Source organism: Entelurus aequoreus, linkage group LG16 (genome assembly GCF_033978785.1).
Source record: "Entelurus aequoreus isolate RoL-2023_Sb linkage group LG16, RoL_Eaeq_v1.1, whole genome shotgun sequence".
Taxonomy (NCBI): domain Eukaryota; kingdom Metazoa; phylum Chordata; class Actinopteri; order Syngnathiformes; family Syngnathidae; genus Entelurus; species Entelurus aequoreus.
Window position 1 is genome coordinate 19,226,547 of NC_084746.1, and position 72,089 is coordinate 19,298,635.

Sequence of the window (72,089 nt, forward strand, 5' to 3'; positions counted from 1 at the left end):
ACATATATATATATATACACACACATATATACCAGTAGTGTGCCGTCAGGGCCAGCAAGGCCTTCTCTGCTGGCCTAACGTAACCAGAAATCATGATCATAATTAAAGATAAAAGTAATTTTTTATTTACTTTCTCTAAATATCTAAAAGTATTCATATTCTCTTCATGTCATATTATGCACCTTCCAGTGCTGTTGTTTTTAGATTAGAATTTGTATCCAATCAGAATTGGGACGGCGTGGCGAAGTTGGTAGAGTGGCCGTGCCAGCAATCGGAGGGTTGCTGGTTACTGGGGTTCAATCCCCACCTTCTACCATCCTAGTCATGTCCGTTGTGTCCTTGGGCAAGACACTTCACCCTTGCTCCTGATGGCTGCTGGTTAGCGCCTTGCATGGCAGCTCCCGCTATCAGTGTGTGAACGTGTGTGTGAATGGGTGAATGTGGAAATACTGTCAAAGCGCTTTGAGTAACTTGAAGGTAGAAAAGCGCTATACAAGTATAACCCATTTATTTATTTATTTATCATTTAGAATTCAGCTAGCTTATGTTGCCATGCAGTACGAAATCTGCCCGGAGCCTTCAGAATCAACAATACAGTCTATGCACTGTAAGTGAACGGACATATATATTTGATAGATGGATGCGATAGCCAATCAGATCACAAGTTGTTGTCAGTAAGGCCTTCTACATCTAGAAGGCCATCGCCTTGAACGTGACATTTATGCGTCCTGTGTTTGGATACTCACTGGATTGAGCCGCGGCAGTGCTATGCAGATCAACAGAGCCACACACGTTAGCGGATTAATTTAACATAGCTACTTTTTTAACCCACAACGGCCGAAGGAGGGCAACAACTTGATTTGGTTGCAGATATACTTTCAAGGCTGTTTTCTAGACTAACTTTTCAAGAGAAGCTAGATCTCGTGAGAGAAGGACGCTGCAAATTGTTCTGCTCGGAATGCCTTTTATTTGCAAAGGATCGACTTGGTGTGTGGAGCTACACTGGATTTTCAAACTTAAATTGTTTAACAAAGGCAGCGACGAGACACCAAAGCACGTCTGCACACTTGCAAGCTACGGTGCTTTTAAAAAGATTAGTGAATGTAGTCTACGAGAAGAGGATTGCGCTAAAGGACTAGTTTGATCACATACTGGAACATCATGATGAGCAGTGTTGGGACATTACTGTAACGCCGTTAGTTTCAGTGGTAACTAGTAATCTAACGCGTTATTTTTTATATTCAGTAACTCAGTTACCGTTACTACGTTATTTTACGTTATTTTTTATGTAGTATCGGCTAGAAACAGAAGATCTGAGTGTGTTTTATTGGAGCGCTGCGGTGTCGTCCTTCTGAATCTCGTGTCACAAGGAAGAGGCGCGCTGTGTGTGTGTGTCTGGGTGTGGGGAGGGAGGGAGGGAAGGGGTGCGTGCAGCAGCTTTCGTGAGGGAGGGGCGGAGTTATGAGAGCGAGAGAGTTATGATAAACGCGCATGCGTCGCCAGGCTCTGCTTTTCATCGATAGATTTATCAGATTTAATTTTTTATTATCTATAGCAGGGGTGTCAAAAGTGTGCCTCGGAGGCCATTTGTGGCCCACAGCTATTGTTTTAAAGGCCCACAGCACATTCTAAAAATACTATTAAAATAAACAAAAACATAACAAAAGTGAAATAAAAAAGCTTAAAGGTTAAATGTAATTTAGAAAAAGCTGCAATGTTGACTAATAAAACAAAGCTGTTTTTTTTTCTTTCAAACTGTCATTGCTCAAAACATAATATTGAATCCAAATCAATGTTATTATGAATTATTGACCTATCAAAGGTTCTGATTACTTCACATTAAATATTCCACTTTGAAAAATATTTTTGGTGGAAGATTTTGCATATTTTGTGTGTTTGCCATTAAAAACATAGTTTTGTTTGGCGGAAAACAAACAAACAAAAAAACAACATAAAAAAAACTAAAACATTTTGAAATGAGGGATAGATCTGAAGTTGATGTAGACTCCAGAGATTTAAGCGTTAAATATAAAATGTATGTATGCCCTGGCACACCATTATCATCATTTCATGACGGAAGCAAAACAGTTTTTACACTTTTATACTGAAATAAATACACCTATCAATCAATCAATCAATCAATCAATCAATCAATCAATCAATCAATCAATCAATCAATCAATCAATCAATCAATCAATCAATCAATCAATCAATGTTTATTTATATAGCCCTAAATCACAAGTGTCTCAAAGCGCTACAACTTATTAAAGGCCTACTGAAATGAATTTTTAAAATTTAAACGGGAATAGCAGATCCATTCTATGTGTCATACTTGATCATTTCGCGATATTGCCATATTTTTGCTGAAAGGATTTAGTAGAGAAAATCGACGATAAAGTTTGCAACTTTTGCTCGCTGATAAAAAAAGCCTCGCCTGTACCGGAAGTAGCGTGACGTCAGAGGAGGTAATATTGCTCACAATTTTCCTTTGTTTACAATGGAGCGAGAGAGATTCGGAGCGAGAAAGCGACGATTACCCCATTAATTTGAGCGAGGATGAAAGATTCGTAGATGCGGAACGTTACAGTGAAGGACTAGAGAGGCAGTGATGGACGTATCTTTTTTCGCTCTGACCGTAACTTAGGTACAAGCTGGCTCATTGGATTCCACACTCTCTCCTTTTTCTATTGTGGATCACGGATTTGTATTTTAAACCACTTCGGATACTATATCCTCTTGAAAATGAGAGTCGAGCATGCGAAATGGACATTTAAAGTGACTTTTATCTCCACGACAATACATCGGTGACACACTTAGCTACTGAGCTAACGTGATAGCATCGTTCTCAAATGAAGATAGAAACAAAAGAAATAAACCCCTGACTGGAAGGATAGACAGAAGATCAACAATACTATTAAACCATGTACATGTAACTACACGGTTAAAAATTCTCAGCCTGGTAAGGCTTAACAATGCTGTAGCTAACGACGCTAAGGCTAATTTAGCAACTTAGCAACCGGACCTCACAGAACTATGATAAAAACATTAGCGCTCCACCTACCCCAGCCAGCCCTCATCTTCCCATCAACAGCTGTGCTCACCTGCGTTCCAGCGATCAACGGCGCGACGAAGGACTTCATCCGGGGGTTTGGTGGCAAGCATCGGCTAGGCGTCTGCTAAGTAAGTAGTCCTTGTTGTGTTGCTGTAAGTATTGTACTTAGCCGCTAATACACCGATCGATCCCACCTACAACGTTCTTCTTTGCAGCCTCCATTGTTCATTAAACAAATTGCAAAAGATTCACCAACACAGATGTCCAGAATACTGTGGAATTTTGTCGAAGAAAACAAGAGGTTTTTGTATCGGGTCCGATGGGGTCCAACCACTTCCGTGGATTTTGTGACGTCACGCGCATAAATCTTATCTAAAGGAATTTTTCAACCGGAAGTGTGGCGGGAATTTTAAAATTGTTTATAAGTTAACCCGGCCGTATTGGCATGTGTTTCAATGTTAAGATTTCATCATTGATATATAAACTATCAGACTGCGTGGTCGGTAGTAGTGGGTTTCAGTAAGCCTTTAAATAAAAAGATAGAAAAAACTACCAGCAGCGGTAAAGTTTAGATCCATGAAGAAAAGAAGAAAGTGAATGAATGTTTATAACTGAATACATACGTTTTCTTTTTTTACATATTTTTTTTTATGAATTAAGTAATGTTTATGACAACCTTTTTCCAAAACACAATATAGAATGTGAGATATAACAGGATAATGCATACATTTGTAATTTGTTTTCAAAACGCTTACAAAAAAAGTGGGACCCCAAAAATGTACTGTGGGACCCCAATTTTATGACTTGATGGGGTCCCTGGGATCCCATTTTGAAAATTCCTAGCGCCAACACTGCTATCAACAGAGGAGAAAAAATGCTTTATTTAAATAAATATATTATTTATACAGCAAGTTCGAGTATCTTTGGCAAATTTTCACCTTGGTGTGCTGCCTCTTTTTGGGATTTCAGAATATGGCCAGCCTGGATATTATCACTACTTTTCTTTTGTCGAGCACAAAGAAAAGAACATTTTAGTTAAATGTAAGTTGTGTCTTGGATCAAAGATCCCATCTACTGCCCCAAACAGCAATTCAAATCTGCTGAAACAGCTACAAAAGCAACATGCTTTGACGAAGCTAGTAAAGAGAGACACACTTCACCTCCTAGCAACAGCGGCTGCTAGCCAGGACAACATTGATAGAGCCATTGCAGCGTATGTGCTAGAAGACATGCAGGCTATTTATACAGTGGAGTCACCCGCTTTCAGGCAGCGAATTAGCATGATACCGGCGTCAAACAGCTAATGGCACGAAAACATTTTCCAAGCTCCTGGACACAGTGGACAGTGAGTACGTAAACATGGAAAGCAAGCTAAAGAAGACACTCCAAACTCTGCCTCTGCTCATCATTCAGCACTGAAGGTACACACACTCTGTCAATTCTCTTATATACTCTTTCATTCTAGACTTCTAGAGTGTTTGATTATCACATCACTCTAAATGTATAGACTATAAAGCTCACAAACATAAAGAGGGATCCTGGTGGCCCAGGCCAATCTTTCCTTATCTCTAAACTAAAACTGGGGAAATGTGTAGAGTGTTCTGGGCTTCAGACATGATTTTATTTCAGAATTCCTTGAGAGAAAAAACGCCTGGTTAGGCTTTTTTTTTACTTTACATTTTTAAAATGTAAAGTTAAAGTTAAAGTACTTCCTTGGTTTACAGCTATGTTGTTATTATGCTGTTTGTTACTTATGTATGTTATGTTGCAGCTATTTAAAATAGTTTTGTCAATTTGTTCTGGCCTGAAATATTTGGCCCTTTGAAACATATCTTTTTCTTTGTGTGTTAAATTGTATGTAGACCACATTGCTTAGCAGAGTTTAGTGATGCAAATGCATGTCAAGTTGATCAACAGATTGCATTATTCTCCAGTGCAATAAAAGTACTGAAATTAAGGCTAAAAGGGCATTAATGGGAGCTTTAAAAAAAGAAAAAAGAAAAAAAGAAGTAACTAGATAGTTACTTTTCACAGTAACGCATTACCTTTTGGTGTAAGTAACTGAAATAAAGTAACTAGTAACTGTAACTAGTTACTGGTTTTCAGTAACTAACCCAACACTGATGATGAGTATGATGAGGACACTGTGCTTTGTGCAGTTTTTTGCTCAACACATTTAATGGGCTTTTTGAGCATACTGATGTGCTCTTTGGTGTACTACAGAACAAAACACTGGATGGCAAGGGTGAACGAGTTTTGTGACACAGTTGAGCGCGCCAGGAGCAGGGTCAGATTTATGAAGAAACGGTGAGCATCTCAGGTGGTTCAAACGCGCGCAGAGGCCAGGCCGCGGCGCGAGGCGATCTCCGCTCACACTACCGACAACTCCCCAGCAACATTCTGGACAAACCTCTGCCAGATACGGAATCAATTTCAAGACCACGAAAAATTATTGTTTCTCTCCCTGCTCGACCCCCAGCACTTCCAGACATTCCGGAGAAAGTTTCCACAAACAGTCTTTTCCAGCTTAACACAAAGTTACGGCGCACTGTTTGACCTGCCCCGACTAAAAACAGAACTGACTGTAATGTATGCCATGGCTGATTTTGAGGGAAAAAGTCCAGTGGATCTCCTTGATTTTCTTGGGATCAATGAACTAAGTGAGAGTATGGGACAGCTTTACGCACTGGCTTGTTTGACTGTGACAATCCCTGTGTCCACTGCTTCTGTTGAGCGGTCATGCTCAGCCTTAAATTAAAACATATGCAAGAAACACGACTGGACAGACGTGGCTTTCAGCATTGGCCTCCATGTCAATGGAAAATGATTTATTTTTGGAACTGAAACACACAGACACACTGTACAACCAAGTCATTGAGGTCTTTTTGAGGAAAGTAAAGAGAATGGATTTTGTGTTGAAATAAGTATTTTAGGGGACACAGTCGTTTTGGTGAGTCCAAACATTTTATTAATTTTTTTACGTTTAATGTGGTTTTTTTCATGTTTAATATGTTTTTATGATTTATTTCGTTCATATCAAATCCATAATGAACTAAAATGACAAATATACTAAAAATAAAAGAAACAAATCTTGCTTTTCTGCAAAATACTGTAATTTTTTTGTCATGAAAAAGTGGCTTGAGACGTGTTTATAGTGTCGTCGCCAAAGTGTGTTAATGTGGACTCATTAAATAAAACTTTTTGGAAAGATCATTTTAAAGACCCTTTTATTTTTAAGTTTTGACAGTAGCCCACCAGATGTGTTTTCATTGCTGATGCGGGTTTATTGATTTTCAAATACGCCGGAAAATAGCCCATTTTGTACACTGTTGTGGTGACTCAATGCACAGTTAAAGTGTTTATGTATAGTATTTTTACAGCAATGGTTATGTGGTGACATAAATTATGGTATTTTGAGAGGAAATCATTGAAGGCCTAGGTGGGAAACGCACGGCTCGCCACTGACTATATATATATATATATATATATATATATATATATATATATATATATATATATATATATATATATATATATATATATATAAATATATATATATATATATATATATATATATATATATATATATATATATATATATATATATATATATATATATATATATATACATACACACTACCGTTCAAAAGTTTGGGGTCACCCAAACAATTTTGTGGAATAGCCTTCATTTCTAAGAACAAGAATAGACTGTCGAGTTTCAGATGAAAGTTCTCTTTTTCTGGCCATTTTGAGCGTTTAATTGACCCCACAAATGTGATGCTCCAGAAACTCAATCTGCTCAAAGGAAGGTCCGTTTTGTAGCTTCTGTAACGAGCTAAACTGTTTTCAGATGTGTGAACATGATTGCACAAGGGTTTTCTAATCATCAATTAGCCTTCTGAGCCAATGAGCAAACACATTGTACCATTAGAACACTGGAGTGATAGTTGCTGGAAATGGGCCTCTATACACCTATGTAGATATTGCACGAAAAACCAGACATTTGTAGCTAGAATAGTCATTTACCACATTAGCAATGTATAGAGTGTATTTCTTTAAAGTTAAGACTAGTTTAAAGTTATCTTCATTGAAAAGTACAGTGCTTTTCCTTCAAAAATAAGGACATTTCAATGTGACCCCAAACTTTTGAACGGTAGTGTATATATATATATATATATATATATATATATATATATATAAGGGCTGGGCAACGATTAAATATTTTAATCAGAATTAATCGCACTATTTCTCCGATTAATCACGATTAACTACATTGTATACGCAAAACCCAATAATGAATTCAAAAGTAGTGTGTAGTGCACCTTTATTGGAATATTCTCCCATATGAACAAAAGCGCCAAAACATTTTTTGTACAAACACAATTTAAATCAGTACTTGTTAAACAGTAGCAGTTAAATAGCATATTTTATGAAAATCAACTCAAAAAATGTAAATATCCAATCCAATCCAATCCACTTTATTTATATAGCACATTTAAAAAACAAAATATTTCCAAAATGCTGCACAATATTAAAAACAATATTCAAATATTATCCTTAGCTCCACCAATGACAAAAAATAAATACATATAAAAACAATATAAAATAAATATGAGAAAGAAAAGAAAGGGTGAAGCACAAAACAGTTCACTGCTGGGAGTTCCTTTACAGGGGACTAGAATGTAAAGTCCATGTTAATAATGGAGTTCCTTCAGAGAATCTCACTCAATGCGGTGCAGTTTGTTTATTCTTAGAACTTGACGGCCATTAATTTTAAATGTACTGCCCTATGAATTAAAGTGCCATAAGATTTACTGTGCAAACACACCTTTAACAGCATTTTTAAACAGTTAGCAGTTAAACAAAATATTTGTAAATCTTCAGCCTCAGCTTCAACAATGTTATCAAAGCAAATACAAAATTAAAGCTTATTGCCACTACCTGGGCATTAATGTTATACTGTTCCTTATGAAAAATAAAACAAAGTCCTGAGCCACAATCACAACAATTCTACAGGCAATTTCTGAGGTAACAACAGAAACGTTTTACGGTCATCATGAAGCAGCATAACCAGTCTATATTCAGTACCAAATGTCCCTATTAGAGAGAGGTGACGCTTAAAAAAATTCACTGTAATTATGTTTACCGATTGATGTCCTCACTGACAGCAACTACAGATGCACGTTGTAAAGTTGTCACTTTTACAGTCCTCTCCTTTTCATACAACTTGTGTATTCTTTGTGCGATGGTGCGTCTTGATGGTGGCTCATACTTGTTGCGATTCGCACAATGTTTCTCAGGACGGTGTCTTCCACAACACTAATGGGCCTACAGTCTGTAACTATCCACTTCGCTATGGCATTTGTTAGCTTCTCTTGCTCTCGTTTATCTATACTTCTCCCGCACGCTGCATTTAACGTAGTCTGCCAAAGCCTGGCTCCACTTTCTGCTTTGTTGAATATATATACAAGCCCAGCTTGTAGCAGCCCCAAGTGGCCTACAAGCCACTGTGAACCAGTGGAGACACATAATAGATTTACATTTTTATCTAATCCCACAACCCAGTCTACTGGACACCACACCTTAGTCATAGGGGACTCCATCACCCGGAACATACAACTTACTAAACCAGCCATAATTAAGTGTATTCCCAGGGCCAGAGCACCTGCCATTGAAGCTAGTCTTAGGGAGCTGACTCGCAAGAGGCCTAGTAAACACGTACGACAGGCTAATCGCACCACTAGCTACACGGACATAGTTGTCTACGTTGGCTCCAGTGACACTAGATTGAGACAGAGACGGGTGAGGAGTCAGTTAAGCTAGAACTAACCAGCGCCAGGCTGGAAAATTCTTGCACACGTAACATTTTTCGTAGAATAATACACAACTCACAATGTTTTTTTCTGTAGTGACTGTGCCAGAGGTGAACATGCATTATGAGGTGGAAAATGATGACGCAGCAAGCAAATAATCTCAAGATCCCCATCATATCAATTCCAATATGTGATCGAAATTATTTAAGGCGCACTACACAAAATAAACTTAACGTTATTAATATCACTACTACGGATACCATTTACAAAAATGCCTCAAAACAGCCCACTACCTAAAATATGGGCTTATTAAACATTAGATCATTGTCTCCCAAAACGTTTTTAGCTAATGAGGTCATTAGAGACAACAATCTTAACGTGATTCCAGTGAAATTCCAGTGAAACCAGACAAACCTCCAAACTATACGTGTGCACATGTTGCCCGTCCCCTTAAAAGGGGTGAAGGGGTCGCACTTATATCCAATGAAAATCTTAACCTTACCCCTCACCTAAGTAATAAATATAAATCATTTGAGGTGCTTACTATGAGGTCTGTCACACCGCGAGCTCTCCATCAGGCTGTTATCTATCTCCTTCCTGAGCCCTATTTGGACTTTATCAGTGAATTTTCAGAGTTTGCCGCTGATCTAGTGACGCACGCAGGTAACATAATTATAATGGAAGATTTTAATATCCATATAAACACCCCGTCAGACCCTTCGTGCGTGGCGTTCCAGACTATAACTGATAGCTGTGGTCTTACACAAATAATACATTAACCCACACATCGCGACAGTAATACGATAGAGCTAGTCCAGTGATTCTTAACCTTGTTGGAAGTACCGAACCCCACCAGTTTCATATGCGCATTCACCGAACCCTTCTTTAGTGAAAAATAAAATGTTTTTTTACTGGTGCACAAAATGAACCGTGCATGAGCCTCACCTTGTTCAAAGAACAAAACCAACACAGTGCATGAACTCAAAACAAATTACACACCTGCAAATCAGATGGAAATTAGAGGGAACATTGTTTGGGGGTATCCATAATATGCTGATAGGGATAAGTTTTTATTCTTACGATGAGTTGGGTGTGTCTTGACCTCCGCAGCAGAGGCTTCGCCGAACCCCTGACGCCGACTCACCGAACCCCTAGGGTTCGATCGAACCCAGGTTAAGAACCACTGATCTAGTCCTTGTCTGGGGTGTCACCACCTCCAAAGTTATGGTACTCCCGTACACTAAAGTAATGTCCGATCATTGCCTTATACAATTGGAAGTTCTGACTCATTGTCAACAAGCTACTAATAACCAATGCAATAGCAGCCGCAACATTAATGCTGTCACAACTACGTGTCATGATCCGTGGTCTGGATCATGTTTTGTTTAGTTATGTTCTGTTAGTTTTGGACTCCAAGTTCCTGTTTGCGCTTCCTTGTTTGTTTTGTCACCATGGCGACTCATTAGTTTCACCTGCCTCATTTGTTTGGATCACACCTGTCGCTAATCATGAGATCACTATTTAAGTCTGCCTTTGTTGATCACTCGTTCTGGCTTCATTGTTTGCGTCACGTCTATGCCAAGTAAGTTTTGTTTATTCCATGCCATAGCCTATGCTAAGTCCTAGCTTCACGTGTTTTAGGCACGCTTGCCTTTTTTGTTTGTTTGTTCTTTGCCTGTGTTTTGGTAGTTGGGCGATTTATGTTTAATAAATCAAATCCTACCTTCACACCTTGTCCAGAGCCGTCAGTTTGCATTGGGAGAATGAATCGTAGTGAGCTGCGAACCCCCGCGTGACACTACGACTCTTGCTGGCCTGCTGCCTTCGGGAATGGCAAAATTCCCAAATTATGTGGGCTCTATCGATAACCTCACTAACAACTTTAACAATGCCCTTCACAAAACCATAGATAGTATAGCACCACTAAAGCTAAAAAAGCCCCCTGAAAGGCGTACCCCCTGGTTCACAGAAGAAACCAGAACTCAAACTATCATGTAGAAAACTGCAACATTCCCAAATTAAGTGTGCTCCATCGATAACCTCATTAAAACTTTGACAATGCCCTTCACAAAGCCATAGATAGTATAGCACCGCTAAAGCTAAAAAAAGGCCCCTAAAAGGCATACCCCCTGGTTCACAGAAGAAACCAGAACTCAAACTATCATGTAGAAAGCTGGAACGCAAATGGCGTGCGACTAAACTTGGTTTTCCATCAAGCATGGAGTGATAGTTTAATAACTTATAAACTAATTAATACTCCAATCTCATCTGCCTCAATAAAAACGATCATAAATATTTGTTCAGTACGATAGCATGGCTAAACCGAATAGGGACTCCCTCCAGTAGATCCACCCACTCGGCTGATGACTTTATGAAATTCTTTAATAAGAAAATTTAAGTAATTCGAAAGGATCTTAAAGATAACGCGTCCTAGCTCCAACTGGGTTCTATTAACGCAGATACGAATGTATGCACGACAAATATTGCCCTCCAAAATAATCTCTCTCTTTTTGAAGAAATAACATTATAGGAACTCCTGTGACTTGGAAATGGAACAAAACAAACACCATGTTTACTTGACCCACTTCCTAGGAAACTTATCAAGGAGCTGTTTGTAATATTAGGCCCATCAGTGCTAAATATTATTAACTTATCACTTTCCTCTGGCACTGCTCCCCTAGTATTAAGAATAGCAGTTATTCATCCTCTGCTCAAAAGACCTAACCTCGATCCTGACCTCATGGTAAACTACCGGCCAGTGTCCCATCTTCCCTTTATCTTGAAAATCCATGAAAAAAAATGCTGCACAGCAGCTGAATGAACACTTAGAGTCTAACAATCTCTGTGAACCCTTTCAGTCCGGTTTCAGGGCAAATCACTCTACGGAGATAGCCCTTGCAAAAATGACTAATGATCTATTGCTAACTATGGGTGCTGATGCGTCATCCATGTTGCTGCTACTTGATCTTAGCGCTGCTTTCGATACTGTCGGTCAAAACACATATTGGTATGTCAGACATGGCCTTTTCTTGGTTTACTGACAGGATGCAGTGTGTCTGCAGAGTGGCCAAAAAGTTCAATTTTGGTCTCATCATTCCAAATTACTTTGTTCCAGAAGTTTTGAGGCTTGTCTCTGTGCTGTTTGGCGTAATGTAAGTGGGATACTTTGTGACATTTGCGCAGAAATGGCTTTCTTCTGGCGACTCGACCATGCAGCCTATTTTTCTTCAAGTGCCTCCTTATTGTGCATCTTGAAACAGCCACACCACAATTTTTCAGAGTCCTGTATTTCAGCTGAAGTTATATGTGGATTTTTCTTTGCATCTCGAACAATTTTCCTGGCAGTTGTGGCTGGAATCTTTGCTGGTCTACCTGAATCCCTCATTTTCCACTTTTTAATCAGCGTTTGAACACTGCTGACTGGCATTCTCAATTCCTTGGATATGCCTTTTTATACCCCCTTTCCTGTTTCATGCAGTTCAATTACCTTTTCTCGCAGATCCTTTGACAATTCTTTTGCCTTCCCCATTACTCAGAATCTAGAAACATCTGTGCAGCACTGGATGAAAAATGCAATGGTCTGTCAGAAGCCCAAAAACCCACTGACCTTTATACACACACATTAATTACAAACAAACAGGTCACAGGTGAGGATTGGAACCTTGATTAGCCATTCAAACCTGTTTGTGTCAACTTTTGTGCATGTTATCAGATCAAAGTCACTGGGGTATGTTAACTTTTGATCAGGGTCATTTGGGTACTTTCTTCTGTCATTTTGATTTAAAAAGAGTAAACACAGTTGTTTGCCAATAAATAGCTTCACACAACTATTAAGCATTAATGGAAGAAAGGTTTTTGTGTTATCATTCATATTCTCTGAAGAATGGCCAAGAAATCATACATTTTCCCAGGGTATGTAAACTTATGAGCACAACTGTATATATATATATATATATATATATATATATATATATATATATATATATATATACAAACTACGTTTCCATATGAGTTGGGAAATTGTATTAGATGTAAATATAAACGGAATACAATGACTTGCAAATCATTTTCAACCCATATTCAGTTGAATATGCTACAAAGACAACATATTTGATGTTCAAACAGATAAACATTTTATTTTTTTTTGCAAATAATCATTAACTTTAGAATTTGATGCCAGCAACACGTGACAAAGAAGTTAGGAAAGGTGGCAATGAATACTGATAAAGTTGAGGAATGCTCATCAAACACTTATTTGGAACATCCCACAGGTGAACAGGCAAATTGGGAACAGGTGGGTGCCATGATTGGGTATAAAAGTAGATCCCATGAAATGCTCAGTCATTCACAAACAAGGATGGGGCGAGGGTCACCGCTTTGTCAACAAATGCGTAAGCAAATTGTTGAACAGTTTAAGAAAAACCTTTTTCAACCAGCTATTTCAAGGAATTTAGGGATTTCACCATCTACAGTCCGTAATATCATCAAAGGGTTCAGAGAATCTGGAGAAATCACTGCATGTAAGCAGCTAAGCCTGTGACCTCCGATCCCTCAGGCTGTACTGCATCAACAAGCGACATCAGTGTGTAAAGAATATCACCACATGGGCTCAGGAACACTTCAGAAACCCAGTGTCAGTAACTACAGTTGGTTGCTACATCTGTAAGTGCATGTTAAAACTCTTCTATGCAAGGTGAAAACCGTTTATCAACAACACCCAGAAACGCCGTCGGCTTCGCTGGGCCTGAGCTCATCTAAGATGGACTGATACAAAGTGGAAAAGTGTTCTGTGGTCTGACAAGTCCACATTTCAAATTGTTTTTGGAAACAGTGGACGTCGTGTCCTCCGGACCAAAGAGGAATAGAACCATCCGGATTGTTATAGGCGCAAAGTTGAAAAGCCTGCATCTGTGATGGTATGGGGGTATATTAGTGCCCAAGACATGGGTAACTTACACATCTGTAAGGCACCATTAATGCTGAAAGGTACATACAGGTTTTGGAGCAACATATGTTGCCATCCAAGCAACGTTACCGTGGACGCCCCTGCTTATTACAGCAAGACAATACCAAGCCACGTGTTACATCAACGTGGCTTCATAGTAAAAGAGTACGGGTACTAGACTGGCCTGCCTGTAGTCCAGACCTGTCTCCCATTGAAAATGTGTGGCACATTATGAAGCCTAAAATACCACAATGGAGACCCCCGGATTGTTGAACAACTTAAGCTGTACATCAAGCAAGAATGGGAAATAATTCCACCTGAGAAGCTTAAACAATGTTGCTCCTCAGTTCCCAAACGTTTACTGAGTGTTGTTAAAAGGAAAGGCCATGTAACACAGTGGTGAACATGCCCTTTCCCAACTTTGGCACGTGTTGCAGCCATGAAATTATAAGTTAATTATTATTTGCAAAAAATAAATAAAGTTTATGAGTTTGAACATCAAATATCTTGTCTTTGTAGTGCATTCAATTGAATATGGGTTGAAAATGATTTGCAAATCATTGTATTCCGTTTATATTTACACCTAACACAATTTCCCAACTCATTTGGAAACGGGGTTTGTATATATATATATATATATATATATATATATATATATATATATATATATATATATATATATATATATACACAGTATATATATAGTGGCAGGCCGTGCGTTTCCCACCAAGGCCTTCAATGATTACCTCTCAAAATACCATAATTTATGTCACCACATGACCATTGCTGGAGAAATACTATACATAAACACTTTAACTGTGCATTGAGTCACCTCAACAGTGTACAAAATGGGCTTTTCCGGCACATTTGAAAATCAATAAACCCGCATCAGCAATGAAAACATATCTGGTGGGATACCGTCAAAACTTAAAAATAAAAGGGTCTTTAAAATGATGTCTCCAAAAATTGTATTTAATGAGTCCACATTAACACACTTTTATTCATTATTGATATATTTCTTCCTGCCTTATGTTGTGTATTTTTTATGAGATTTCTCGTAAATGTTATCATCAATTATTACACCTACAAATGTTATTTAATTTACTCTTTCAATGTTTCCTCCGTCTATTTGTATTTTTATTTGACACTCTATTTTACCGTTACCGAATAACATTATTTTAGATTTACTCAGATTCAAGGATAGTCTGTTTTTGTCAAACCATCTCTTTGTGTGTGTGACAATCATTGGTACTTTAATCTTAATTTATTAATTTCTTATGTTATTATTTGATTTAGCTTTTGTGTGTTCTCTTCTGAACAAAACACAGTTGTATCGTCCGTGAATAATACTAACTTTTAGTCTTTTGTAACTTTACCATTATCATCTATATATTGATTGAAACATTTTGGTCTGCCACAGGATATATTTAGCATTGTAGACGTGTGTTCACCTATAGCTTCACTTTGTGCTTCCTGTTGGTTAAGTAGCTTCTTACGGTATCCTGTTTTAGTGAATTTTTTAGATTAATTGTGTCAAATGCTTTAGTTAAATCCATCCACATTATTTACTATCTATTGCATTGGTAATTTCCTCTGTTATTTTTATTAAAGCTATTGATGTTGAACAAAAGATAACTAAATACGCTGCTAGTTTGATAAACCATCAAAATCATGTTCTAGTCTAAACAAAAGATTAAGATTAAAGTACCAATGATTGTCACACACACACTAGATGTGGTGAAATTTGTCCTCTGCATTTGTCCCATCCCCTTGGGGAGCAGTGGGCAGCAGCGGCGCCACGCCCGGGAATCATTTTGGTGATTTAACCCCCAACTCCAACCCTTTGTTGCTGAGTGCCAAGCAGGGAGGTTATGGGTCCCATTTTTATAGTCTTTGGTATGACTCGGCTGGGATTTGAACTCCAACCTACCGATCTCAGGGAACATACCTTAGTTACAATGTACAATCATTTTGTAAATGAAAATCCAAATAACATCGAGTTGTTCAAATATTTATAGTATGACATCTGTTTTATTATATAATGTAGCAAAAAAAACAACTAATAAGGAAATAAATCATTTTTGTGTTATATGTAGTATTGTTAAAACTAGCGTTGAAAAAATATTACATATTCTATTGTTGGTATTATGTATGTGTGTCGTGTTTTAAAAACAGGACAACGTTTAAAAGCTGTCAAGACTTGGACTATGGGTTGTTTGTTTTCCCGAGATGCAAGTAAAGCTGGATCGGACATGGCTTGGAGGTGAGTACATATTTATTTAAACACTAACAAACTACAAAAAGTTAAGCAAACAAAAGGCGCGCACAATAGGGGAGAACAAACTTGACTAATGAAACAAAAGACTAGCACAAAGGCATTTAACTATGAACATGAAACAAAAACACTTACTGTGGCAGGTCTTAAACCATGAACTATAGTAAACAGGAATCTCATGGGTAGCAGAGGTATGATAATGTCACCAGGACGATCAACAGAAAAAGACAGGCTTAAATAACAGTGACATGATTAGTGACAGGTGCGCGAGTGCAAAATGTGAGACAGGTGCGTGACATGAGGACAGGTGAAAACTAATGGGTTGTCATGGAAACAAAACAATTGAGCGTAAACAGAAACTAAAGAGTCCAAAAACCAAACAAAACAAAACATGATTCAAAAGACATGACAAAAGCAAAGAAAAGCTTATCTCTACAGTGAATTATTTCCTTGTTTATTACACTTTTAAAGTAGATAGTTTTGTAATAGTTAAAATAGGTACAAAGAGGAACTTTTACTGTCATGAATGGGTGTGCAATCACCCTAGAAGTATTAATTTATTTAATAATGAAATGTTGGAAACACACAGCTCTTATGCATAGAATAATAATATTGTAACATACTTTTGCATGCAGTCTGAAATAAGAAACAATCTTAAACTGCCCAAGTGTATGTACGTGCAAATCATGTTTGTAATTTTGTTGTTTTAGGAAAACATTAAATCCATGAAGATACTGAAAATAGTGAGTGAATGAATGACAAAGCACATAAACGAGATGTTCATGCACAGCGATGGTTTGCAGTCGTTAAAAGTACAAGTACAATTATATAACTTATCCGTGATGTGCACAAATGTGCAAGGTGTACAGGTCAGTGTAATAAAAATCATTAAACTAAGAAAATGTGACATAAAAATATACTTTACAAACTTAGAATAAGTATTTAAACACAGCTAAACACATGGCTACTTTGATAAACCATTAGAATTATACTAACATCAATTTATTTGGGTATCATGATTATCACCTCATTGTAAAATCACTGTGTCGATTATCTTTAAAATAGACTTTCATGTGCACATGAATATGTTGCTATAAGAGTTTAATGATGTCTTGTGGTGTCTGTTTTATACCATAAGGAGAACATAGCCCAGGACTAAAGCTGTAGTACAGTTACATTGCAATCTATTATAAGAATGATTACACGGTATATGGAGAGATTCATCAATGTTCCTACAAGAAGTAGGAACATTAGAAATGATGTGATGAAATGATGCAGCAAAACAAAAGTAAATACACAAAAGTAAATACATTGTAAAACTTTAGCATTATTAGTTTCAGACATTGTTTCATCCGAATAACAGCTAGTAGTTTATATGTTAGCTTTTTTAAGAAATACAACTGAAAATCAGTTGAAAGTGTTGAAAGCAATGACTAGAAATATGTATGTGAAATTTAGCTGATATTAATCAGTAAGGTATGTAAACACAAATAGTTAAAGAGTAACACAATGATTTACCTTAACCTAGCCTTAATGTGTGTATATATATATAGACTAGTGAGAAACATTCTGCTCTTAAACATGCAAAATATTGCTACCAAAAAAATTATAAAATCCTAATGTTGAAAAGGTTTAGAAAAACCAACTTGCTAAACACTGACAAACTGAGTAGTGAATAAAAAAGAAAAAGAAAAAAGCGATTGAAAAAAGTAATGATGACGTATGCGCGTGATGTCACGACGGCAACGGAAGTATTCGTACCCAATGTGTCACCATACAAACTGCTCTGTTTTCATCGAACAATTCCACAGTATTCTGGACATCGGTGTTGGTGAATCTTTCGCAATTTGTTTAATGAACAATGGAGATTGCAAAGAAGAAAGTTGTAGGTGGGATCGGTGTATTAGCGGCTGGCTGTAGCAACACAACAAAGAGGACTTACTTGGATAGCAGACATCTGTGATCGGGTGAAGTCCTTTGTCGCGCCGTCGATCGCTGGAACGCAGGTGAGCACGGGTGTTGATGAGCAGATGAGGGCTGGCTGGTGTAGGTGGAGCGCTAATGTTTTTATCATAGCTCTGTGAGGTCCGGTTGCTAAGTTAGCTTGAGCGTCGTTAGCAACAGCATTGTTAAGCTTTGCCAGGCTGAGAATTATTAACCGTGTAGTTACATGTACATGGTTTAATAGTATTGTTGATCTTCTGTCTATCCTTCCAGTCAGGGATTTATATATTTTGTTTCTATCTGCATTTGAGCCAGATGCTATCACGTTAGCTCAGTAGCTAAAGAGCTTCGCCGATGTATTGTCGTGGAGATAAAAGTCACTGTGAATGTCCATTTCGCGTTCTCGACTCTCATTTTCAAGAGGATATAGTATCCGAGGTGGTTTAAAATACAAATCCGTGATCCACAATAGAAAAAGGAGAGTGTGTGGAATCCAATGAGACTTTGTACCTATGTTACGGTCAGAGCGAAAAAAGATACACCCTGCACTGCCTCTCTAGTCCTTCACTCTAACGTTCCTCATCCACGAATCTTTCATCCTCGCTCAAATTACTGGGGTAATCGTCGCTTTCTCGGTCCGAATCTCTCTCGCTCCATTGTAAACAACGGGGAATTGTGAGGAATCCTTCCTCCTGTGACGTCACGCTACTTCCGGTATAGGCAAGGCTTTTTTTTTATCAGCGACCAAAAGTTGCGAACTTTATCGTCGTTGTTCTATACTAAATCCTTTCAGCAAAAATATGGCAATATCACGAAATGATCAAGTATGACACATAGAATGGATCTGCTATCCCCGTTTAAATAAAAAAAAATCATTTCAGTAGGCCTTTAATGAATGCAGTAGGAGGACCCTGCTTATCCATCATGTGTATTTATGCACAAATGTGCACAGTGTACAATTGTAATACAAATGATTGAACTGGGAAATATGAGATACACATACAAATATGGTTTGCATTATTATTGTTGCGAAGACTATTATTAAAGTCACCTTGTATTTCCGCCGTCTATTAGTTTTGAAAAAGAGACGTTCTAAAATACTAACAAACAAGGAACTATTATCTGCTTGTGAAGAACACATACGCGCAAACAAGGATAGATTTAGGAAAAAGTAATGATAAAAAGCATGGGAATGGATGGTAGTCTAAAAGCACCAAAAAAGTCCCACTACACAACACATTGTAAAATCAAGAAGCTAATATTGACTTGCAGCTATTCATTCAATTTTGTTGTACAATGACAATAAAAGCTACACAACTTAAATACACAATACGTATATTAAACATGTGGACAATACAAATTCCTACAATGTAGTGACAGGCAATTAAAAACATTGTGTTAAATATTCAAAAAATATGCGGATTAAACATTAACGGTATTTACACAAGGCATGGATAAAAAAATCTTGTAATATGAAAAATGAACTAAATATATTATTTTGAAAATCTTACAATGATAAAAAGTAGACATTTTAAAGTTTTTAAATGTAGCATGAGAAGATTTTAAAAACTTTGGCGTTAATAGCTTTAAACATTTACCATTCATATGAAATTATTCATCTTTTTTAGCTTCAGAATGTGGCTTAAAACCTAAACTAATCCTTACAATCAACAACATGACTTTAATAGTATTTGTAGTATTGTTAAAACTATTGTTGCATATTATATTTTAATGTTAGTAAAAAATATTTAATCTGTTGGTGGTATTTAAAATCCGGATATATTTCAGAAACAAAGAAATACTTAATTGTAACTTCCCCTGTTTGACATTAACATTACAACATTTTCTTCAAAATAGTGGAAGTGTCAGGGTTAGGTAGAAACTGACGGGATGTCGAGAACTCATTGTATATTCAGTTCTTTCAGCATCCTCAACGATGGGGAGCGTGGTTACATTCAATAGGCATGTGATTTGAATTTAATGAAAAAAACTAAAAAATAATCCTGTGACGATTGAAGGTTGGGACACATGCATTGGTGCTGTTTATGGCTGCTTCTATTTGTCTTTCATTGTTATCTCTTTCAACAGCAACCATATTTACAAACACACGCTACAATTACTTTTATTATAAATAAAGAGGACACCTGTTTTCCTAATTTGATTTTTTAAACTCTGAACTGTCACGGATGGAAAATGATTTGTCTTTCCAGATTGTAGAAACTGGATGTCTGTTTCAACCTGCTTCCTCAGGGAGTCAGGGCTTCCGCTTTTTGCATGGAAAAGGCTGACCACCACATAAAACCCATCATGGTAGAACAAGACATTCTTCTATCCTTACTGGTTGACCCAAGCCTAACATAACACTCCTTCCCATTTTTTTTCAGAGTTCCAGGGGCTGAGAGGTCGTAAATAATTTTCATTGATGGGTTTTTGACAGTTTGACACAAAGTACATCCTTCATTCTCTCTCACAGGGTTCGGTTCTTGGCCCTGCACTCTTCAGCATGTACATGCTGCCGCTAAGTGACATCATACGCAAATACTGTGTTAGCTTTCACTGTTATGCTGATGACACCCAACTCTACATGCCCCTAAAGCTGACCAACACCCAGATTGTAGTCAACTAGAGGCGTGTCCAAATACAATTAAACAATGGATGCCCATTAACATATTGCATCTTAACGCTAAGAAAACGGAAATGCTGATTATCAGTCCTGCTAGACACCAGCACTTACAGTTGGTAAAAAATGCAGCTGCTAGACTTTTGACAAGAACAAGAAAGTTTGATCATATTATGCCTACACTATACCTCAGGGGTGGGCAATTAATTTTTACCGGGGGCCGCATGAGCTACCCGAGCACTGCTGGAGGGCCACATCGACAATATTTCAATTACATTTTGCTCAATATTATTTTTGATATATACCGTAAGATAAATAATAATAATAATAATAATAATAATAATAGTAATACTTCAACATAGTGTGTGTAACAGCATTCCATGACTAATATATATAAATTAACATTAATAATAAATGACAGTAAAATAAGCACACGTATGACTGAGGAGTCATAGTGTAACTTTGTGTGGTGTTTGAGTTGTCCGACTTTTTGTGTGGCCTTAAACGCACCAGTGGTTTAGTGCTATGCGTGTTGGTGACAGATGACAAGTTGGTTTTGGCCTGGTTTGTACGGCAGAAAATGACTAGTTTTTCGAGATAGAATTGTTTTACTCATGTTTTTGGTGTGGTTATGTCCGAATATAAACAGTTTTGTTCAATAAAGTGATCGATATAATTCCTGTCCTCGAAGCATCTCGATAGACGTTACAATAATTGAACGGTGTTCAATTGAACGGTGTTGTAAACGGTGTTGACGAACACCATTAGGGCCGCTTGTTGTCACTGTCACTCAAAGTTGCATTGCAAAATTACATAGAATAAATATGTTTATTTTGTTTATAATTCAGATGGGATTTGATTTGGTGCGCGGCATATATACTTGCTGCGCGCAGCGGACGCTTGAGCAGTGCGCAATTGCGCAGGCACGCACCTTAGGTGAGGGGACGTTGCTTTGCAGTTCATGTGTTGTTGAAAACACGGCATTCCTCATCAACTTTTCTCTTTTTGGCGTCTCGGGTGTAAACCGTGCATCACTTGTCGCTGCATGTGCACCTTCACTCGCAGGTTACACACGGACACACGCCCATAAATAATACTTTTCAAAATAAAAGCAGCACAGTTGTATTGCGCGCAGGACATAGATGTTTTTTCAACTTTATTTTGTAATTGCAGTTGTTCACATTCACTCACAATCACGCATACGTCCACACGGAAGTAATACAAATAACGATTTTCAAAACGAAAGCAGCACCGTTGTATTGCACACTCGACATAGATACTTTTTTAAATTTATTTTGTAATTTATAATTGGCCTCACGCGGGCCGGACAGGGACGCACAAAGGGCCGGATGCGGCCCGCGGGCCGCAGAATGCCCAGGTCTGCTATACCTATACTGTATATAACAGTGGCGTGCTGTGAGGTTAATGTCTGGTGAGGCATGCAGTGCAGGTGTACCTAATGTTGTGTCCCTGCGGTCGTTCGCGGCTCGGGCAGCGCGAGCATTGTTGTTTTTGCACTTTTTGGCTTCTTGTTAAGTGACTTTTTTTGGGTGGATTCGGTCTTGCACGTGGAGGGTTTGGGTGTGGGCTTTGGTTGGTGTGGCCACGGCGCTCCCGTCGGGGGTGTATTCTGCGGCGGAGGTGCTTGGCACCAGGAGGCGGGGTTATGAGACGAGCCTCCAGTTTTATGATCGCTCAGCACAAGAAATACGTTACACACATACAGATGTTGACAAAATACACTGTACATTATATACCTCAGCTAACTAAACTATGGAAATGTATAATATAATTCATATAGCAATACGGTCTCACTGCACAGCAGGCCAGCAGTTAGCCGAGTCATTGCGCACAATCCACGTTGAGGCACAAATCAGTGACGTGCCTCAACTGGCTGCTGATCACCGCACCGTCTCTTCTCAGTATTTGAACGGCAAATGTGAAAATAAAAATAAAAATAAAAATAATCTAAAACTGGTGAAGTTAAATGGAAAATAACTTTAGTATTATCACTGGATACATATAACAATTTAATTATTATTTTTTTCTTTCCATGATGGCAGGTGAGGCCGTGCCTCCCCTGCCTCTAGTGACGGCACGCCACTGGTATATAACTATATACATATATACCTATACTGTATACCTTTATATACATATACAGTATATACCTATATTGGCTCACCTGCACTAGATTCCTGTGAACTTAAGATGTGACTTTAAGGTTTTACTACTTAGGTATAAAATACTAAACGGTCTAGCTCCATCCTATATTCCCGGCCAGAAATCTGCGTTCTAAGAACTCTGGCTTATTAGTGATTCCCAGAGCCCAAAGAGTGTCTGCAGGCTTTAAAGCGTTTTCTATTCGGGCTCCAGTACAAAACTAATTTGTTTTAATAGATCCCTTTTTAGACCAGTTGATCTGCTGTCTCTCTTTTCTGCTTTGCCCCCCCTATCCTGTGTGGAGAGGTTATCAGGCGACCACGGATCAGCCTCCATGGAGGACGCACTAGCTGTTCAAAGTCTGGACCCAGAATGGACCACTCCTCTTTGCATCAGTCGGTGTTGTCTCTGCGCTGCTGACTTGTCTCCATTCAAGATGATCCCCTGCTGGTCTCCCAATGGACTGGACTTTCACTTGAAGTCAGGACCCAGGATGGACCACTCCTTATGCATCAGTCGGTGACGTCTCTGCACCCCGACATGTCTACATGCAAGATGATCCCCTGCTGGCCCCACTATGGTCTTGACTCTCACATTATTAATTGTATCCACTCAGCATCCATTGCACCCATCACCCAGGGGGTCTCATTTTTTCCATTGGGTTGAGTTTTTTTCTTGCCCTGATGTGGGATCTGAGCAGAGGATGTCGTTGTGGCTTGTGCAGCCCTTTGAGACATTTGTGATTAAGGGCTTTATAAGTCAACTTTGATTGATTCAAACATACATTCATCCATATATATATATATATACACACACACACACACACACACACACATCCATCTATATATATATATATATATATATATATATATATATATATATATATATATATATATATATATATATATATATATATATATATATATACACACACACAGTAATATACTGTATATGTACTCATACATATATATATTTTGTTTTTAAGAATACATTTTTAAAAATATCTTTTTAGGCCATCTCCATGCTTACTTGCTGCGCATATACGTCATACGTTAGCAACCAAAATTATGTTTTGTTACCTGTAACCAGTTTTGTAGAGGTTTTACCAAATAATACATTGCAAGAATTGATTTGAATCGAGAATAGATTCTGAATCGAATTGTCACCCCAAGAATCGCTATCGGATCGAATAGTTGCCTAAAGATTCTCACCTCTTAGAATAAAATATTTGGCGCATGAGCAATTCATATTACAAGTTTAAAATATATGCAATGTCATGCATTACATCATATTTTCTATGAAAGTGGAGACAATTAATACATTTATTAAGATAAAAAATGCACATTATTGCTGGGCTTCATTAAATGATGTGTTTGACAGCTGTGCTGTAGATGCTTGGATGTGTTGACAGTTCTATTAATTTCAAGTGTGCATGGGGTCAGGTGACAACACTCTACCACCACTTGAGACAAGAGAAGAGTTTCCTGAAAACATGTTAAAGCAAACCTTAGTGTCCCCGTGTGGTAACATCTTTAAAATCAACCTCACAGGTGGGTCCAACTGTGAAGTCTCAGTATGGACCGGACCCTCACTATTGTTCTGGGAGCGGACCCAGTGTCAAGGCTGCTTGTACCAATACATGGAGCGTCGGAGGGCCCTTTCCCAGCTCTGGAGGATGGGTGTGTACTGGGAAGCGGCGCAGTCCCCGGCGGCTCCTTTAGGACAAAACACGTCGCCTGCGCTGTGCAGCTTCTTCAGCTCTTCCCGGGTTTTCCAGTAGCCTGCAAGGACAGTAGATGAAGATAAGTAGAGCTTTTTACTCTGTGAACATTACACACTGTTTATTTTGTTTCACAACACCGACCAAAAAAGGCCGTTCATGTTGACAATCCACTATCCGCACCTACTACAGCCATCTTCTGCTATGTTGGAATATCGCTGTCTCACAATCCACTTGCATCATGTGGAGAATTAATAGGGAAGCTCTTCGAAGAAACTTGCTTCGTTCTGTCTCTACAGACTAAAAATAGGCTGTTTGTATGTTTCAAGGCACGACCCGGACCAATATTTATAGACAACAAAGCGACCATGACGAATCTTTGAACGAGCTCTTTCTCCTTGTTGGGTCTGGCCAACATTCAGCGGACTCCTGCAACATCGTTCTGTTATTGTATCCACCGGGCTTTTGGGCCAAAATCCTGTTGTGGATATTTGGGAGCTGTAATATCATGTCATCCGGTTGATTGTAAATAATGTAAATAATTCAATGTGATTATCTTGTGTGATGACTGTATTATGATGATAGTATATATGATAGTATATATCTGTATCATGAATCAATTTAAGTGGACCCCGACTTAAACAAGTTGAAAAACTTATTCGGGTGTTACCATTTAGTGGTCAATTGTACGGAATATGTACTTCACTGTGCAACCTACTAATAAAAGTCTCAATCAATCAATCAACCCATTTGTTTTTGCTTTTTGAGCGTTGTGTCATCCAGAAAAACATTTGTGAGGTCACAAGTCACAGAGAAAAAGGCACTTCTGGCTAACAAGTTTATCTTAAAGCAGGGGTGTCAAATGTATTGTACAAACAAATTCACATATACTCACATACATACATACACACATAAATAGGTACCTACGCTCCCACATACATATACAAATACAGTACATATTTACACACTCAAAGTTCGTACATCCACACGGACATTCATTATACAAACATACACATACTGTACATATACATTCACTGTACAAACATACATATACTGTACATATACACTCACTGTACAAACACATATACACATACTGTACATATACATTCACTGTACAAACACAGATACTGTATACACATTCTGTACATATACATTCACTGTACAAACACACACATACACATACTGTACATATACATTCACTGTACAAACACACATATACACATACTGTACATATACAAGTACATATGCACACATACACTAATGCACATAATCACGTTTCATCAAACATATATTAATGTTGTTGTCCTAGGGTAAACTGGGTACAACACATGGCACACTGACAAAGCTTAACCTATTGTTACTATAACAATCTACAAGGTTAATGTAGGTTGCTTCTCTTTCTTCCCCTCCATTTTTCTGCATTCTTTCATATCTCAAGTTATCATTACGTATATGTATTGTTGCATTTGAACAACTGTATTGTTGATAATAAAGGTAAAGTATTGGTATTGTTCATTATTAATAGCGCTATTTCTATTGGCAGTCGTATTGCTCCATTTTTAGTGTAAAAATGCTCATTGTCATTTCTGTATGATTTTTTATTTTCGCTAACTGCTTATTTGCTATTACTTTTACCATCATATTTGTACATGTCGTATTTGCTGATGTTGCTCTATTGTTGTTGTTGTGTTTGCTGTTGTTGTTTTTGTCTCTCTGTCTAATCCCCCTATTGTCCCCACAATTCCCCCCTCTGTCTTCCTTTTTTTCTCTTTCTATCCCCTCCTGCTCCGGCCCGGCTGCACCAAATGATAATATAAATACATTTAATAAAGTCAAATACGAATAAGGCAACAAGAGAAGTATCCTACACTTCTCTTTTGTAAACTAAATCTGAACAGCCGATATGGGCATCTACATCAACTATATGATTTGCCTGAGAAGCTGGACAAAAAAAAAAAAAAAAAGCAGGGGTGTCTAAACTACTGCTTGCGGGCCAAGTGCTGCCCGCTGGTGTCTTCAGCTTGACCCGCGAGACATCACAAGTTTAATAAGGACGGAGGCCTACGGGCTACCTCCAGTTTGATTGTAAACATCCGACAGCTGCCAGTTTGCCGCCTTTTTGTGGACAATGTGAGTAAATCAGGTCAATGACTGAATTGTACAGAGCACATAACTTACTTATATGACCCAATCTAAACAACCTTTCCCACTTGTGGCGCAAAAAAACGACAACCAATGCAAAAAGTTAACATACATGGTCACACATATCACAAACTGCACACTGAACTTTGTGGAGGTTTTAAAAAATGTTAAAAATTATACTATTAGACTTATCCTGGATGTAAACCATCACTTCCCACACACCCTGAGGGAGCTTGAGAGGTGCTGCAAAGAGGAATGGTTAAAAGTGCCCAAAGATAGGTGTGCCAAGCTTGTGGCATTGATTTCAAAAAGACTTGAGGCTGTAATTGCTGCCAATATGTCATCGACTAAGTATTGAGCAAAGGGTTTTAGTACTTATGTAAGAGTTTATTATTTGTAATAAATGTGCATAAAAAAAATAAAAAAATAAAATATTTTTACATTGTCATTATGGAGTATTGTGTGTAGAATTTTGAGGACAAAAATTGACTTATTCCATTTTAGAAAAAGGGTTTAACATAACAAAATGTGGAAAAAATGGAAGCGCTGTGGATACTTTCCTGTTGCACTGTACATAGAGAATAAGTACTCCTGCATGGGGGCATGACAGGTAATAGCATCTTTAGTGTTAGTAAGACACAATATAGATATAAAAATAAGCATGAACCTTGGTGGTGGTGGTGGTGGTGGTGGTGGTGGTGGTGGTGGGGGGGTGTCTGTCTCTGGGTGGGGTGTGTGTGAAAACAGTAGAGAACCACTGCTCTAAATGTCATTCCCATCAATTCCCCTGTACAACAGAACTTACCCACGGCAAGCCCGGCTACAAAAGCAGCCCCCAGACAGGACATTTCACGGTGCTGGTATCTTGCTACTTTCCTACCAAACAGGTCTGCAGTAAGTTGCACGATGAAGTCATTAGAGGAAACCCCGCCGTCCACCCTGAGAGGCAAGCAAGCCAAAGTGCACTCAGTATTTGCTAGTTATTTAGCGTGCAGCAATGGGAGACACACACATAATGCAACGCCAGGAAATGCTCATGGACATTCACACAGGCAGGCTGTGAAGAGATGTTACACCCTGCTCTCTGGGCGCAAACCCAAGCTTGACGACGGGATATGGGCTCCTGTGATGAAACAGAAAGGCGCCATTCGTGTACCCTACCTGATCTTGGTAATGGGAATGTTGGTTTCTGCCAGCATGGTCTCATAGAGTTGCTTGTTTCTGCAAGGAACACACCAGAGAGAGAGAGAGTGCCATTTACACGCATTTCTCAAGCAGTCAAACAAGACTCACCTGAAGGCAACGGACTCCAGAATGGCACGCACCAGATGACACTTGGTGGTGGAAAGTTTGAGGCCCATGAAGGAAGCGCAAGCTTTTGGGTCGTTCAGAGGAGCCTTTATAGTGAAACATTTCAACAGTGAGTCTTAATAAGGAAGCATACTATTTGTTTGTACCCCAAATGATATTAATATTCATGATGTGCACTTACAAAGACCACTTCACAATGAGAGCAGAGAAAAGAAAATGACACCAAAGAAAATGTTACACATCAAAAGGGTGGATATCAACATTTGCTCTCAATCTCAATCCAGACATGCTAAAAATTTACAGACAGCCCAACTAATTAAAATGTATACAAATAATGTACAAAACAGCAAATGTTTCTATTTACATGCAGACGTTTACCTGCAGGCCGCTAAAAGATGGGATGAAACACACACCATCTGAGTCGTTGACGCTGTAAGCCATGGTGCTGGTATCCTCCACGTCAGAGAAGAGGTCTGCAAATACATGCACACGTATGATATATGTGTAGGTGTAGGTATATATATACATATATATACACTACCGTTCAAAAGTTTGGGGTCACCCAAACAATTTTGTGGAATAGCCTTCAATTCTAAGAACAAGAATAGACTGTCGAGTTTCAGATGAAAGTTCTCTTTTTCTGGCCATTTTGAGCATTTAATTGACCCCACAAATGCGATGCTCCAGAAACTCAATCTGCTCAAAGGAAGGTCCGTTTTGTAGCTTCTGTAACGAGCTAAACTGTTTTCAGATGTGTGAACATGATTGCACAAGGGTTTTCTAATCATCAATTAGCCTTCTGAGCCAATGAGCAAACACATTGTACCATTAGAACACTGGAGTGATAGTTGCTGGAAATGGGCCTCTATACACCTATGTAGATATTGCACCAAAAACCAGACATTTGCAGCTAGAATAGTCATTTACCACATTAGCAATGTATAGAGTGTATTTCTTTAAAGTTAAGACTAGTTTAAAGTTTTCTTCATTGAAAAGTACAGTGCTTTTCCTTCAAAAATAAGGACATTTCAATGTGACCCCAAACTTTTGAACGGTAGTGTATATATACACATATATACAGTATCTACGGTACATATAAATATATATACATACATGTGTTCATACATATACAGTATATACATATAAATATATAGTGTACACATATATCCATATATATATACAGTATATACGTATGTATACACATATATACATAGATATATATGTATATACATATATATGAATACACATATATACATAGTATGTATACACATATATACATAGATACATATGTATACACATATACATACATATATATGTATACACATACGTTAGGTCAGGAAAACAACATAATATATATATATATATATATATATATATATATATATATATATATATATATATATATATATATATATATGTATATACACATATCATCCCTACAAGCCTGTTTCGCAGGTTTCCCTGCTCGTCAGGGGATTTTATTTTATTTATAAAATCCCCTGATGAGCAGGGAAACCTGCTTGTAGGGATGATATAGCATCTTGTTTTTTCCTGACCTAACATATATTCCGCTCTACCCCGGTATTGAGCACTGTATAACGGATAAACCACAGAAACCTTGACTATATATATGCACATATATACACAAATATATACATGTATACACAAATATATATATATATACACACACACATATATATATAGATACATATATGCACATACTGTATATATACATAGATATATACACATACTGTATATATATACACACACACGCACATATATATATATATACACGCAGTGCTTGCACAGCTGTGCTTCTGTGTTTAAAGCGTCACCTTTACCAATGGTTTTGAAGCCCAAATACCTACACATTGCACTTCACGCACCCTTTTTATTAACCAGTAGAAATTCCATTTATTGCCATTTTCCTTCCCACACGGTTTCTGCTTGTATGCGCTCTGTTTGTGTGCGCTGACTCACTCAACATGCGCCTTTGCTCTGTACATTACGATCGCACGGTATTTTTTTTTTCAATGGCAATATTGTACCGTTTTAAATTTATTAGTACCACACTTGCACACATACATACTTCCGGGCGACAGTCTTGGTTGGGGCCTGCTGGGTCTAGTCCCTGTGTCTACTGTGGTAGCTTGATGCTGCAAGGTATTCCGAGGTGCTGCGAGTCGGCCAGTTGCTGGGGTAGTGACCTTGTGTGTCAGCATGTCTGTGATCTTCTTTTAATTCTTTTTTTTAAATGTATTTATTTTTATTTTTTTTTAATATATTTTATTAATATTATTTTTCCCCTCCCTCAGGGGGGACTCGGCGGGGCGGTTGATGGTTGTTCTATCTCCATCGTTGGGGTCCCTGCGGGTGGGGTGGGTGGTTACCGTGGCCCCGTGCCGGGTAGTCCTGCGGCGGCCGATTTGGGTGGGGTGGCCGGGGACTGGCCTCGCCGCGCTCTCCGGGGGTGGGGGCCCGGTTGCCGGTGGGGCGGGGGCGGTCTTCCAGTCCGGTTGCAGGGGGGTCTCTGGGCCCCCCGGGCGGGGCGTCCCGCCTTTCTGCCCGTGTGGGGTGTGGTCTCTCGCTGGCTTGGGGTCTGGCTGTCCCCTGCTTTTCTCGTGCCTTGTCCTCTGCTGGGTGCGTCTGTCTGCGGCCTGCTGCTGACCCTTGTGGGCGGCGCGGAGGGTTCCTGTCGCTGGCCGGCTTGGCTGTGTGGGGGCGGTGGTCCCTGGTTCCCTGGGCACCACACCTACTGTTTGTGGGTTGGGCTCTCGGGGGGGCTGGGGCCGTGCTCTGGCTCCCACGCACACTGGGAGTCGAATATATTGTACATACAAATTCACATATACTCACATACATACATACATAGGTACCTACGCTCCCACATACATACACAAATACAGTACATATTTACATACTCAAAGTTTGTACATCCACACGCACATTCATTATACAAACATACACATACTGTACATATACACTCACTGTACAAACATATACACATTCTGTGCATATTCATTCACTGTACAAACATACATATACACATACTGTACATATACATTCACTGTACAAACATACATATACACATACTGTACAAACACATATACACATTCTGTACATATGCATACATACACTCATGCACATAATCATGTTTCATCAAACATATATTAATGTTGTTTCCCTAGGGTAAACTGGGTATAACACATGGCACACTGACAAAGCTTAACCTATTACTATAACAATCTACAAGGTTAATGTGGTTGCTTCTCTTTCTCCCCTTCCATTTTTCTGCATTCTTTCGTATCTCAAGTTATCATTACGTATATGTATTGTTGCATTTGAACAACTGTATTGTTGATAATAGAGGTAAATTATTGGTATTGTTCATTATCAATATCGCTATTTCTATTGGTATTTGTATTGCTCCATTTGTAGTGTAATAATGTTCATTGTCATTTCTGTATTATTTTTTATTTTCGCTAACTGCTTATTTGCTATCACTTTTACCATCATATTTCTACATGTCGTATTTGCTGATGTTGCTCTATTGTTGTTGTTGTGTTTGCTGTTGTTGTTTTTGTCTCTCTGTCTAATCCCCCTCTTGTCCCCACAATTTCCCCCTCTGTCTTCTTTTTTTCTCTCTTTCTATCCCCTCCTGCTCCGGCCCGGCTGCACCAAATGATAATATAAATACATTTAATAAAGTCAAATACAAATAAGGCAACAAGAGAAGTATCCTACACTTCTCTTTTGTAAAGTAAATCTGAACAGCCGATATGGGCATCTACATCAACTATATGATTTGCCTGAGAAGCTGGACAGGACAAAAAAAATAAAAATACATACATACATATAAACACACACATATATATATACACATATTTACATACACACGTTTATACAAACTTTTATATGTATACAAATATACTGTACGTGTATATATAAACACATATATAAATGTATATATATATGCATGTTGTGTATGTATGTAAATATATATATACGTGTATATGTATGTATATATATATGCACACACACATACACAAGTGTATATGTATGTATGTATATATACACACACACACACACACATACATGTATGCGCCACGATCGTTTACATGTAGGGGAAACCCTGCACACACCATCACCCCCACCCACACACACAGTATATTATGATGGATTTCAAAGAATAGATGTGCAATTCAAAAGTTGTTTGTCCAGAATGCATTTCAAGGTGCGCCAGACCACACCCTCAACCATGGGTGTGTAATATAACAACATACTTTTGCTGAAACTATGCTTGGGACCAATTACAGTTTGCTGAGTGTTTTGAGACAAGAGCAGTCTCTTGGCTAATTGGCTTTAAGTGAACCTCGTAAGATACGACCAAAACATCTGGTCTTACTCACTAGCATTAGCTTATAGCTTGAGATTGACATAACTTTGTTTTCCAAGCATGGGAAGAAAGAAAGTGAGTGTGAAGGACAGTGCTGAGAAGAAGAAGTGGATGATACTCATTGAATTAAAGAAATAAATATTTAAAAACTTAACTAAGTGCATCTCCACTTTGGCGAAGCAATTTGAATGCATTACCGCTCGTCTGCAACATACTGAAACAGGAGTCACACACCAGTCAAGAATGTTACAATAATATCGAAATAGTGGACATTTAACCATGAAAATGTGGAGAAGCTGCTGATGGTGTGTTTGACGGCAAAGCAGCTGGAAGGAGATACCGCCGAAGTCCACTTTCCAAGGTAAATATCAAGGTTTTCCCTACATGTAATTGATCGTGGTGCGCCTCCATGGCAAGATACTGTAGATGCCGCCACACCTTAAAAGTAAAGTTGTTTTTTTTTTTACACGAAAACACATTTAAAAAAATCATATATAGCATCAATGGATACACTGTATCTAGTCTATTAGGAACGTACTATTGTTTGAAAAAAACATCTCAAATATCATAAAAACGTGTAGTTCTATTTTGCAAAAAAAAACTAAAATCGTGTACTCCGGCTTCCTCCCACGTTCCAAAAACATGCATGTTACTAGCATGTGTCCCCTAACCACCTGTGTTAACTAACATAATTAGATTCATTGAAGACTGTAAATTGTCCATAGATATTAATGTGAGTGTGAATGGTTGTCTTTCCATGTATGTGCCCTGTGATTGGCCATGCTAATTTATGTTAGCCTGTCAATGAGCTGGTCCATTGTACGTTAGCATTAAGCTAGTGGAATTACAGCCAATCTTTATCCTGTTTAATTGCATTGCTTTTTTTCCAGTTTGTTCCAAACTGCATGAATAATTTAACATGATTCCTACATGTATGTGCACTTCATGTGTATATATGTATATTCTACAGTGACTTCATTGTGGAGAATAACAATAAACCACCTCAAGTTATTTTTTTCCATCTCAAAGGACTGTTTACCTATTTGGCAAACTAAATTCCAACATTCAGGGAGGGCAGAAGAAAGTGTAGTATGTGTTACCTTTTACAATAAACAGCAACAATTAAAAAATAAAGAAGAACAATGTAGTACAAGAAAACATAGCCATCCATCCATTCATATCTAACTAATAAAACAGATTTGTTTTTAAATAAACTGTACATAACGCATTTATTTTTTAGAAACACATCCAACCTTTCTGTAGCCTTTTTAAAGAAAATACATCAATCACTCAAAATGATTGTGACGTTATATATGATGAAGTCACATTGACCACGCCCACACTGCCACATGCATAATGGCAATCTGGGGGAAACTCTGAATACTGGACATTATTATTACATTACTTCATAAAACTACTGTAGTAGTCAGTAATACATTGCATTGTATTGTTTTTGTACAATATTCATTTTCTAAAAGTTTGTTTTCAAAAGGCACGTTAATGTTAAAATTGTCCTGTTTTGGGGGGGCGAGCACCAATTAAATTGATATTAATTTATTTCAATTAGAGACTTTTATTTGAGATAGAAGTGTCACAGAACTAGGGCTGGGCGATATATCTATATACTCGATATATCGCGGGTTTGTCTCTGTGCGATATAGAAAATGACTATATCGTGATATTCGAGTATATGTTCTCACCCAGTTGCTTTTAGCTGCGGGCATTACACTGCATGTGTTTCCCCACTCTTTCCTGTCTCCCCTTCTCACATATACTTAAAACAAGCGCACCTTCTTACATACGTCACGCGTGCCACGTCACACGACCTCCCAGAGCAGAAAGGTAGCTACATGGGTAACATTAGCTGTGATGCTAACGGTGCGTTGCGAGTGGTAATACGAGAGAAAGAAGGTGCAAATCTGGTAACAAATAAAGGAAGAATTAATTCCCAAGAAAAACAGCACGGGGTGCATCGTCTGGCGGTGGTTTGGCTTCAAGCGGGAATATGTTGAACAATTATGCGGCAAAAGCGTTGCTACAAAAAGTAGCACCACTGCTATTTGATTTCCTATTATGCAGCTCATTTATATTTGAGACTTATTGAAATATCTTGTGTGAGATCATGCACAAAACTGGACTTTATTTGTTTTAAACTATTGTAGTGGCTTTCTGTACAAAAAGTGCACTTTAATTTAGTGTTGTTTTGATATGTCATTTTAGTGACATCATGCACAAAAGTGCACTCATAGCTTGTTTTAAAATGTCTCTGACAATCTTGCACTTGCTGTTTTGAAATGACATGAATGTTTGTGTCACTGCTTAATAACTGTTTAATAAATACAGTTTTGCTAAATAGACTTAGTTGTGATTTCCCTCTCTGCATAAAAGTTTAAAATGAGCATATATTAATGCAGTATGAACAAGAATGTTTTAATGTAGAATAGAAGAATCATCATACTGGTGTGATTATATGCATCAAGTGTTCATTCAAGGCTAAGGCAAAATATCAAGATATATATCGTGTATCGTGACATGGCCCAAAAATACCGAGATATTAATAAAAGGCCATATCGCCCAGCCCTACACAGAACCAATTGAGATTGTGAGTTGAGGTACTACTGCACAATACAGTTGTGCAGTAGTAATTTGTGCCATACTAAATATAAGCCTGGTTGTGTTGTGGCTAATAGAGTATATATATGTCTTGTGTTTATTTACTGTTTTAGTCATTCCCAGCTGAATATCAGGTCCCACCCGCCTCTCACAGCATCTTCCCTATCTGAATCGCTTCCACTGCCCTCTAGTCCTTCACTCTCACTTTCCTCATCTACGAATATTTCATCCTCGCTCAAATTAATGGGGAAATCGTCGCTTTCTCGGTCCGAATCGCTCTCGCTGCTGGTGGCCATGATTGTAAACAATGTGCAGGTGTGAGGAGCTCCACATCCTGTGACTACTTCCGGTACAGGCAAGGCTTTTTTATCAGCGACCAAAAGTTGCAAACTTTATCGTCGATGTTCTGTACTAAATCCTTTCAGCAAAAATATGGCAATATTGCGAAATGATCAAGTATGACACATAGAATGGACCTGCTATCCCCGTTTAAATAAGAAAATCGCATTTCAGTCGCCTTATAATCTGGTGCACATTTTATATGAATAAAGACCTGAATAGACCCGCTCCTCGCCAGTGCGCCTTATACTCTGGTGTGCCCTATGATTCGGAAAATACGGTACTTTTTCTTGCAACTGTATATGGACATAATTATTGGGACACCTGTGTGGACACTTTTGTTATTATTTTAGACACTGACAGCCAGACTGCCACTTTGTAGCTAAAACAACTTCCACTTTGGGGAAAAGAACATTTGTGAGACTGCTGGGTCACAGTCTGCGTTCTAGATCACGCCAAGAGCGTTTGATGAGGTTAAGAAGGTCTGAGCGTTTTAAGAACGTTTCTGCGACATGCTTAATGTGAAAGGGAAATTGCCCTTTTTTTGGAATTCTGTCTATAACTCAAAATCCTGATGTAAGACAAGATGCATTCTAATTCATAAATAAAAATCAGGTTACAATGGAACCAATGGGAGCCATGACAACAATGAATCTTTTCGACCCATAAAACCCAATAAAAAAACATCCAAAAAGCGCCAAACAATACTCCATTTACATGTTGTGACCTGATTATTAAGTATTAGCGATATTGTTATCATAAGTGCTAACGTTAAGAACCTACGTTTAGACAGAGAGGCGACTTCCTTAAGATGCTGTATCAGCTGCTGAGCTGCTTTCTCACCTCAGAGCTTGTGAAAGTTAATTTTGGATCAAAAATTATGCCTCTCATCTTCAAAGCGGCATGGCGTAGTGGGTAGAGCGCCCGTGTCAGAAACCTGAGGGTTGCAGGTTCGCTCCCCGCCTCTTACCATGCCGTTGTGTCCTTGGGCAGGACACTTCACCCTTGCCCCCGGTGCCACTCACACCGGTGAATGAATGATAGGTGGTGGTTGGAGGGGCCGTAGGCGCAAATTGGCTGCCACGCTTCCGTCAGTCAACCCCAGGGCAGCTGTGGCTACGAAAGTAGCTTACCACCACCAGGTGTGAATGAATGATGGGTTTTTAACATGTAAAGCGACTTTGGGTACTTAGAAAAGCGCTATATAAATCCCAGGTATTATTATTATTATTATTAAAGCAAAATGATGTGGACATAAACTGAGAAGTTGGTCAACTTTGACAGCCAATTTAGACCCTGAGATGGCAAGAAAGGCACGCAAAAGACGCTGGTTTATACCAATCGGTTTTTTCTTTGCTCGGATTAAGAGTGATTCTTCATCTAAACTCGAAAATATTTCAACACCCTAACAGTCAGCGTTCCAGTGAGAGCAGACATTGTACAGTAAGTGATGTTTTAGGGCCCGAGCAGCAAAGGCTGCGAGAGGCCTATTGTAATTGCTTCGTGCAATATTTTTCTCCCACTTCGATCATATATTTGAGGCCCTTAAGACACACGAAAACTCGCCAATTTTTGCATGCGAGTCCACTGCGGCAAAAATATTTTCATTTTGTGGACACCAAACACGAAATTTCAAAACTGATTCTCGAGTGCCCGCTTGAAATGTTTAAAAAAAGTAGCTCCTGCAACCAGTTTCACCTATCGTCACGAAAAATGGCAGGCGACGTCGACCATGACAAGACACGAAAAAGTCTCAAGATTCCATATTTGAAAAAAAAACAGGGAGTTGGCCATCTTGGTGTCAGTCAGCCATTTTTAGGCCAAAAACAGGGGTCATACTTTAACGAACTCCTCCAAGGGACTTTGATCAAATGAACCATGGTTAAAATGACAAATACTAGACAGATAGGCAATGCTAAATTGCGAAATAATTTTGCCTAAGCCTTAGGATGTGGGCGAGGCCTGGCGCCAAACTTAGATCTGATGATTTGCCACACAATTTTCAACTTTTATACTTTTATAACTCGGCTCTACAAATTCAGATCTTGGTCGTAACTGGACAAATTATGATATTGACACCTTGAAGTGCCCGCCCCCCCCCATACGTGGGGGGGCGGGTGGAGCCTGGCGGCGAAACCTGCTCCTCGCCATCAACCATCAAACCGTCATTAGTTCTCTTGAGATGATCGGATCCCCTTCCAAACTGATATGACACTTTTAGGTTGGGGTCTGACCATGACAAGACGTTATTGACACTAAGATTATAGAGGAACATTTTAACAGTGGTAACTTCCTTCCGCATGCTCTGATCTTCCTGAATTTTTTTGTGGTGGGTTAGGGCAGTGGTTTTCAAATGGGGGTACACGTACCCCTGGGGGTACTTGAAGGTATGCCAAGGTGTACGTGAGATTTTTTTTAAAATATTCTAAAAATAGCAAGAATTCAAAAATCCTTCATAAATATATTTATTGAATAACACTTCAACAAAATATGAATGTAAGTTCATAAACTGAACATCAAATCAAGTAGGCTATTCCATTCATTACCATAAACCCAGAGTTTCCCCCATGCCATGATGGTTTGGCCTTCACTAAAATCCATCCATCCATTTTCTACCGCTTATTCCCTTCGGGGTCGCGGGGGGCGCTGGAGCCTATCTCAGCTACAATCGGGCGGAAGGCGGGGTACACCCTGGACAAGTCGCCACCTCATCGCAGGGCCAACACAGATAGAGAGACAACATTCACACACTAGGGCCAATTTCAGTGTTGCCAATGAACCTATCCCCAGGTGCATGTCTTTGGAGGTGGGAGGAAGCCGGAGTACCCGGAGGGAACCCACGCAGTCACGGGGAGAACATGCAAACTCCACACAGAAATATCCCGAGGCCGGGATTGAACTCACGACTACTCAGGACATTCGTATTGTGAGGCAGACGCACTAACCCCTCTGCCACTAAAATGTCTGTCAAAAAGAACTGTGAAAAGAAATGCAACAATGCAATATTCAGTGTTGGAAGCTAGATTTTTTTTGGACATGTTCCATAAATATTGATGTTAAAGATTTATTTTTTTGTGAAGAAATGTTTAGAATTAAGTTCATGAATCCAGATGGATCTCTATTACAATCCCCAAAGAGGACACTTTAAGTTGATAATTACTTCTAAGTGTAGACATCTTTATTTATAATTGAATCACTTGTTTATTTTTCAGCAAGTTTTTAGTTATTTTCATCTTTTTTTCCAAATAGTTCAAGAAAGACCACTACAAAGAGCAATATTTTGCACTGTTATACAATTTAATAAATCAGAAACTGATGACATAGTGCTGTATTTTACTTCTTTATTTCTTTTTTTCAACCAAAAATGCTTTGCTCTGATTAGGGGGTACTTGAATAAAAAAAAATTCCACAGGGGGTACATCACTGAAAAAAGGTTGAGAACCACGGGGTTAGGGCATTGGAAATGTTGTGAGGCATTCGTAATGCGTGCCCGCCGACTCACGTGAACCCCAGATTGCACAATGGTGCGAGGGCCCTCTCAACGCTGCTCGCAGCTTCAACTATGTTTTTTAGCTCTCATGAAGTCTGCAGTGAGTAATAATCACTGATGTTGAAGGAAAAAGTGAAAGTTGTGATGCGTTTATTAAATTAATGCACCGCCTTATGCTTAAAATGATCGAAATACATAAATATTACATGGTATTATAAATGTTACTACATTAAATATATACTTACAGCATGTATATAAAACCTTAATGGAGGTGTTTGGATGTTTGTTAAGTGCTTTATAGGTAGAATAGAACGATTCCAATAGGCACCATTGAAAGAGGACTTTTGATCCCATTTATTTACTAGTTTGAATGCAATAAAAAATAAAAATGTGTGCTTGTCCTACATAAGGATTGTGAATGATTAACACAATTCCAAAAAAGTGAAGTTCCCATTTAAGTCAAACAGCACAAGGATCAAGAGAAACAGGGGGCGGGGAGGCGTCCTTTTCGTGTCGTCCTTGCCAGTTCCAGGTCCTAAATGGCTGTCAAAATGTCCCAATTTGTGGGAATATATCCTCAGTCATCTATTTTTGAGGTGAGATGCATGATTTATGATCTAGAGCATGGGTGTCAAACTCTGGCCCGCGGGCCAAATTTGGCCCGCCGAGTAATGTCATTTGGCCCTTGAGGCAATATCAAATTAACATTAGATCTGGCCCGCCGGTATTAAAACAGCGACGGTGCAGCTGTAATACCGCATTCACCGCTAACATACTTGCCAAACAGCGTGCCAATTTATGCAGCTTTTACACACACACTCACATATGGCTGCAAGACATACTTATACGTAGTCAACAGCCATACAGATCATACTGACGGTGGGCATATACATTTTTTTTGATACTGTTACAAATATGCGCCACACTGTGAACCCACACCAAACAAGAATGACAAACACATTTCGGGAGAACATCCGCACCGTAACACAACATAAACAACAGAACAAATACCCAGAACCCTTTGCAGTACTAACTCTTCCGGGACGCTACAATATACACCCCCGCTACCACCAAACCCCCCCCAACCCCGCCCACCTCAAAGTTGAAAGTTGATTTTGCACTATTAAGTTATATAAGAGTTGCTTGTTCCATATTCATGGTTAAAGCAAATCAGTGTGGAGGTATAGAATAGGCAAATATAAGCTTTGGTTTCAGTCTATTCCTTTTTCGGTCATTCTATTTCTTTTCTATTCTTTTTGTGTGTAAATGTGTACTGTTAAACTGGTCACACAAAATGGTTAATGGTTGATTATATGACCGAAATAAACTTATTTCATTCATTCATTCATTGCTTGTTGTTGTGTTTCGACTAAAGGGTAGGTGACGGCAAACAGACACCAGAGGGCAGTAATGTTCACTAATTTATTATATATATAATAAATATATATATATATAATAATAATAATAATAATAATAATAACAACAATACAACTAAACTATAGAATGGAGTGTGTGACCAAAATACAAGAGTGTGTGAAGTAATACTATGTGTGTAATTTAACTGAAGTGTGTATTACCAAAGTGTTGAATGAGATACAAGGAAGTCCAGGGGGGCAGGAAGGTGATCCCCGGGCGAGAGAGAAGCGTCAGAGAAGAACGTGTCCAAGCGGGAGGTCGAGAATCCAAAAGGCAGTCCGGGGGGGCAAGGGGAACAACAAGGGATCACAGGGGGACACGAGAATCGACAGGTACGGAAGACTATACTCCGGCGCCGCCTGGCAGGTTGTGCGAGCTTATGAAGGCAGGTCCTTCATTTCGGGCAGGTGTGCTGATTGCCGGCGATCGATTGCAGCTGGCGGCTGCCGCGGGGCGGAGACGCGCACGCGCGCTCCTGGATGTGCGCGCCCGTGGGCGTGTCCTGAGGTGCGCTCACTGGAGTGCACAGACGGATGAGAGGCGTTGGCAGGAGTCTGAACCGTAACACTTGTTCCATATTCAGTGTTAAAGCAAATCAGTGTAGCAAACTGAGCAATAATTAACATTTTATTCATGAACTTTCTCTTGCTACTTCAGGCTTGAATGTTTGATTCATTCATTATTATTTTATTTTCAAATCTATTATTAGCCTGTGGAAAAAGTTTATTTTGATATTTACCTGAGAAGGCTGCACATAGAAAACAGGCATTCAATTTTTATTTAAATTTTATTTGATATGCCATTGATATTTTTTAATTATTATAATTATTATTTGAAACTCGATTTTGCATGTCACTATAAAGTTATATAAGCCTTGCTTGTTCAATATTCAATGCAAAACTTGTTTGGGTCCCTATTAAAAGGTTAATTTTTTCAACCTTGGCCCGCGGCTTTGGTCAGTTTTAAATTTCGGCCCACTCTGTATTTGAGTTTGACACCCCTGATCTACAATAAACTTACAGGGAGCAAGGAAGCAGCAGACCATTCAATGATGTAAACATAGGCACACAGGACGTGATCATGGTGCCCCTATAAATAGTTTTTCTGCGTTAGTGCTTATAATAACAATATCACTAATACTTGTAAATATTCAAGTCACCAAATGTATGGAGTATTGTAGGCGCTTTTTGAATGGTTATTTATTTTATGAGCGGAATAGAGGAGCTCCCATTGGCTCCAATGTAAGCTGACTTCTAGTTACGTTTATTTAATATTTACAATGCAGAGCAAATTCCAAACAGCTCGTTTGCCTCGTTTGAAGGAAGGCAAGATTATTTTATAAAAATCTCTGCAAAGCCTCCACGGTTTGATTTCAAATTTTCGGGACTTATGCAGATCCCAAACACACTTAAGCAGGTACCATCAGGTAAGAGTGTCCCAAGGGCTTTATATATAAAATACTCCTAATCACTTACCCAGTGCCTGGGCCCACCGAATGGCAGTTCCAGTGTCTGCTGCGTTGCCCTCAGCCAGATACACCAACTCTGAGCCTATTTTCCACCCAACTAGTGGATAGAGACCTACAGAGAATTGACATGAATATTATCATGTAGCACACTTCAAGTATTTTACTTTACCAGTGATGGACGTGTGCGGTCTGCTGCCAGTGTTAATGTCCATGAAGGTTCCTGTTCCCATGGTGATTTTTACATCACCTACATTGTAACAGCACTCTCCAAACATGGCGGCCTGTTGGTCCGCCATCTACAGCAAGAAGGATTTCCTAGTCACGTGATGTGTGTATGTGCCAGATAACAGAGTCACACCAGGACAATACAGACACTGATACGAAAAGCCAAAGAGGGTTAAATGGTTATCATAATCACATGGATAACACAGGGTGTGCCGCCAACTCACCACAGACATAATGGGAATGGATACTCCAAATATGGATGGGTCCGTAGAACCAAATTCATGGCTGGCGTGCGTGGTGAAGGAAACACACTGAGTCACCATTTCTACTCAATCACAATTGCACTCTGCTGTTGCTTTACAGTGGGAACAACAAGAGTGTGCAGATGTTGTCCCTATTCCACATTCACTCAACTGTGATAATACACTCAACTGCAGCAAAAATCTATTCATGCTGCAATAATGTTATATCTCATTATTCTGCCTTTACAGAGATAAGAAGACTGAATATTAATTTGCCACGGTCAAAAAGGGATTACCGTATTTTCTGGTCGATAGCGCACACCGGTATTTCAGCCGCACAAACTAAACTTTAGATGAAAAAAAATTCCCCCATATATTAGCCGCACCGGACTATAAGCTGCAGATATATACGTTGTGAAATTAGTTATTTAAACAGAAATATTCTGTAAATGTTTATTTACATACTTCAAATGTTTCCAAATGGTGCCTGTAACACAGCAGTAAAACAGCTGATGGAAAAAAATAGAAGTCATCGTCATGGAGCCACTAGCTGCAGAAGCTAGCTCTCCAATCAGCTAAACAGACTCAATAACTCCACAGTGACATTTTGGTGAATTTACTGAGGAATTTGTGAAACTGAAACAATACAAAAAGAATGCCATGGTAAAGTAAAAATACTAACAGACACTCGTAAACGTGTTGGCATATTAGCTAGAGCTAAGGATGCTGGCTTCATTACATTACGATTGCACGTACAAATATGCATGAAAACACTCCTACAGACATCACACATGGGACGCTTTTTAGTAAGTAAGAATTGTTTTAGTTATATTGTAAAACTTACAAACGTTGCTTTGAGTAATGAATGAAGAATCCATTCGAGTAGAAACACTTTGGATGATTAGAAAACAGAACGGCACTTCCGGTTCAAAACATTTAACAGCAGGAAACACTGTAGGCATTCACCCAGCTGCACCTGCAGTGAGCGAACTTGTCCAAAAGATGGTGCCACAGCACAAACAAAAACACACAATTTAAGTGTCTTTGCTTGTGTTTAGTGAAAACTGTTTGCTTTGTGGCTGTCAGCGAAGAAAAATCCATAAATTAGCCACACCGTTTTATAAGGCGCAGGGTTTAAAGCCTAGGAAAAAAGTAGCGGCTACTGGGCCGGAATTTTAAAATGTAATGTATTTTATTATTGTGCTACTAGTTTGCAGTAAACATACCACCATATATACACATACTATCATACTGTGCGAGCTGTCTCTAATATATTGGCGCTTGTGGCGCTAAAAAAGGTTAAATTAATATCTTTCTGACAGTCCACCCATCCATCTTCAACCACTTATCCGGAATCGGGTCGCGGGGACAACAGCTCCAGCAGAGACCCTCAGACTTCCCTCTCCAGAGCAACATTAGCAACTTCCTCCTGGGGAATCCCGAAGCGTTCCCAGGCCAGAGAGGAGATGTAATCCCCCCCATCTGGTCCTTGGCCTGCCGCGGGGTCTCCTCCCAGTGGGACGTGCAACGAGGACCTCCCTAGGGAGACGCTCGTGAGGCATCCGCACGAGATGCCCGAACCACCTAAGCTGGCTCCTTTCCAAGCGAAGGAGCAGCGGCTCTACTCAGAGTCTCTCTCGGGTGACTGAACTTCTCACCCTATCTCTAAGGGAGATCCCAGCCACCCTTCTGAGGAAACTCATTTCGGCCGCTTGTATCCGCGATCTTATTCTTTCGGTCATGACCCGCACTTCATGACCCTAGGTGAGAGTAGGAATGTAGATAGCTCAGTAGACCGAGAGCTTTGCCTTCTGGCTCAGCTCTCGTTTCGTCACAACAGTGCGGCAGAGAGATCGCAATACTGCCCCAGCTGCTCCGATTTTCCGGCTGATTTCCTTTTACATCTTTCCCTCACTCGTGAACAATACCCCAAGATACTTAAACTCCTCCACCAGGGACAGAGTCTTGTCCTCTACCTGGACTGTACAAACCATCGGTTTCCTGCTGGCCACGGCCTCAGATTTGGAGATGCTGATCCTCATTCCAGCCGCTGAACACTCGGCTGCAAACTGATCCAGTGAGAGCTGAAGGTCACGAACTGAAGGTGCCATCAGGACCACATCATCTGCAAACAGCAGTGACGCAACCTTTAGCCCCCTGAGACGTATACCCCCTCCGCCATGGCCACGACTCTGCCTAGAAATCCTGTCCATGAAAATCACAAACAGGATAGGTGACAGAGCGCAGCCCTGGCTGAGACCAACCCCCACTGGAAACGGATCCGATTTACATCCACGCACCCGGACACAACTCTCGCTTTGGTTGTACAGAGATTGGATGGCCCTCAGAAGGGTTCCCCTCAGTCCGTACTCCCTCAGCACCTCCCACAAGATCTCCCGGGGGACCCGGTCAGACGCCTTCTCCAAATCCACAAAGCACATGTAGACTGGATAGGCATACTCCCAGGCCTTCTCCAGGATTCCCGAAAGAGTAAAGAGCTGGTCAGTTGTTCCACGACCAGGACGGAATCCACATGCTCCTCTTGAATCTGAGGTTCGACTATCGGCCGGACCCTCCTTTCCAGTACCTTGGCGTAAACTTTCCCAGGGAGGCTGAGTAGTGTGATACCCCTGTAATTAGCACACACCCTCTGGTCCCCCTTTTTGAAAAGGGGGACCACCACCCCAGTCTGCCACTCCCTCGGCACTGTCCCAGACTTCCACGCAATGTTGAAAAGGCGTATCAACCAAGACAGCCCGTCAACACCCAGAGCCTTCAGCATTTCTGACAGTAACCATTGTTAATGCTGTAAAGGCTGAATTGTTTTATCAGGCTTTGCAATGAATAAAGTTGGGGATCCCAGGGCACCTCACAATGTGATACCATGGGTTGAAACAAAATCAAAGAAAAAATACATTTCATAGCTCATATTTTGCATCATTGGAAATAATTTTGCATATTTTAGCGCCTTTGTTTCTTCTAGTGCAAGGCTAAATTAATGTGGCTTACGTGTTGTGTGTGCATTCCAATATTGCTGAGGCAGCAGTTCACATCTTTAGTTATAAACAGTGTTCAGAAAATTACCTTTAAAAAAGTAATTACAGTAACTCGTTACTTTACCAAGAGTAATTTAATTACTAACGGAATTACTTTTTAATAAATGTGATTAATTACTGGAGAAAACAACCTTTAAATATCTGGCATATGCAATTGAGAGATGTTTCATGAGAGCTAAGTGTGTGTGCATGTGTGCCTGTTACCAAGTGACGTCAGGGAGAGTGCGCTCACGGCAGCATTTTAGCTCAGCTGTGTTTGTTAGCTTAGCAGCGAATTAACTGCTAGTAACGGCAGCTCTGTTGGATCTTTTCGCGGGATCATATTAGCGCTAGAGCTGGGCAATGTGGACCAAAACTCTTATCCCAAAATATTTTGGCTGAATACTGATATACGATACATATCGCAACATTTTTTTCTGGATAGTGAATTTAGACAAAGTCAAACCCGGACATGCGTCTCAGGTTGTTTTATTGAAACCAATACTCAATACATTTCTGGAAATGTTTAAAGGCCTACTGAAATGAAATTTTCTTATTTGAACAGGGATAGCAGGTCCATTCTGTGTCATACTTGATAATTTCGCGATATTGCCATATTTTTGCTGAAAGGATTTAGTAGAGAACATCAACGATAAAGTTTGCAACTTTTGGTCGCTGATAAAAAAGCCTTGCCTGTACCGGAAGTAGCGTGACGTCACAGGTTGTGGAGCGCCTCACATCTGCACATTGTTTACAATCATGGCCAGCAGCAGCGAGAGCGATTCGGACCGAGAAAGCGACGATTACCCCATTAATTTGAGCGAGGATGAAAGATTCGTGGATGAGGAAAGTGAGAGTGAAGGATTAGAGGGCAGTGGAAGCGATTCAGATAGGGAGAGGCGGGTGGGACCTGATATTCAGCTGGGAATTACTAAAACAGTAAATAAACACAAGACATATATATACTCTATTAGCCACAACACAACCAGGCTTATATTTAATATGCCACAAATGAATCCCGCATAACAAACACCTCCCCCCTCCCGTCCATATAACCCACCAATACAAATTAAACACCCGCACAACACACTCAATCCCACAGCCCAAAGTACCGTTCACCTCCGTAAAGTTCATACAGCACATATATTTCCCCAAAGTTACGTACGTGACTAGGGATGTCCCGATCCAGGTTTTTGCACTTCCGATCCGATACCGATATTGTTTTTGCACTTCCGATCTGATACAGATACTGACCGATACCGATACTGACCGATACTGGCCTATCCGAGCATGTATTAAAGTTTAAAGTTATTTAGCCTACTTAGTTGTCAGAATCATGTTGAAAAGGGTTTTAGTACTCTTGATAACAACTAGGCAGCTGAATTAGGGGAGTTTGAATAATACACAATTGTTGGTAACAAGAAACTGACCTGTTTATTCAAGGATAAACACAAAATAGACAAAATTATACATGACAAACAGAAATGGCATCATTGAACTAGGGCTGGGCGATATGGCCTTTTTTTAATATTGCGATATTTTAAGGCCATATTGCGATACACAATATATATCTCGATATTTTGCCTTAGCCTTGAACACTTGATGCATATAATCACAGCAGTATGATGATTCTATGTGTTTTGATTGATTGATTGAAACTTTTATTAGTAGGTTGCACAGTGAAGTACATATTCCATACAATTGACCACTAAATGGTAACACCCCAACAAGTTTTTCAACTTGTTTAAGTCGGGGTCCACTTAAATTGATTCATGATACAGATATATACTATCAGATATATACTATCATCATAATACAGTCATCACACAAGATAATCCCATTGAATTATTTACATTATTTATAATCCGGGGTGTGGAGGGGGGCGCCGGATGTAAATGTCAAAAAGACAGCCAAAAGAGTTTGATATGAGAATAAATCTAAAGTTAAAATATAGGGTAGAAATGCACCCATTTGCAGGAAATGTAGTCTTGATTTTCAAAATGTTCTTTCAAGGCTTGCATGTCTACATTAAAACATTTTTCTTCATACTGCATTAATATATGCTACTTTTAAACTTTCATGCAGAGAAGGAAATCACAACTAAAAAAATCACTAATTTTTTCATACGGTGTTGATGTGGAAATTTTTGCCTCTGCATTTTGATGGTGTGGGCGTGTGGCACCGAATGGAGATAAGCGTCTCGACAGACGTTACAATATTTGAACAATGATGACGAAAACTGTTTTCTCTGTCGTGTCCGTGTGTCGAAAATTGTTATGCGCTTATTTTTTTATTATAATTGCTATGCGCAGAGGACGCTTGAGCAGTGCGCAATTGCATAGGCGTGCACCTTAGAGGGAACGTTGCTCACACGGCTGTGCTAGCATCACAGCTAACGTTAGCCATGCTGCTACCTCTCTGCTCGGGGAGGGCGTATACGTATGTGACGTATGACTTGACAGTATGTGACGTGTGTAAGGTGCGCTTGCTGTCTGTGAGAGGGAGACACAGAGAAGAGCCTGTCGTGTAATGCCAGCAGCTAAAAGCAACTGCGTGAGAATCCACAGACCTGTGGATGTGTTGAAGGTGTGCTGGAAAATGCGGAACGGTAATTAGGGAGCAGCAGAAAAGTGGAATGTATTATTTAAATGGCTGCGTTGGAAAACACGGACAAGAGTTTTTTTTAAAAACTGGATCTCGATCGGCATTTTCCCATGGCTTGCAGATACGCATTTTTTGGCAAATATCGGCGGCCGATCCGATCCAAATATCGGATCGGGACATCCCTATACGTGACATGCACATAGCGGCACGCATAGACGGGCAAGCGATCAAATGTTTGGAAGCCAAAGCTGCGTACTCACGGTAGCGCGTCTGCTATCCAACTCAAAGTCCTCCTGGTTGTGTTGCTGTAGCCAGCCGCTAATACACCGATCCCACCTACAGCTTTCTTCTTTGCTGTCTTCATTGTTCATTAAACAAATTGCAAAAGATTCACCAACACAGATGTCCAGAATACTGTGTAATTTTGCGATGAAAACAGACGACTTAATAGCTGGCCACAATGGTGTCCCAAAATGTCCGCACAATCCGTGACGTCACGCGCAAACGTCATCATACGAGACGTTTTCAGCAGAATATTTCGCGGGAAATTTAAAATTGCAATTTACTAATCTAACCCGGCCGTATTGGCATGTGTTGCAATGTTAAGATTTCATCATTGATATATAAACTATCAGACTGCGTGGTCGGTAGTAGTGGGTTTCAGTAGGCCTTTAAGTTTCATTTATAGACAGATGCACATAAAAATATTAAAATGCCTAAGTAGTTGTGACTGGGAAGTTAATGTTATTATTATTATATACTCATTATTTCTGGCAGATTTTTAAACGCGTTTTTTTCATAAACATATCTCTTTACACAAAGTTTGTTTTATGGCAGAAATGTCTTCTCCATCGTTTTCAAGTTAATCCATCGCTCTCGTGTTGATTCGATAGGATCACGTAAACTGCAATTCGCCCAGAGTGACGCCCAGGCTTGAGGCAAACGGACTGCCGAGGATTATTTTTTTATTCAAGGCAAAATAAAGCGTAAAAACAGGCTTGACAAGATGCCAAGAAAGGAGGACAACATGTGAAAGTTGATGCGTCACACGAGCCTTGTACTGGAATGTGTGTCAAGTGAGCGCGGCTCCTACTCCGCCTCACTTTGTGCGCAGAAGAAGAGGGCTACAGCACCAGCGCAGACAAAATGAGCAGAGAGACTTTCGCGCCAAACATTAACGATTACATTTCCCGGTATGGTGGCATTGTCTCAAATACGTCTATTTACTTCTAAAATATACTGACATAGTTCGTAATACCGCTATACTGCCCAAACCTAGTTTGCACTAGTTAGTAAAGAGCATGAATGTGCTTCAATGGCTGCCTTTTCTCCTTGTCCACAAATGGAGTATTGTATGATTGCAAATATGACACTTCAATCGTTCGTTGTTTGTTCACTATTCCCTCATAGTAGTAGGAGGAGGAGTGTGTGTGTGTATGTGCGCGTGTACTTAGCCTGCATGTTGTTTGCTGTGTAAAGTTGCCTCTTACTATTTGATATCAAGTTCACATTATTCCCCTCAAGATTCTTAATAGGACTAGTTGTTAAAGATCCCTAAATATTCAGCACAACAATTAAATGGGGTTGGAGATGTCCTCTTGGGTGGGGTGGAGTTTGGCACTAATCACGTGGTGCCACCAGTACAACACATCTTCAGTTGTGTTCCCCGACGTCATTGGGCGTTTCGGCCATTTATCACAAGACACCCTCTGCCGAGGTTGGCCCACCACAGGCTGATCAGACCTGGGTGTGTGTCGCATGGTGGTGATATCAAGTTCACATTATTCCCCTCATAGTAGTAGTAAGAGTGTGCATGTGTATACTTAGCCTGCATGTTGTTTGCTGTGTGATGTTGCCTCTTACTATTTGATATAAAGTTCACATTATTCCCCTCATAGTAGTAGTAAGAGTGTACATGTGTATACTTAGCCTACATGTTGTTTACTGTGGGATTTTGCCTCTTACTAATTGATATCAAATTCACGTTATTCCCTCATAGTAGTACCGTATTTTTCGGACTATAAGTCGCAGTTTTTTTCATAGTTTGGCCGTGGGTGCGACGTATACTCCGAAGCGACTTATGTGTGAAATTATTAACACATTACCGTAAAATATCAAATAATATAATTTATCTCATTCGTGTGAGCGACGAAGCTAATGGCAGCCATCGTCACACACACGTCAGCAATCGTCACACACACGCCAACCAATAAGAATTCGGCGGGGGCGGGTCATGGCAGAAGTGCATTGTGGGTTTTGGAATGCTAACTGCTATACGCTACTGCCGGAGCTATTAAAATGGATCAACGTTGGCGGTAACTTATAAAAACTGAGAAGGACTGAACCAAAATGGCACCGAAAAGGAAATCATATACTGCAGATTACAAGCTGGACGTAGTGAAATATGCAGCAGAAAACGGCGATCGAGCAGCAGAAAGAATGGACGCTAGCGGGGCATACCAGGAGTGACACCGGGGAGGAAGATTTCATGTTATTTAGCGATCGGGAGTGACAGATTGTTTGTTAAACGTACAGCTTGTTCTATATGTTATAGTTATTTGAATGACTCTTACCATAATATGTTACGTTAACATACCAGGCACGTTCTCAGTTGGTTATTTGTGCGTCATATAACGTACACTTATTCAGCCTGTTGTTCACTATTCTTTATATATTTTAAATTGCCTTTCAAATGTCTATTCTTGGTGTTGGATTTTATCAAAAAATGCGACTTATACTCCAGTGCGATGTATATATCTTTTTTTTCTCCTTTATTGTGCATTTTCGGCCGGTGCGACGTATACTCCAGAGTGACGTACAGTCCGAAAAATACGGTAGTAGTATGAGGGTGTGTGTGTGTACTTAGCCTACATGTTGTTTGTTGTGTGATGTTATAAATGATAAATGGGTTGTACTTGTATAGCGCTTTTCTGCCTTCAAGGTACTCAAAGCGCTTTGACAGTATTTCCACATTTACCCATTCACACACACATTCACACACTGATGGCGGGAGCTGCCATGCAAGGCGCTAACCAGCAGCCATCAGAGGCAAAGGGTGAAGTGTCTTGCCCAAGGACACAACGGACGTGACTAGGAAGGTAGAAGGTGGGAATTGAACCCCAGTAACCAGCAACACTCAGATTGCTGGCACAGCCACTCTACCAACTTTGCCACGCTGTCCCATGTTACCTCTTATTATTTAACATCAAGTTCATTTTAGTGTTGTGCTGCTTGTTGCGTTCACTTTCATGAGTAAAACGTTACTTCCTGCATTGAACTTGCTGTGCTTCTCATGCTGTCTGGTTGACATACAACCACATCAAAAGTAACGTGCCACTTTACCTCAAACTCATCTGTAAAGCCGGTGTAACATACATAAAAGTAATTTGATTACTCGTTACTAGTAAAAGTAACGGCATTAGTAACACCGGTATTATGTAACGCTGTTTTTCCTAATACTGGTTATAAAACAAACAACACACCAAAGGGTAAAATACAACAGTCTATGGTGAGAAATAAAAAACATTGAAAAGATTATGTATGAATGATTTGATCTTATTGTAAGGTAAAATATACAAATGAATGCTAATTATATCCCTTGCAATGAATGTCATAAGATTTTGCAAGTGTACCGTAAGTGATTTGAGACAAATTGCATAAGTAGATTCATGTACTCACCCTGTATTTTCTACTTTAGGGAAAATAGAGAGAGGCAGGGAGACCAAAGAGCATAGACTCTGACTCCAACACATCTGTGGACGGAGAACCAAACAAGGATATAACAAATAATTTACACAGTGAGTAAACACATTGCCGTAACCACGGACCTGATAAGCGTCAAAAATCCCCGTTGAGCTTGCATTGGAGTAGTCTGTGGCATGAGTCCGTCCTGGGAGAGAGGGGTGACACAAACAGATGAACGGCTGATGAACCTTAAGCAAACTCAATTTGGAAAAATCCAACAAAGAGGTGGTTCTTTTTGTAAGGTTTATGTTAAAATAGCAAACCTACCTTTAGTCAGTTTAAACAAGAGCCACGTGTCAATCGTTCCAAAGCAGCAATTTCCTGCATCCGCAGCTTGAGATACCTACAGAAACACCAACAGGAAGTGGATTAATTATTTATCTGTAATTGAAAACGTTGGCATTTACAGCTGTGGCTCTAGGAAACTTCCACTGTCTAATACATTGTGCTATTTGTTGTGGGCCGCCACACATAACATTTGGACCGCAATGAACAGATATAATCTACTTGTGAGGCAGCGGTGTACACTGTAACTTCCAAGGCGGTAAACATTAAAAGTGTCAGAAGTCATGCATTTATTCAGTCATCAGATACATGGAAAGTATCTCTGGAGGCAGCGATATTCAGACATGCAGGGCACCTCCAAAAGTTGTAAAAGGCAAGGTGTGGAAGCATGCAGCACATTTTTGACTCACGGGAGTCATGACCATTAGCAATGATGCTTAGATACTATTCTGTCGTTTTGTGAACCTTCACCTTCTCTGTAAAATAAGTAAACCAGGGGTGGCCCCGAAGCCATTTGCAAACCCAACTTAGACTTAGACACTTAAACTTCTACAAACTTTATTGATCCCTAATTGTTTGACACAGTAGCTCAATAACATGTTGTTGTTGTTATTTTATGGGCCTGTATCAAAGTAAAATAAACAAAAACACAGCAAAAATTGAAAAATCAAGCAAAAAGGCATCATGACAAAACTACTTGTCTTTAAATACTATATGACCATTCTTTAGCCCTAAAAATGAGATGGCTAATAATGCAAAATGTGTCCCTGCTGCACTGGAATTGCTAAACAAATGTAACCAGTCAAGCACAGAGGTAGCAAACTGGGCAGATTCCAAATGGAACGTGAAACCTCTTCCAGACTCCATGCTTTTATCTCAGAGGTCAGCACGTCACCACAGAGAAGATACTTGGGTCAGGCCTCACCACCTTCCAACTGCCGTTTTTCCGCCCAACAATGCACAACTGGGGTACGGCTTCCACTGCGGTCTGTGAGTGTAGTGCAGACCAGGTGATAACATCCTGCCCCATATATTGCCACCCTGATGGGACTCGTGGTCTGACAAGTGTGGATGAGAACTTGTTCAGCTGTTTCCTAGTTATAGAGTGGTTTCACACCCTCCTGAGAAGAACATCTCTCCAAACCAAGAAGAAGAACTTTATGATTATTTTTTAAATTGCAGCTTTATCTAAGCTTTAAAATGTTGGTTACATGTTTCCTACTGTTATTTAGCATAAACTCATTATCAGTATAAATGCTGACGCAGCAGTTTTTTCCTTACTAGTGTTCAACATTGGTTTTGTTGCTGCTATGTTGGCCAATATACTTGTTGATTGATGACCATGTCTTAGGGTCTTGTTCACACTGCAGGTCAATTCAGATTTTTTTTGACCATATGCGACTTGTAACAGATTTTTTAATGTCTGTGTGAACAGTGCAATTCCGAACTGTTCATATTGGACCCAGGCCTCTTTCGTATTTGGATATAAATCGATATATAAGCGATGCGTCCTCCAAGTGAACGCTCTCGCGCTAAGGTCGCATTCATCCGATCAGAACGTCATCAAAAAGCGACAAGCGTCATAATTATTCGCCGAAATAGACGGTTACAAAATAAATAGTTGACAACAGAGCAGAAAACAGGTGAAAATTAGATTTTTTAGGAACTCTGGTGAAAGTTCCAGCACTCCTGTCTACGACTGCTCGCCCACAGACACGCTCTTAAAGCAGATATCCAGCAAAATATCCTGTAAAACTACCAGAGCCAAAATACTTGTCTTCTTTTTAATATTTTACGTGCAATAATTGGGTTCAGAAAATGTAGAGTTTGATTGCACAAAATCTTTAAATTGCCAAATATGCGCCAGTACTGAGACCGACGAGAGTGGAGGCCATGTTTACTTCCATAAACACTACAGTATGTGCGACGGCATCACGTCATGCAGGTCGGATTGCATTCACATTAGAAATCTTTTTTTTATTTTTTATGTGAGTGGCCACTAAAAAGATAGGCTTTGACAACAAAGTCTGAATTGAACATCGTACCCTGCAGTGTGAACGTAGACTTACAATTTCCTTTCCACTGTAAATCTTTCTTCAAGTTAAAAACATGTTTTTGTTGTCTACACATACTGTAGTAAGCATGTTTAGAAAAGGTGTCAAAGTTAATACACTCACCTGTTTGTAGTGCTTCAGTGCCCAGACAAGGCGGAAAGTGACATGTTGAGTGGAAAAGACGACCAGACTCGCTGCAAGTAAGCGCTTCTGCCTGGTCAGGAAGTAGAGCACCTTCATCACACCGTGGATGGCCTGAAGGTGGCCAAAAACCAAGCGGTTCCTTGTCAATAGTTTTCAAATTCCACAAACTCAACTCCATTTTTTTTTTTGCTTCTGTCACTTTTTTCTATCAGATGGAGACTCACTTTCATGGTGCAAGATCTGTTCCAGGACTTCACGAGGTCTGCTGCTCTCAGGTCCTGCCAGGTGATAAAATTATGGAAAGGAACCCCAGTTCTCCTGGGAATTAGGAAACAAGCAATTAGAACCAGAGAAGTACAGTGCATCTGAAAAGTATTCACTGTGTTTCACTTTTTCTATACTTTCTCATGTTATAGCCTTATTCCAAAATTGGAATACATTAATTTTTGCCCCCAAAATTCTACACACAATACCCCATAATGACAATATAAAATTTGTTTTTAAAAATTGTTTTGTACATTTATTTAAAGTAATAAACACATATGTACATAAGTATTAACAGCCTTTACTCAATACTTAGTTGATGCACCTTTGGCAGCAATCCAGCCTCAAGTCTTTTTGAATACGATGCCACAAGCTTGGGACACCTATCTTTGGGCAGTCTCGCCCTTTGCTTTTTGCAGCACCTCTCAAGCTCCATCAGGTTGGATGGGAAGTGTTGGTTTTCATCCAGGATGTCTCTGTACATTGCTGCATTTATCTTAGTCTACAGGGAGGTGATCAAGACCATGGGCACTCTGCCAGAGCGACAGCATTCCTCTGTGGAGAGAGGAGAACCTTCCAGAAGGACAATCCCCCAATCAGGCCTCTATAGCAGAGTTGCCAAATGGAAGCCATTTCTTAGTCAAAAGTTTGTCAAAATGCACCATGAGAAAACTAAATGATCTGGTCTAATGAGACAAATATTGAAGTCTTTGGCATGAAGACCAGTCATCATGTTTGAAGGAAACCAGGCACCGCTCATCACCAGGGCAATACCATCCCTACAGTGAAGAATGGTGGTGGCAGCGTCATGTTGTGGGGATGCTTTTCAGCGGCAGGAACTGGGAGACGAGTCAGAATAGAGGGGAAAATGAATGCAGCAATGTACAGAGACATCCAGGAGGAAAACCAACACTTCTCCTTCAATCTGATGGAGCTTTATAGGTGCTGCAAAGAGGAATGGTTGAAAGTGCCAAAAGATAGGTGTGCCAGGCTTGGGGCATCATATTCAAAAAGACTTGAGGCAAATATGCATCAACAAAGTATTGAGCAAAGGCTGGCAATACTTATGTATGTGATTTTTATTTATTTTGTATTCATACAATTGCAAAATAAAAATAAAACTATTCACATTGTCATTATGTGGTATTGTGAATAGAAATTTGAGGACAAACATGAATGTATTCCATTTTGGAATAAGGCTGTAAAATAACAAAATGTGGATGCACTGTTAATATGGTCAGGTGAGATTATTTGAGTTCTAAGTAGGCCTGGGCGATATGGTCTGAAAATAAAATCTCAGATTTTTTCACAAAAAAAATCAATTTACGATTCCTTCCTAACTTTTTAAAGAAACCATTGGATACAAACGACAGAGATAATTCAAAACAAGTTTTCTGTTTATTGGATCAAAAACTAGTAGGTTGAAATGACACTGCATCTTACTATAATTATAATTATAATTTGAACAATGTTATTTTTAGACCAGATACAAATTGTACTTTTAATGGAATAATTTTCATAGAACTAAATCAAAAGCTTCCTCTGGAAAGAAATACTTCTATCTTCAATTAAATAATTATGTTGACCAAAATGTAGCATTACACATTACATGCAAATAAGTACTTATCTCCAACATTGAGATGAATGAAGTGAAAACTTCAAACATTGATGACTATAGTTTGTTTACAAATGCAGAAATTTAGTGATCGTTCTCCACTCTGCTTTCTTCTCATCAGACATACCTGCTGTAAAAGTTCCACCACAGTAGGGTGATATTTAGCCCTAGTTTGTTTGTTGTTATGGTCTTGTTCGCCTCCTAAACAGTTGTATTTCCCTCACTCCAATGGAGGCTTCGCTTTCAGATGCAGGCATAAGTTAGTTGTGCTGCAACCTTTTTTAAATACACTTTGCAGCGTGCAGTCCTTTCTTCCATGCATTAACACAAAACCAAAGTACTTCTCTTTTCTTTGGAACAAACACCTCGCTCTTGTTAGCGTTAGCATTATCCATGTTTTGCTAAAGTGGGTGTGCCGCCAAGGAAGTAAGGGGATTGTGCAAGCCACAGAGGTTTTTGAGTGGCAAAAATATATATATATATTTTTTTTTAATTGTCTGCAACAAAAAATTTGAATATATCGATAAAATTGATATATCAGCCAGGCCTAGTTCTAAGATGTACCTGTCCCATGTTGTAAAGGTGGCTCGTTGGGTAGAGATGCCAAGGGCCTTCATCTGACCCATTTGGACTCCTGCATCTATATCAAACAAAGCCTGATTTATTTTCTCACCAAGCTCAACCTATTTACATTGTGATATGCTGTATAATAGAAATTGTAATGGACTTAAGCCTAGTAAGGGTGTTCACTGCACTGGGGGTATTTTGCAACTCAATTCTTTTTTGTGTATTCTAAAACTAAAAGTAGCTACTTCCTGCATAAGGATATTGAGAATTATAATCAGGGCAACTTCATACCACGCAGTTAAGGGATGCAACACTGACTTGTGGTGTCAATTAGCCTGGAGCTCAGTGGTTGGGCAACATGCATCAACATCCGGGCTGTTCAGCGTAATACGGTTACTTGAACTCAAATTGAAGAAATATGACATTTTTGTTACGAGAGTACACATCTTACATTCAGTGTTTCAGTTGCTTTGGTTTACTTAGATATACACTTGCATGAATGTTAAAATGTTGCTTGTACAGCTAAATAAGTGTTTGAACTGGAACTGAATATTCTAAATGATAATAACAGGCTATGATGGGGAGCAATTTTCTGAAATGAACACAAATTGGAAGTGGAAAAGTCACACAGAACACATTGTGCTCCATTGTGGAGATTCCAATGCAGATTTTTAAACACGAGTAACAACACTGTTTCTGGTGAGACCACTCAAGACGTGCTTTACTATGTTGCTAAACTGGATCGAAGAAGACTAACCAGTCAACGACAACATAAGTGTATGCTATCTGGAGCTGCACCATTCATCCACATTGAGGTTTTAATTAGTGTCTTAAATAACCGAAAGACGCCGACTCATTTCCTCTTCGCCGTCACCGGCATTAAAGTGACAGACATGTTCATCAATGAGAATTGTTGAGCCTGGCGTTTGTTGGTCTCTCGCTTCAAGGGAGAAAGACGTCTCACTCTGCACATCGCTCTGAGCGCGTTTATTTAACAGGAGAATTAACTGAACGCAGTGAGCCCTCTGTTCAGTCATTCACAATCTTTGTCTTTGTGGGTGAAAAGCGAGTGATGGCAATAAACATAAAGACAAAGTCCGACCTCGTTTTTCCAACCAGGAAACAAATACACTTTGAGATGTTCAATATTTAAGTTCAAATTTGCTTAGAGAAATTATTCATTTTATATATCGTTTGGTATATTTTTGGGTTAGGGTTCTAATGTGTGGCATTTTGAGACAAGAGAATGTTGACTGACAGTCTAAAACAGGGGTGTCAAACACATTTTAGCTCAGGGGCCACATTAAGAAAAATCTATTCCCAAGTGGGGCAGATTGGTATAATCATTGCATGATAAATTAAAAATAAAGACAACTTCAGATTGTTTTGTTTTTTAAAAATAGAACGAGCACAACCTGAAAATATACAAATTACAATGTTGTTGTTGTTTTTTACACTTACATGTTGCAGTTAATAGTATTCTATCTTCCTTTGTTGTTATTTCTACTTTCTGAATAAATTATGTAATAATGTTAATCAGTCAAATAGGTGGAATTGAGTCTGGCGGAGTTTTAAAATGCTACCATTGGTGTTAATTTTTAATCTATCAGACGATGGAATTAATAATAACATCAAAATCCAACAACAGGATGTTATTATTGTACTTAACCCATTTTCCTCAACTGATGTACTAACATCATGTGGTTTATTCTGTACATATGTAGCATCATCTACAACAAAGCGTGTGAATTTGGGCTTATTTCATTAATCACACATGAAGTTGAAGGGGGATACAAATTATTTCAGCATATTCATGTGCGCCCAGATAATGTGTCCCCAGTCCTCTATTTTACATGGCACATGGCGCCACCACCTCTGAAGTCATGCATGCTCTAGCGACAGAGTACACAAATAATTGCTATTGTGACATTCAGTGGATACATTTAAAACAGCAGTTTCTTTCATTCAAAAATGTCAGCTTATTTTTATACTTGGCAAACTCATCTCGCGGGCCGGATAAAACCTGTTCGTGGGCCTGATCCAGCCCGCGGACCATACGTTTGACACCCCTGGTCTAAAAGTAACATATCTTCCTTCACTCGTTATTTTCACAGTTTTATGCATTCATATGTATACAATAAGACTCAAGTCAAATTGCAATCGCAGTTTTGGAGAGAAAAATCACAATGTGTTTTTTTCCCTCCAAATTTTGCAGCTCTAAAGCTATCTATCTTAAATTGTTACTAAAAATGTTGCCTGTTCTGCCATTTCACAAAAGTGATGGTTTGTCCCCGGAACAGACCGGTTCCATTCCAATATATCGTTATGGGAACAAATGGGGCAGTGCAGCACTAAGAAGTGAGACACAACATTGAAAACTGCATGTACAGCTGTCCTTTCCTGCACGGGTCAGGACAGAACATGTCTATGAGCGACCCCAGCACCAGTACGGTTCCGGTTCTTGTACAGTACATCAGTGCGGTTCTTGTACAGTACATCAGTGTGGTACAGTACCTTGCACAGCCCCCTTCACAACAGAGGTGAATCCTTTCCACAGTGCATCTGGGTCAAGTTCCACATGCCCTGTCGTCGGGTAGAGCGGAACCAGCTAAATACACAAAGACAAACAGGGAACCATTGACGGGTACATGTGTTCAGATAGTAACAGGAAGTGGGTCGTACCTCTGCAGTGGCAGACCCACGAACATGCGCCGTCTTGTCATACACGTGACATCTGATTGATGTCGTGCCCACGTCTACTGACAATATCAAACTTTCCTTCGTGATGCCGTTCCTCTGAGTCCCCATTGTAGGACCGTTCTTCTCCTTCATGGCTCCTCACATTGGTGGTCATCAGCTGATCGCTCCGTCGTGTTGTTAAGTGACTCAACCTTCGTACTCGGGTGCAACTTTCACTGGTGTCACCCTGTCCCACTTCCGAACTCCCGCCCAGCGCCGATAATGAAACAAGGCCACATTTCAGCAGGGCGCATAGCAGCACATGGCACAGGTTCGAGCCTCGTCCATTATGTCCTTGTATCACGGTATCCAAGTGTCGGCCAGTTTGATACTAGAGACGCCCATAAAGCGCTACCCTAAAAATATATGACATGGCTTTAGAAAAAGTCAAAATAGTTTTTAATTTGCTCAAATTTCACAATCTCTCTCTTCTATTGGGCAAAACCAGAACTGTCTTGTTTTACGCATGAGCATTCTTCTTCTCTTTGATATTCGGCAGACTGGACGCATCTTAGGCGTGTTGCTGCCCTCCACTGGTCTTTTTCTTCTTTTCAGTTTTACGGCCGCTGGCATTCATCTGTGTTGTATTACTGCCATCTTCAGTTTCATTTGATCATTATTGTTCAAAAACTCCCATACTATTTCCCTTCCATTTTCAGTGTCCGCAAGATGTGTCATGCTCTTCAGCGTCCTATCCACAGGTCCCAGTACCCTCAGTTTTTCAGTCAGTCAGTCTTTCTATATTATATTTAGTACATTCCAAAAAAACATGTTTTACTGTTTCTAATACTTTACATTGTTCACACATTCCTGCAGGGTGTTTCCAAATTAAGAACAATGTATCATTTAAATAGCTATGCCAAATCCTAATTCTGCTCATTATTACTTGATGTTTCCTTACAGTCCCTCTCCATCTTGGAACCCGGACTTGGTTCTGAACAAAAAACTGCCTTCCTTTATATACAGCGGCGCTGCCGCGGTAACATCTCATTCACCGCTAATTCTCATACTTGCCAACCCTCCTGGGAGACTCCCAATTTCACTTCCCCTCCCAATAATAGTCACATCTGCTTTTCATTCGGTCCAACGAGTGCTGGCCCAGTCACATGATATGTGCGGCTTCTGCACACACACACACAAGTGAATGCAACGCATACTTCATCAACAGCGATACAGGTTACACTGAGGGTGCCCGTATAAACAACTTTTACACTGTTACAAATACACGCCACACTGTGAATCCACACCAAACAAGAATGACAAACACATTTCGGAAGAACATCCGCACCGTAACACAATATAAACACAACAGAATGGTAAATGGTAAATGGGTTGTACTTGTCTAGCGCTTTTCTACCTTTTTAAGGAACTCAAAGCGCTTTGACACTATTTCCACATTCACCCATTCACACACACATTTTCACACATTCACACACTGATGGCGGGAGCTACGGCGCTAACCAGGCCCATCAGGAGCAAGGGTGAAGTGTCTTGCTCAAGGACACAACGGACGTGACTAGGATGGTAGAAGGTGGGGATTGAACCAGGAACCCTCAGATTGCTGGCACGGCCACTCTCCCAACTTCGCCACGCCGTCCCCCCAGAACAAATACCCAGAACCCTTTGCAGCACTAACTCTTCCGGGACGCTACAAGGTGTTTGGTGGTAGCGGGGGGTGTATATTGTAGCGTCCCGGAAGAGTTAGTGCTGCAAAGGGTTCTGGGTATTTGTTCTGTTGTGTTTATGTTGTGTTACGGTGCGGATGTTCTCCCAAAATGTGTTTGTCATTCTTGTTTGGTGTGGGTTCACACAGTGTGGCGTATATTTCTAACAGTGTAAAAGTTGTTTATACGGGCACCCTCAGTGTAACCTGTATCGCTGTTGATTAAGTATGACTTGCATTCACATGTTTGTGCATACAGACGCCGCACATATGTTGTGATCGGGCCGGCACGTTGTTAGAATGGATGAAAAGCAGACATGACGACAGCTCGTAGTCAACGTTAAAGGCAGTGCCTTTAAGGCACGCCCCCAAGACTGTGTTCCCGGCGGACTACGAGATATAATGACTGATGAACACCTTCGTTCGATAATGAAGGTTGCCTCGGCTCAAAGCCTGAGCCCTGACATTAATGAACTAGCATCCAAGAAAAGATGGCAGGTATCTGGCTTCGGCACATCAGATTATATCAGTGTGTTGCAAACTGAGCAGTTTAAAGTCCTGAATGATTGGTTTATTCATTGTTATTTTATTTTCAAATATATTAGCCTGTGGAATAAGTTAATGTTGATATTTACCTCAGAAGGCTGCAAATAGAAAAGAGACATTCAATTTTTATTTAAATTGTATTTGATATGCCATTGATATTTTTTAATTATTATTATTATTATTTGAAACTCGATTTTGCATGTCACTATAAAGTTATATAAGCCTTGCTTGTTCAATATTCAATGCAAAACTTGTTTGGGTCCCTATTAAAAGGTTAATTTGTTCAACCTTGGCCCGCGGCTTTGTTCAGTTTTAAATTTTGGCCCACTCTGTATTTGAGTTTGACACCCATAGAGGATGAGTTGGCCACACTACAGTCTCCTCAAACTTCTATAGGCAACACACCCATACTCTGGGCTGTCTGATTTCCTTTCCAGCCAAAACTGTGTATTTCACCACTTTCCCTTTCCCACCATGCCTGGGTCATAACTTTTCCCGGGTGAGACTCTCCATGTCCTCTCAAAGGAATCCAATAATGAGCTAAAAGTTGGTCTCTTCTCACTTGTAAAGGCATTCCTCCTCTCCACTGGTCTGTTTTTCCCCATTTCCTTCATCACTACTACCTTAATATGCTTTTAAGTGAAGTGTCCTTGCTTCCAGTTTCTGACCGTTTTGCTCTCTCTACATTGTATTTATTGCATTCTTTGAGGATATGAGTGAGGCTTTCTTCTCCACATGAGCATTTCCCGCCAGTGTGCTTACCATTCTTTGCCAAGCCTTGATTTAGCGCACAGTGGCCCAGCTTCAGTCTTGTATACACCACACTTTAAAACTTTGCGGGTGTTTTATATGTTGGATTATAAGGAAAAATAATACCCAGCAGGAACAAAACATTGATACAACGTTAATTATACAGTACGTACACGTCCTTTAAAAGTGACTTTGAAACAACGTTGAAAAATACTTGTATTTGTAACTTGAGACAACACGTTGACGTCTAACGTTGGATCCTTGACCAAGTGACCAAAATTCAAAGATCAAATCAGCGCATTTATTAAACATCGTCAAAAAGCATGTTGTTTCAACGTTATGTTTGAGTTGCTCAACGTCAGAACCTAATTCAACAAGTTCTCAACGTTGTTTCAATGTCTTGTGCCTGCTGCGATATTATTGTTTTTTGTTCTTCTTATAACTGTGTTACATTTCATTATTATGTATAACATAACTGTCTGTATTACTTAATTTATTATGCATAAATAATTGGCATTTGGACATTTGTCCATTGATACAGAGTTGTCCACATTCCAATTGTGATCCATCAAAACATTTTTTTTCCATCTCTAATACAAAACTACTAAGCAGACTTCATTTTATTATGACTTTTCACTTTCAAGTCATACCAAGAGGTCAACATTGAGGATAAGTGTGTGCAGTTCTTAATTGATCAGCGCTACAGTGAAAGGAGTAAAGGTGATTTGCATACTATTTATCACTTGTACAGCATTTCAGCTTGAAGGGAAACTGCACATTTTAGTTTTATTTTTCCCCTACTTTATTCCAACGCCTTGAACCTTTCGCTTTATAGGATAGGGTAGACTTTATCTATGCACATAATTTATGCATTTTTCCGGGTTTACATGCCGCCAATTAAATGGTTCACATTAAATCAAATGCACTCATACAATCATTCAGTCAGCCATTTAGCGTGTTATGAACTCACCCTCATCATAGCAAAAGCACACGACGCAGCCCCCTAACCGAAGAAGACGGTTGACCTGGCCATTGGAAAAGGAGACAGCGGCCGCATGGAACGGAAATCCACCACCACTAACGGGCCCCGAAAGGCTAAACTGCCGCGCACCGGAGAAGACTGCTCAAGCCCAGCGGTCTCAAGATGTAAGTGAAAGCAAAAACAATTGTGAGAAAATGCTGGACGAAGCAACTCAGAGTCCACTCAACTCTGACACCAAAGAAGACGAACCCGGCGATGATTGAGACTGCATTCAAGGAGGCTAATTTATGCCATGTTAGTGTACGGTCTTTTTTGTTAAATGTGTGAATAAACACGAGTGCCTGCGTAAATATTTTTGGTTTCAATGTGTGCACCTGCGAATTTGACTTTTACGACCAGTAAATTTACAAAATCAGATTTATCCCAAAAAAAGTGGGTGTTGCTCATATTTAAGTGCGCTCTATAGTCTGGAAAGTATGCTAACCAAGTTATAGCGACATTGTTAGTGTAAGAGAGTCTGGTGTCGGTACACAACGCCTTTCTCACACTGCTCCTCCGCTGCTAACTAGCTTGAGCTTCTAATAACGTTAGTTGTGACCTGGCATTAATTAGAAAGGAAGCTTACGCTGCTCTTGCTGTTGCTGTACTGCCTTTGAGTTAGTACAATTAATGCTGGCTTCTAAAGCATGCCTCTCACATGTATAGTAGAAGGTTGTGGCACCAGGCTGAGAAGTTGGACACCTTTAAAAAGCCACAAGTTACCAACTGGCTGTCAGCTTGTCTCAACAAATAGAACACAGCAAAAGACCTGGTAGCATTGCGAGGAAGCATTTTTTATCTGAAGAGTGAGGATTATTCGCAATTTAGCAGCTGAAGGACATATGTGCTGAAAGATACAACCAGCCTATCAGTTGGCATTCCAGTGAGGTGACATGGTAAGTCACTATTTTTTGTTCTTGTTTGAAGCCTTTAGCAATAGTGCTTAGGTGTGATAACCTTAGGCAAAAACTTTAAGGTATTGCAGTATTAAAATTACATTTCTAAAATGTTTTTTTTTTTTTTCAAAGATGAGGACAAAAAAACTTTCAGGTTCACCAGTCATTTTTGGACAACATAATGAAGTATGTGTTGTACAAGAAATACAAATAGTAGCATGTGTAGTTTAACTTGCACCTCGAGTCACAACAACACAACATTTTCTCCTTAAACCTACTTTTTTGTCAAAGTGTTTACTATAGAGCAGTGGTTCTTAACCTTGTTGGAGGTACCGAACCCCACCAGTTTCATATGCGCATTCACCGAACCCTTCTTCAGTAAAAAATATATATCTTTTTATTTTTCAAATTCAAGACAAAGTTATATGTTTTTTTTACCGGTGCACAAAATGAACCATGCATGAACATCACCTTGTTCAAAGAACAAAACCAACACAGTGCATGAACTCACAACAATTTACACACCTGCAAATCAGTGTTACTTCTGCTGTTGCCGTATCCATAATACGCCGATATGGAGAAGTTTTTATTTACACAATGAGTCAGGTGTGTCTCGACATCCGCGGCGGAGGGTCCGCCGAACCCCTGAAGCCGACTCACCGAACCCCTAGGGTTCGATCGAACACAGGTTAAGAACCCCTGCTATAGAGCCCAAGTAGTTTGTCTGTTTCTTCGCTGCTAGCTGAATTCTACAGATTTTCCCAGAAAAACTTGGAGAGTGGATGTTTTGATGCCATGGATCGTCACACACCACGCTCCATGAGCATTGTCATCCAAGGGGAGGTGTTGGACACACATTGACTTGTTACACAAAGACCATTCAAAGGTGCATGACATCACTACTGTAAATTTCAGACTACAAGCCGCTACTTTTTTCCTACGCTTTGAACCTAGGGGCATATAAAACGGTGCGGCTAATTTATGGATTTTTCTTTTCTGACGGTCATAAAATACAAAGCAAAAACACTGAATAGACGTGTTACCGTTTGTGCTATGGTGCCATCTTTTGGACGAGTTTGCTCACTGTAGGTACTGCAGTGCTGCATTGCTCTTCTATTTTGAACCGGAAGTAAAAGTGTCGTTCCGTCTTCTAGCCATCCATAGCGTTTTTTTTTTTGTATAGATTCTTTATTTATCACGGCAAGCAACAGTCTTAAGTTTTACAATACAACTAAAACAATTCTTACTTACTAAATCGTCCCATGTGTGATGTCTGTAGTAGTGTTTTCATGCATATTTGTACGTGCTATTGTAATATACTGAAGCTTGTGAGTACATGGAGACCTCCTTGAGATCAGTGGGTACTGTGTAGCGAACACTTGACAGTGATTGTAACTTCCTGAAGTCGGAGGGCTTTCTATCATCTCTCTAGATTACAGTGAGTTACACTAAATGCTGTCAGTATAGTTTGACACGTTTGAGAATACTGTTTGTTCATTATCTTGATACAGTTCCTATTTTTTATTAGGTACAGTTCCTATTTTTTATTAGAAATTCTATTTGAAGAAACAGCGTTCTCTCCAGGGGACATGTGATTTGGTCTGTTTCTTGTGGGAAAACATTGGGTTTGGAAGAGAAAACGGTCTACAGCAGAGGATGCTGGCTCTGGAGGTTAAAATGTATGCAAGGATGTGGCATAAAACAATAAATTCCCATTAATCCTCGATACAAAAGAAGAGCTTTGCCGTTTTTCAAGACGTACTACAAAATACCCACAATCAAAGATAATTTTTTTTGACAGTGGTTGAGTGTTTTTAGAAATCTGTTAGAAAATCTTACACTCGTTTGTTTTGTACTGAACTCAGGAGCCAATTTGGTTTAATTTCCGGCCCGGATTTGGCCTGTGGGCCGCCAGTTGGATATCCGTGTGTACATACTTCTGCCTCACGGTCTACTGCGCCCACTGCAAAATAACTTTTGCATCTTCCTCCCTCTAAAAGGGGTTCACCACATAGAAATGGTTTTCGTGTGACAACTTCACGTACTGCGACATTTGCTGTACACTTCTTTACCAAAAGGGGTTCCTTCATTTCAGCCACTTGACGAATATTTAAATCATTTTTACTGTCATTTCCTGCGTTGTTGATGAATGTCTTTCGTTTTGCATAGTAGAGATTTAACTTGCACTTACAGATGTAGCAATGAACTGTGGTTACTGACAGTGGTTTTCTGAAGTGTTCCTGAGCCCATGTGGTGATATCATTTACACACTGATGTCGGTTTTTGATGCAGTACCGCCTGAAGGATCGAAGGTCACGGACATTGTTGCTTACATGCAGTGATTTCTCCAGATTCTTTAAACCTTTTGATGATATTACGGACCGTAGATGGTGAAATCCCTAAATTCCTTGCAACAGCTGGTTGACAAATATTGTTCTTAAACTGTTTGACAATTTGCTCACGCATTTGTTCACAAATTGGTGACTCTCACCCCATCCTTGTTTGTGAATGACTGAGCATTTCATGGAAGCTGCTTTTGTACCCAATCATGGCACCCACCTGTTCCCAATTAGCCTGTTCACCTGTGGGATGTTCCAAATAAGTGTTTGATAAAGGAATCCTCAACTTTCTCAGTCTTTTTTGCCAATTGTGCCAGAATTTTTGAAACATGTTGCAGATATGAAATTCCAAATGAGCTAATATTTGCAAAAAATAACAATGTTTACCAGTTAAAACGTTAAGTATCTTGCCTTTGCAGTCCATTCAATAGAATATAGGTTGAAAGGGATTTGCAAATCATTGCATTCTCTTTTTATTTACGATTTACACAACGTGCCAACTTCACTGGTTTTGGGTTTTGTATATATATGTTTATGTGCATAGGTTTATATATATATATATATATATATATATATATATATATATATATATATATATATATATATATATATATACAAATATATATATATATATATACACAAATATATATATATATATATATATATATATATATATATATATATATATATATATATATATATATATATATATATATATACATATATATATATATATATATATATATATATATATATATATATATATATATATATATATATATATATATATATATATATATATATATATATAGTTACTTTACATGCAGTTGGCTTTCGGCCCCTGGTCAAATTAGTTTTTTAGTCCAATGCGGTCTCCAAGTCAAAAAGTTTGAACCTCACTGGTCTACCCCTACAAATGTAGCTTACCACTACCATAATGTTTAATCCGTTATTGTTATTATTGTAATCGAGTTCTGTTGTCTTTTGAGATCGCTCGCGTCTATGTATCAACAATGTAGAGATGTGTTATCGATGAAGCAGGATTTAAAGATGAAGTGCATCAAAACGTTGTTCTGCAAAAGGTTGCTCAACTTGATTGTTGTGGTTGAGCACCTGCAGTGAGCAAATTCGTCAAAAAGATGGCGCCATAGCACAAACAATAAAAAACTTTTTTGTATTTGCTTTTTTTTTTTTAAAAAGCTATTTGCAATGCGGCCGTTAGCTCCACGGTTTTGTACGCCGCAATGTTCAAAGTGTAGGAAAAGAGTAACAGCTTATAGTCAAGAATTTGGGGTCTATATTGCAGTGTTTCTGAGCGCTGTTCTCCACACCTGCTCTTCATTGGTGACCAAGGGACTCACCTGCCTCTGACCACAGATGTTACTTTTTCTTGTTGGGCGGTATCTTCAGACCTGACGTAGTTAGGGACAAATTGACCTATTAAAGGCCTACTGAAATGAATTTTTTTTATTTAAAGGGGGATAGCAGATCTATTCTATGTGTCATACTTGATCATTTCGCGATATTGCCATATTTTTGCTGAAAGGATTTAGTATAGAACAACGACGATAAAGATTGCAACTTTTGGTATCTGATAAAAAAAAAGGCTTGCCCCTACCGGAAGTAGCGTGACGTAGTCAGTTGAACATATACGCAAAGTTCCCTATTGTTTACAATGATGGCCGCATGAAGTGAGAGAGATTTGGACCGAGAAAACGACAATTTCCCCATTAATTTGAGCGAGGATGAAAGATTTGTGGATGAGTAAAGTGCAAGTGAAGGACTAGTGGGGAGTTGAAGCTATTCAGATAGGGAAGATGCTGTGAGAGCCGGGGGTGACCTGATATTCAGCTGGGAATGACTACAACAGTAAATAAACACAAGACATATATATATACTCTATTAGCCACAACACAACCAGGCTTATATTTAATATGCCACAAATTAATCCTGCATAAAAACACCTGCGTGTTTGTTACGCTAGCTCCTAGCTCCTCTGCTAGCTCCTAGCTCCATAGAACACGCCAATACAATTCAAACACCTGATCAACACACACAATCACTCAGCCCAAAAGACCGTTCACCTAACCCAAGGTTCATAAAGCTTATATATTTTTTTTAAAGTTACGTACGTGACGCGCACATACGGTCAAGCTATCAAATGTTTAGCAGCCAAGGCTGCATACTCACGGTACCTGATATTCAGCTGGGAATGACTACAACAGTAAATAAACACAAGACATATATATACTCTATTAGCCACAACACAACCAGGCTTATATTTAATATGCCACAAATTAATCCTGCATAAAAACACCTGCGTGTTTGTTATGCTAGCTCCTAGCTCCTATGCTAGCTCCTAGCTCCATAGAACACGCCAATACAATTCAAACACCTGATCAACACACACAATCACTCAGCCCAAAAGACCGTTCACCTAACCCAAGGTTCATAAAGCTTATATATTTTAAAAAAGTTACGTACATACGCAAAAAAAAGTTGCGCACATACGGTCAAGCGATCAAATGTTTAGAAGCCAAAGCTGCATACTCACAGTAGCACGTCTGCGTCTTTGTCATCCAAATCAAAGTAATCCTGGTAAGAGTCTGTGTTGTCCCACTTCTCTACAGGCGTCTGTGTATCGAAGTCAAAAGTCCTCCTGGTTAGAGTCTCTGTTATCCGAGTTCTTCCATCTTGACTGCATCTTTCGGGAATGTAAACAAAGAAGCGCCGGCTGTGTACTGTTGTTGCTGACTACGTTCGAAAAATACGTCCATTTCGCACCGACAACTTTCTTCTTTGCTTGCTCAGCTTCCTTCTCCATAATGCAATGAACATGATTGCAACAGATTCACGAACACAGATGTCCAGAATACTGTGGAATTATGAAATGAAAACAGAGCTTTTTCGTATTGGCTTCAATGTGGAAGGCATACCCGTGTTCGCCGGTCTACGTCACGCGCATACGTCATCCTCAGAGGCGTTTCGAACCGGAAGTTTAGCGGCAAATTTAAAATGTCACTTTATAAGTTAACCCGGCCGTATTGGCATGTGTTATAATGTTAAGATTTCATCATTGATATATAAACTATCAGACTGCGTGGTCGGTAGTAGTGGGTTTCAGTAGGCCTTTAAATTGACTCGGTAACCAACCAGTTCATGAACTTGTTTTATGGAAAATGATGACGCCGCTTAACATACAGACAGTTTGTTTTGTTTGCTTAACTTTCACAGCAACAATTGTCCTTCTCACCTGCCACACACACACACACACACACACACACACACACACACACACACACACACACACACACACACACACACACACACACACACACACACACACACACACACACACACACACACACACACACACACACACACACACACACACACACACACACACACACACACACACACACACACACACACACACACACACACACGCCTCTAGGTAAGCCTCGTTTGTCTATACCGACCGATGTTCATGGTCTGCCTTTTGATTTTTTCCCTCTCAGTCCTAAAGAAGAGACCTTCTTATCTGCACTTGGTCTACCATCTCTGCATGTGTAGGTCACGCCAACAGCAACCATGACAACAGTGACAGTTATGTCCCAATGATAAAATCGAGTATGAAACTGTACTTGTGTCCTTGGGCAAGACACTTCACCCTTGCTCCTGATGGCTGCTGGTTAGCGCCTTGCATGGCAGCTCCCGCCATCAGTGTGTGAATGTGTGTGTGAATGGATGAATGTGGAAATACTGTCAAAGCGCTTTGAGTACCTTGAAGGTAGAAAAGCGCTATACAAGTATAACCCATTTATCATTTATCATTACTGTAATAGAACACAACACAAACAATGTAGTTCCTATAAGACGTAGATAAGACTTAAATCAACACCTAGTTTAGAACAAAATATGTAGAATATGCTTTAAAAACATTTTAAAACCACAATAGTTGAAGCGTAGAAGTGTATGAGAGTACTAATAACAAAGGTAATTTAATACTAATCGTAGTGTGAAATTCTTGATTGGATTATAATGATTATAAGTGGGGTTGTTCCCGGGCAGCACATGTATTTAGTTGTATCTCCTTGTGAATTTACTGGCAATGAGGTTGACATTAGACTTGTCACATGATGGTCATCTGGTTCTATGACGTCAAGGCTTCCTTGACACGCCCACACCTTTACGGCAGCAGGACAACCCCTGACGCATCTCACAGAAGAGAGGCCAGCCCAAGGTGAGTTACTGACCTCCTCCATCCCCTCAATATGATAAGCACTTCATCTCAACTCTTACATTGATATCTGTCCATCAATCGGCTTTTTGTATACTTGCACTTGGTATTTTGTATTTCATGAAACATTATTGTTTCCTGTCTAATCTGAAATCATCAATTTAATTAGAATTTGCATTTTGTATTGGTCATGAATCCACCATTACTTTGTAGACATGATGTAGACATGTTATGTATAGACTTTATGCCTGGGAGCTCAGTGTTGTATGTGGTTATTATGTTTGCCCTAAGTGCAGCGCTCAAGTTTCTTTGCATATTCTCCCTTGGTCTGTTTGGGTTTACTCCTTTTCGTAATTTTGCCTATCGATGACAGATATATTTTTTTTAATGCATTGTAAATATTAAATAAAGGTAAATACAAATCTGATTACAGCGGAGCTAATGGGAGCTCCACTATTCCGCCCAAAAAACCAAATGAATAACCATTCAAAAAGCACCAACAATACTCAATTTACATTTGGTGACTTTAATATTAACAAGTATTAATGATATTGTTATTATAAATGCTAATGCAGTCAAACTATTTATAGCGACACCGTGATCACGTCCGTGTCCCTATGTTTACATCATATGCTGTGGTCTGCTGCTTCCTTGCTTCCTTGCTCCCTGGAAATGTATTCTCGATCACAAATCATGCATCTCACCTGGACAGATGAAGTTTGAGTAGGTATTCCGACAGGTTGGTACACCCATTTAGGACCTGGAAATGGCGAAAACAACACAAAAAGAGGCTTGGTTCCACCCCCCCTTTCTTTGTGAGAGTTATGAGACATTCTTAATCTAAATGGGAATATATGACCATCCTCTGCATCCTAATGACAGCAGACCTTGTACAGTAAGTGATGTTTTATTATGTCTGTTGGCTCTCATGAAGTGAGTAATAATCAGTGATGAAAAAAAAGAAAAAGCAAACGTGATGCGTTTTTGAAATTAATGCGCCGCATAATTATCTAGTGCTTGTCAGGGGTGTCACCACCTCCAAAGTTATGATACTTCCATATACTAAAGTAATGTCCGATCATTACCTTATAAAATTTGAAGTTTTGACTCTTTGTCAACAAGCTAATAATAATAATAACTGCTATAGCGGCCGCAACATTAATGCTGCCACAACGATGACTCTTGCTGACCTACTGCCTTCGGTAATAGCACCATTCCCAAATTATGTCGGCTCTATTGATAAACTCACTAACAACTTTGACGATGCCTTGCGCGAAATTATTGATAGTATAGCACCGCTAAAGCAAAAAAGGGCCCCTAAAAGGCGCACCCCATGGTTTACAGAAGAAATTAGAGCTCATAAATTATCATGTAGAAAACTGGAACGCAAATGGCGCGCGACTAAACTTGA

General features: G+C 39.5%; 1 protein-coding gene across 3 annotated transcripts; it reads right to left on the bottom strand.

Annotated features, from left to right (window-relative positions):
• Positions 1-24,121: 24,121 nt before the first annotated feature.
• On the bottom strand, positions 24,122-59,728 carry gk5 (glycerol kinase 5). Of its 3 annotated transcripts, none has more exons than XM_062022320.1 (16): positions 59,167-59,728; positions 58,999-59,092; positions 56,482-56,557; positions 54,263-54,356; positions 54,018-54,149; positions 51,823-51,898; positions 51,639-51,700; positions 51,490-51,563; positions 42,155-42,215; positions 41,875-42,001; positions 41,713-41,802; positions 28,362-28,456; positions 27,966-28,069; positions 27,834-27,893; positions 27,478-27,611; positions 24,122-24,591 (listed from the first exon to the last, which is right to left on the bottom strand). In XM_062022320.1, exons 1-16 carry the CDS (start codon positions 59,314-59,316, stop codon positions 24,428-24,430), a joined length of 1,593 nt encoding a protein of 530 aa, XP_061878304.1. In that variant the 5' UTR covers positions 59,317-59,728; the 3' UTR covers positions 24,122-24,427. The 3 variants fall into 3 exon arrangements, with proteins under 3 accessions (XP_061878304.1, XP_061878303.1, XP_061878305.1); XM_062022319.1 differs by having other exon boundaries at positions 41,713-41,817; positions 59,167-59,727; XM_062022321.1 differs by having other exon boundaries at positions 41,713-41,817; positions 58,999-59,067; positions 59,167-59,302.
• Positions 59,729-72,089: the final 12,361 nt, after the last annotated feature.

Bases quoted from the DNA above. Each gene is read 5' to 3' on its own strand.
- gk5 (XM_062022319.1), bottom strand. From the start codon at position 59,316: ATGAAGGAGAAGAACGGTCCTACAATGGGGACTCAGAGGAACGGCATC. The intron at 51,701-51,822 runs GTAGGTTTGCTA...CCTCTCTCCCAG, and splicing joins CTTGTTTAAACTGACTAAAG to GACGGACTCATGCCACAGAC. The intron at 28,070-28,361 runs GTAAACGTCTGC...TTCACTATAAAG, and splicing joins CATCTTTTAGCGGCCTGCAG to GCTCCTCTGAACGACCCAAA.